Genomic DNA, 69,283 nt, shown 5'->3' on the forward strand with positions numbered 1-69,283 from the left:
ACGTTAACAGCTGCTCCTCCATCAATCAAAATTCTTTTGAAGGGCATACCCTCTAGGTGAGCTGAAACATATATAGGCTTCAGATGGTTGGCTAACGAAATACTCGGGCGGCTGAACACCATCTCATCTGTGTAAATCCTTAGAGGACCACCGTTGGATGCCACTGAGGGCTCAGCCTTGCCCGAGTCTTCTTCTTCCGCTATATCCACATTGACTTGTGCCGTCATTGGCTCTGTTGTTAAGTAATCACCCTCAATAGTAGCAGGCTGACCAGGTCTGGCACCAAACGTGGCGGATAATATATACGCCATGTTGATGTGGAAATTACTGGGCTCGAGTACATCCTTCTTCTTGCTCCCAATTTGGTCCATGAACTCATCTAACCAGGCCATCGCATCGGCTGGAAGCAGAGGTTCTGGTATCCCCTCCTGTTGTGGTTGATCCATGCCCTCGTACATCGTTTGTTTCGGAACTTCACCAAAGGGATCCACCAATGGCATAGAAAGTGGTTTCGCAAATGTTCCCATGTGAATAGGCTCCGGCTTCCATCCAGGAGTTGGTACCATGATCAGATCTTCTTGAGCTCTTCTCAAGATCCTATACTTCCCAGGATGTTGGTTCTGCGGCACATGATCCCCCACCCCCTCTGCTTTGCTGTTGGCTTTCTCTACCTCCTTCTTATTTTGCCAACGGAGCTGGCTACTACCTCCAGATGTTGCTATTTCCAACTTTTGAGTTTTTGAGGTTTCAGAGGTAGTGGGGGTCTTTAAGGAATTCATGTAGGCCTTGTGCTGCCTTTGAACCCTTCTGATCATAGAGGCTCCCATTGGTTTGGTAGGCTGTCCGTTCTTCCCGACTACATACCATTTTCGCCCGAGGTGGGCAGGATTCCCTTTTCTGTCGGGATTAGCTATCCCATCAGTTCTCTTGACTTCCCTCCCCATCTGGCCATTCTGAGGATGATCTGCACCTCTTTGGATTGTGGCCTTCATTTTTTCTCCCTCGTCAGAAGCTTCATGGTTTCGAAACACTTCTGACAAAGCCTTGGGTTGGGAATCACCTCCTAAGCGTTGAAAAACACTTCGGGAGGTGTCCTTCCTTGTTGCCTGCTTATTTTTCTCGCGGGCTTCTCTTCTTGCATCTTCTTCCTTCCTCCTGATTAACTCGTGATCAATGAGAACTCCAGCCGAAGGAATCTCGAGCTCACACTTACACTGGCATTTACTGCACATAACCATCCCCTTGATTATGGCAGCATTTGGATACTCGGGTAGTTTGTCTATTCTCTCTGTAGGTTTTTTGGCCAGTCTTTCTTCTTCTTCCCTTGTAATCTTCCATTTTCCTTTCTCCGCCCACGTCATATTGAGCATATTTATAGGGGCCTCTGAAAAGGGAAATGCAGGGTTGATTACGTCCATCCCGTCTGGCTGGTTGTTTTTACGTCTTTTTCCTTTGGGAGGAACCACATCAATATCACTTCTAGAGCCCGTGGAGGCTTTCTCCAAGCGTTGCAGCATTTGAAATAACGTGGTCTGCAAGTCTTCTGGCATATCTGTTTCTCTATCTTCTGATTAGAGATCCCACCGGGCGTGCCAAAACTATGTTCGTGGCAGGAATTTCCGCTGGGGATGTTTCCTGGCCGACGAGCACACAGCTCCCCTGGAGGTTGGCGCTGGTTAAGGGCTGCTGTCGGGCTTCTGCTTCGTTTCTGGGCGTTGTCGGGCAAGACTCTTCGGGCAAGACTCTTCGGGGAAGGCTCTTCGGGCAAGGCTGAAAGAGAATGACATCGTTAACTTTGAGAGGTGCCTTTGTGGGGCCTTAGGTATAGGCCTTGAGGCTCACAATCAAGGTTAACATTTAGGTGCTCAGGCGTGCCACTGCCATCTTTAGCATGGCAGATGTAAAATGGTTGTCGTTCTTTCATTGTATATATATATGTATCCAAGAAACCGTGTTAGTTATAACAGGTGCCTTTGTGGGGCCTTAAATGTAGGCCTTGAGGCTTCCCATCAATAACTAAACCAGTGCTCGAACGCATCATATTTATTCTTGTGATTGTAGGAGTCTTCTAACTATTATATTTCTGATTACCCGAATCCAAGGAATAGAACGAACCCAAATGGGTGCCTTTGTAGGGCCTTAGGTGTAGGCCTTGAGGCTTCCCATCAGAGTTCATTCTTATGCTTAGACTCTTGAGATCGCTGAATAGGATGAATCCAAATGGATGCCTTTATGAGGCCTTAGGTGTAGGCCTTGAGGCTTTCTATTAGAGTTCATCCCATGCTTAAGCGTTCTATGATAATCATGATATAATAGAAAGAAAACTAGAAGGTAGGTCGATTACTTGCGCCCCAAGTAACTTCGGACTTCTCGTTTATCAAGGATTGTCGTGGATGGGTTAAGTCCACATAAAGTTCTTTTTTATGCCTTGAGGCCAAGGACTTTTAAACTAATCAGATTTACATGCATGCGGGCTTAGGCCTTGGATCTGATTTAAGCATTGAAGATATATTTAAATCGGATCCAAGTATTGAGAAAGCTTTGTCATAGTGATTTTGCTAGAAACAAACTTGCATATAACTAAAAATATACAACATATTGCTAGACTTTAAAGAAAGAGAAGACAAAGACAGAGCAAAGCAGGTCGGGCAAGATTAAACCTTATCAATTAAGGCTGATCGTCTTGCAGGTCCCTATCTTTGTGGTTCTGTCAAAGGTCTAAAAGCTTAAAGGTGGAGAGGGGAGAGGAGAATACAAAAGGGTGAATCGATACTACAACAAGTTAGAGCAGGGTAGCAGAGCTATTACAAAGTTTAGGAGAAAAGATTATCCCGAGGGGGATGAAAGCTTGGGCTGACTACAGCTTCGTTTTGAAAGGCAAATCTGGCTTTTTGAGCAGAGTTTGTGCTTTTGTTTGTTTGTTTGAGTGTCTTTATTCCTGTCTTCTCTTCCTCCTTTTATAGACTACTCGGTTTGGCTCCTGTAGCGACAGCTTTGCCCGAATGTGGTCTGAGGGTGATGACTCATCAGCTTTATTACATGTAATGCCACCATAAAGTACTTTATGGGCTGTGCAGTCTGATTAGTCTACACCACTTGGTCCTTGGGTAGGTAGGCAAGTGGCCTTTGTGAATTGTATCAAGTCAGAAAAGGCCCTTTCCTGCCTTCCCAAGTTTCGGCTGGGCTTTGATCTTCTATTCCTCCAGGCCTCCTTTTGGGCCGACTCCATCCTTGGGCCAAAAATCAAGTTTCAATCCAAACAAATAGTATGAAACTTCTTCACGCGCAGAAGAAGCTATAAATTCACTAATTTTGATGTGCTTATGGAAATTAAATTGAAAGAATAAGCAGATGGGAAGGCCTGTATGGAAAGGAATGATCAAAAGGCGTTTTATTTCATAGTCAAAATCAGTATATATTTCTCAAATGTGCACGGCAGAACCACATTGTCAAAAGTCATCAAATGCAATAAGCTAAAAAGAACCAGTAGTCTTGAAAGACTCATGAACATGCTGCAACAAGTCATGGTCACGGTTCCACTCTGTCATTGGCGCATTGACAAAATGTGCATACAGCTTGTTCCGAGCACAAGTCACTGAAATCAAACTGTGAGCAGCAACTCCATCGATCTCATACACATAGTAAACCTGTCTCTTCTTGTCCTTCCTCTCCTCCGATGTCACATTATCCACGCTTGCTAGCAAGTCCTGCAAGTTCACATCTGACAGAGCCAAATTGTTCAGCACCGCATCCTTCGGTGCTAGTTGATTAAACCCGGAAAGGAATGTCAAGTACTCTTTTTCTGACTTCTTCTTCGGGTTGTAAAATTCGCTATCAGTCTCATTTGTACCTGTTCATCGAGAAAGATACACTAAATATTGAGTTCGGATTTACAGTTTGACAATATAAATATGTCTATATTAAGCGCCACAACGTAATTAGCATGTGACACATATGTTGCAGATGTAGTGAGCATATATGTACGTACCCTTTTCGACTTTTGAGACCAAACGCTCTTTCCATCCATCTGGCACGTCATAGACATACTCGGCGGAGGCTTTCTTGTCGGAGTTGCCACCGTAGCCGCCATAGTTGGCCGCGTTGGCAGCAGTGCCGTAGAAGATTTGGTAAGTTGTTTCTGCTGTGGAGTCTGCTAACGAGGGTGGAGAGGCAGTTAGGATGGCAGCTGCAGCGGCGGTGACAGTTAGTGTGGTGGTTAAGGTAGTTATGAGTGGTTTAGAGGGCGGGATGGGGATGTGGGATTTGGGCGGTAGGGGAGTTTGAGGTGGTTTTGGAGATGTGATGTTGTTGGTGGTGGTGGAGGAGAAGGTTGAGGGTGAGAACATGGTAGCCATGGGATTGGATTGAGGGGGTGTGGTTCTTTAAATTGTTTGTTATCTTTGTGTGGTTCTTTAATTTGAGATTTTCCTTATCCTATGTGGCGGGAGAAAGCTCGGATAATTGGCCATTGACCAATCATGTAAACCATAAGATGGACACTTTCCTTTTTCCTGTCCACCCTAGAGGATGTATGGAGATAGAGAAAGTATCCAAATGACAAAGAGATAAAGAAGGTATCCAAATGACAAAGATATTAGGATAGTAATACTTGCAACGCTTCATGTGAGAAATGCACATTATTTCACTCTTTACCAATAACGTATATTTACAGCAGGTTTTAAAAGACGTTAGGCGCTAATTATGCGGTGAGTTGGGGCCTAGTGCCTAGGTAGCTAGGCGGGGCTTAGGCGGGTGCTTAGATGGACTAGGCAGATTTAAGTAAATTTATTATATTTCGTGTAAATAAGTGTCTGGTTATACTTAAAATATATATAATTTCATTATAAACTACAAAATAGAATGACATATATATATTATGAAGTATTCGAACATAATGAAAACATGAAAATAAGCATATAATTTGTGTTCATTTAAGTATTTAATAAGTCTCTTACAATTTATTGAAAAAAATTAAAATGCAAAATGAAAGTTATCTATTTTTTGGCTAAGTGTGTCGTGACCTAGGCTGGTGCCTAGGCGGGTCTAGGCGAGCTAGGCAGATGTCTAAGTGGGGCTCTCAGTAGGTCTAGGCACCCTTTCTTAATTTTCAAATGCCTAGACATTAATCCTAGGTGGCGCTAAGCAGGGAATTTTAGAACAACGATTTACAGTATAAATTTTATGGGCAAAAGACTGTTTACTACCCTCATGTTTTGTGGTTTTCAACATTTAGTACATCAATTTTTTTTCGTCCCAGAGTCATACCTAAAATGTAAATTTTGGGACAATCTCATATATCCATTAGTCAAACTGTTAAGTCTGCCGTTAACTGTGGCGTGGTGCCCATGTGGCCAATGACTGGGGCGCCACGTGTCATCCACGTGGAAATTTAAAAAAAAAGTTATAAAATAATATATATATATATATTATAAAATTATAAAAAAAAACCAAATCTGGGCAGATTCGGAAGAAGAAAAAGAAGAAGAAGGAGAAGGAAGAAGGAGGAAGAAGAAGGAAGAAGAAGAAGAAGAAGGAGAAGGAAGGAGGAAGAAGGAAAAAAAAAGGAAAAAAAAGGAAAAAAACTGGGCAGATTCGAAGAAGAAGAAGAAGAAGGAAGAAGGAGGAAGAAGAAGGAAGGAGGAAGAAAAAAAAAACCGAATCTGGGCAGATTCGGAAGAAGAAGAAGAAGAAGAAGGAGAAGGAAGAAGGAGGAAGAAGAAGGAAGAATAAGAAGAAGAAGGAGAAGGAAGGAGGAAGAAGGAGGAAGAAGAAAAAAAAAAACTGGGCAGATTCGAAGAAGAAGAAGAAGGAGGAAGAAGAAGGAAGAAGAAGAAGAAGGAGAAGGAAGGAGGAAGAAGAAGAAAAAAAAAACTGGGCAGATTCGAAGAAGAAGAAGAAGAAGAAGAAGGAGAAGGAAGAAGAAGGAAGAAGAAGAAAGAGGAAGTAGAAAAAAAAAAGGGCAGATTCGGAAGAAGGAGAAGGAAGGAGGAAGAAGAAAGAAAGAAGAAGAAAAAAAAAAAAAAAAACGAATCTGCTACCCAGATTCAGAGGAAGAAGAAGGAAGAAGAAGAAGAAGGAAAAGGAAGGAGGATGAAGAAAAAAAAAAACGTTTTTTTTTTTAAATTTATTTATTTATTATTTTTTTAAATCTCCACGTGGATGACACGTGGCGTCTAGTCATTGTCCACATGGGCACCACGTCTTAACAATTTGACTAACGGATGTATGAGACTGTCCCAAAATTTACACTTTAGGTATAACTCTGGGACGAAAAAAACTTGATGTACTAAATGTTGAAAACCACGAAACATAAGGGTAGTAAACAATCTTTTGCCAAAATTTTATTATCAAAACTAATCAATTTTTAAATCTTCATTTATTGATTATCTCTATAAAAGTTTATTCAAATCGAAAATTGTTTAGCCATTCTATATGTTACTTTGGTAGTCGCACCGTCCATTTGCTCCATTCATTTGGATGGATTGATTTTTCAAATAAATATTAAAAATTAAACAACTTTAATTTTATAATGTACACAAGCGACCCCACCTAACGGAAGATTTGGAACAAAATTGAGCACATTCTAAAATTTATATAAGCGCTCGGCTTAATGGATAGAACTTTGTTGTTGTTGTTTGTTTATTAGTTCATAAAACACGTGATCCCTAAAACTCTAACCTCATATTCTTTATCTCCTTAGTCACGTAACTGATAGCTATATTTTTTTAGGGGAGAGTCACTATTCACACGAATGGCATTATGGTCCATTCAACCCAACAAAAAAATCAGCTAAATTAAAGAGTACTCACCACAAATTCGTGTCAACTTTTGTAACTAACGTATTTGTTGTCCCTATTTTATAAAATTTTAAAAGTTTAGGAGTTTTGACGAATAAAAAAGAACAGAAAATATGTTGAGCACAATATAGTTTCAGAATGTGCCTATCATGAATGATAAGTTTATGTTAATTCATGAAACACGTTATCCGTAATATTGTGGTAATTTGAAAAGGAGTTTCATTACTCACGTGAATAACACTCGGTCCATTCTACTAAAAAGACTAGCTAAATTAAATGGAGGTGGATTGTCTACCCTCTCATTTCCATACTCTTCTCATCCCTTCCTGTTTGTGTGGTCATGGTTAAGCCATATTAATATTTTATATTAATTTTTTTATAAAAATAATAAAACAAAAAGTAATAGAAATATAAAATGTTGACATGACTTAACCGTAATCACACAAAACATGAGAGAATGAAAAAAGTATGAAAATGAAGGGGCAGACATTCCATCTCTAAATTAAATAGCACTCGTCAGTAGTTGGTGTCAGCTATTGTAACTAACATATTGTCCTTCTTTTATAAAATTTTAGTAGGACATCTGAGGAATAAAAAAGAACAGAAAATAAGTCATAGTACAATATGGTATCAGGGTGGATCAGATATTTATGCTAAAAATGGTATAAACCCACCAAATTTGGTTATTGTTACTATACTGACTGAAAGCAAGTAACTAAATTTAAAATCAACAAACGGTATATAAAAAAAAGAACAATTTATTTTACATGTCTCTCAATTTGGGTGGTTTTTCGATTTCATTTTGGTCTGTTGACCCCAGAAACTACCAAGCCTACGTGACGCGCAGGCCTAGTAATCTATAAGCTAACTACGTCATTCGATGAATGCGGGGCGTGCCAACTCGTCGGCCGAGCTCGGCCGAGGAGTAAATTTATTGATGTTGCGTTGGGTGCGCGGCTGACTTCTACGTCTTGCGATTGCGACCGAGGAAGGAACGCGTCTCGGCCTCTTGGGTTCTCGAACCTGAAGACAAGGTTACTATTCTTTACGAAGTTCACGAATCGTCGTCGTCGGATTCGGTCACAGTGATGTTATTCGTCAGAGTAAACTCTCGCCGAATCGACACCAAAGTGTAAGGGCACAAATACTCAAAACAGATATAAGTCTTGATGGTGAATGTGGTTCGGCCGTCCGAATGCCGAACTCTAAATCCTACTTGGGAGTATCCAATCATAAAACAACTCGGCGTGCAATGCGCCGAGCTCGATATACCGTAACACCTCACTTCGCCGAGAAGGCCAATGAGATGACCTCAATCAATAAGGACCCGGAAATCCTCCTCGACCGAGACTTGGATAGGTAACCAACCGTTCTCGCCGCAGTGCTGTTGATGCCAACAGAAGATGTGTCAGCGAAAAAGAAGGAAAAAATCTCAAGTTGTTGAGAGTTTGCGCAGGGCAGTTTTGTATTGATTTGCAGGGGGCTTGAATGATGCACAGCCTCCCCTATTTATAGCACTGGATCTCTTTGAATCCGAGTTAAAACCCTACTCGGACTAGGTCTTCTCCTCCTGATCAACACCAACTTGACCAGTCCTATTCTTACTAGGATTGTGAACCTAGTCCTTAACCGAGCCGGATTCGCTTCCGGGTTATTAGTCCTGCCGAGACTCCTCATTGCACTAGGACTCAACTTCTTGCGTTATGACCTAACCGACCTAGGTTTGGAGGCCTACGTACTGAACGATCCATGACATTCTTGTCGCAAGGCCTTCCGGGCCGAGAATGATTCTATACTCGGCCCAAACTATTATTTTGGGCCCAAACACGGTCAGATGTAACTGCTAGCCATATTTTGATAGAAGTTGTGATAGTTTGAATATGAGTTTCATTACTCACATGTGCGACAATGTGTTCCATTCTTCCAAAAAATAAAAAAGCCAAATTCTATGGTGCTCACTATTGGTTCGTGTCAATTTTTATAACTGATGTTATTCTTATTTTATAAATTTTAAAAGTTTAGTGGAGTTCCAATGAATAAAACAAGTTAAAGTATAATAAGGTATCAAGGTAGTCTGTATCAAGTTGTATGGTGAAGAGGATTAATCCACCATCAACGTGTGGTGGGATATCTCCTTTATTAAAAATAAGCGAAAATTTGAGGATTAAGGTGGAACGAACACTAAAACTTAGGAGGCAAAATGTAATTAACATTATATTTAGACGAGGGATATCTCCTTTCTTACAACCCACCGTTTTGTCCGCGACTCAATCCACTTTTCCGTTCACAGGGGCATTTCCGTAATTTCACGTCAAAACCAATGGCATTTCGTATCGTACACCGACCGCCGAAAAAACCCTAGGTACTCACAATTTTGACCCCTCTCTCTCTCTCTCTCTCTCTCTCTCTCTCTCTCCATTTCTTTTCAGAGTCTGGGGATGATTGAATGATATAAGGCGCGGTGGTTCGTCGCTCCCAATTTTGTTTCTTCCTCATTCTATTGGTTCCGAAGCTTTTTAGGGTTTCCAATTTTTGTTGCACAGAAAAACCCCTTTTTCTTTATCTCTCGATTTCTTGATCGCCATGTCCAAAAGGTGGGTTCTTTTTCTGTTTTTATATGCAAGGAACGAATTTGGATATTGAGTTTGTTGAACCATCCAATTTTTAGATGTTGTGATTTGCCATGTTGAATTTGTTATCTTTTGTGTCTCTTAGGATTCGTGGAATAGCTGTTTTTAATTTAATTTATAATATATTTTTTTAATTGTTTGGTTGCTGGGAAAATGGAGGAAATTAAAAGGAGTTGTTGCCGTAGTGGTAGAATGGGTTGATTGCCCTTTGATTAATTTACTGGGTAATGTGGGTTAGGAGTCCTCTGTGAATCAATATTTTTGAATTTTCAACGTTAATTTCAAATCTTTTGTTTTGAGTCAGTGTATGATTGTGTAATCTGAATATTTTGAAGATATGTAATGAAAATTCATGCTTTTTTATTAATTTTTTTAATCCATATCGTTGAAGCGGCTCTTCGCATGTTTTTTAAACCTTACACGGAGAGTAGGGTAGTATTGGAGATGATTGATGTTGTGAAATTTTATCTGCAACAGCAGTTTAGCTAATATTCTTATCCGATAGTAGTCATATTACAAAGAGGATTCGATGGCTTATTTATTGATTATGCTTGGTTAAAGTTATTGAACTACTTTGTATTGTCATTTCTGATTACCTCAGGGTTCTCTGCAAGTTTTTTGCACATGGCGCCTGTTTGAAAGGGGAGCATTGTGAGTTTTCACATGATTGGAAGGCTTCACCAAATAATGTAAACTATTTATTCTACTTTAATTGCACTTGCATTAAGCAATAATGATCAACAATTGGTACCTTATTAACTTTTCTTTCTGGTCCTTCATAACAGATATGTACCTTCTATCAGAAAGGAGCTTGTGCATTTGGTAGTCGATGCAGATATGAACATGTCAAAGCTTCTCGGGCTCAGTCTTCAGGCTCATCTTCATCAACAAATTCTCAGCCATCCCTTGCTGTTGATTCTGCATCTCTGGCACTTCCTGTGAGAACCTTAGCAAGCAGAGTTTCTCTTGCACCCCTCTCTCTTTCAGAACTCTCTGCTTCAAGTAGCCCTTTCTTACCTCCCTCTAAACCTGCCTGGAATGGTTCTCTGGAGGATGACTATGAAAATGACGAAGTTAATGTTGGGGAGACTTGGAGTACTAGACCAGAAGATCGTGCTATTTGTTCATTTGCTGCAGCTGGTAGTTGTCCTCGTGGAGAAAAATGTCCTCATATTCATGGAGATTTATGCCCCAGCTGTGGAAAACATTGCTTGCATCCTTACAGACCTTTGGAAAGGGAGGAGCATATGAAGACATGTGAGGAAAAGCAGAAGCAACTTGAGGCTTTGAAACGTAGTCAAGAAATAGAATGCAGTGTTTGCCTAGAACGTGTTTTGTCAAAGCCCACAGTTGCTGAGCGGAAGTTTGGAATACTCTCAGAATGTGATCATCCTTTTTGCATATCTTGTATTAGAAATTGGCGCAGCAGTTCCCCAACTTCTGGCATGGATGTCAATAGTGCATTGAGAGCTTGCCCAATATGTAGGAAGCTGTCGTACTTTGTCATTCCAAGTGTCATTTGGTATAACTCAAAAGAAGAGAAACAGGAAATTGTTGAAAGCTACAAGGCAAGGCTCAGGTAATATTCTGCGCAAGTATCTTATAAGCTGGGATTCAATTAGCAGTGCTTTGTCTTCTGCCTTGGATATATTTTACTATTCTTAGCTCAGAAAGGAACTATTATGGTTCATTCTTTGTTATAAAGAAGCTACTCAATTTGGAGGACAGAAATATCAGTTTTCTATTCCTATTGTGATTTGAAGTTGGAAAGGCCTTAAAAGTGGGATCCAAAGATCTCTCTCTCTCTCTCTCTCTCTCTCTCTCTCTCTCTCTCTCCCTCCCTCCCTCCCTCCCTCCCTCCCTCCCTCCCTTCCCCCCTTTATTTTTTGTGTTTGTACTGTAATTACAATTATTTTGTATTGCAGGTCAATTGATTGCAAACACTTTGATTTTGGAAATGGGAACTGCCCATTTGGAACTAGTTGTTTTTATAAGGTAACAGAAATCCTACATGGAATTTTCCTGCTGCAATAATCACTGCATTGTTTTTCTGTCATGTTGAGTGCAATTAACCATGTCAATAATCTAATGATGACTTGGATATATATATATATATATATATATATATATGATGGTTAGTCTACTTGTTGAAACTGTTAATGTCCCATGTCTTGAGCCTCAAACACAAAAACCTAAACACTGTACCTCTATTATTTTTCCTTGTGTTTGTGGAGTCACGTGGTATATTTTGAGATAGATTTGGCTTAGCCCCTTGAATTTTATTTTTGTTCTAAAACTTGCTTTGTTTTTTTCTCTTCAATTGTTGTTGTGATTGATTGCTGGGCGGATGCCTTATTTTGGTGTGTTTGGGTGGAATTTGTAATGTACATGAGGATCTTGAGTTATAATATACTTGGGATTTTAAATTCTATGTTCCACCACATATTTAGCTTTACCATTGTGTAATTAGCCCTACCTTAAAGGTTCTTGCTAGTTACTGCCTGTTCTAGGTGGAACTCTTTCAACTTATGTAAATTTTCTCTTTTATATATAAAATTCTTTTGTTTCTTTAAAATAAAAAAAAAGGAAAAAACTTAGTTTCTTGATGAAAACATTATCTCCATGTCACCAACCCAAATTACGGGCTGTTCGCTGCAGTTTAAGTATGTACTTGTTCAAGTGGGTGGTAGGTGGGGATAAGGCGGTTCATTATTTCATATTAATTTTTTTAATAAATTTACGCTTAAAGATTTGGTTATTTAGACCTTTGCAGTCTTTGTACAAGTGAATTGTATGATTTATTCCCATGCTTATGCACGTGCAACAATAACTAATAACATTTAGAATCAATAGATTACTAGTTGTTGAATAATCTCTTTAGACATCTTTAGTTTTCCCAAGGGCTTGCAGTGGTATCTGCATTATAGGATTGGCAGCATTGGATAACAGATTGCTTCAATCTAAAATTAGTATTTGTGATGAGGACTTTGCCACCTTGGCAACGGGTTCATCATTATCTTTGTTTGTTTCTTTTTTGTGCTTCTATTATACTTCTGGGGCCTTAAATTTGGATAGTTTCTCGTCTCTGGTATAGTAGTAGTTTCTCGTCTCTGGTTTAGTATCATTCTTGTGATACCAGATTGTGGAATGTTTGCGAAACAGTTTTAGTTTATAACATGTTCTTTTTCTAATCATCGCAAATGATTTTGCCACTTCAATGGGTTTATAACAGTTTCTTTCCCTCCTTCCCTCCCTCCCGTTTTGTGATTTAGTCTATCATATCTAAACCTTTTATTGATGTATTAGTTGTATTTGGTTATATTTTAGGAGATGCATCAAACTAGATTCTCATGAATGTTAGCCTTAGAATCATGTGCCTTTGTTTTTCATTTTACTTTCTCGGAGAGGATTAGCTTTGTGACACCTTTAATGGATGGAATGTTTGTTGTATTCCAGCATACGGTCAAGCCAGGCTCATATGTATGGAAATTTCACAGGCCACCTCCAAGAAGGCCTCCTCCGAGAAGGCCTCCTCCACGGCGATATGATATTGTGCCTATGGATGTCATAATTCATATGTTCGAGCACTTAGAAGAATTGGATGATTATATGTTTGAAGATTTAGAAAATGAAGATTTAAATCCATGGGAGAGGGAGTTATTAATGCATATGGGTTTGGATACAAGTGACTCTAGTGAAGACGAGATAGATTTATGGCCTTGAGCTACTAGATTTAGCCGGTTGTATCATCTGAAGTTTTCTACTTGGTTTCGGAGTTGCTGTGTTTTGATTGTAGTTTGTATTTAACAACTCCTATTTATGATTGATGTATAGATTTACCCTCTACTAATGGGGTTATTTTTTGTGAATCTCGAATAGTCTTCATTGGTACGATGTGATATTTATGCTAATGATACAAAAGTTACTTAAAATTTAAAGGCTAGTTTAACTGAAAAAAAGGGAAAAGGAAAAAAGAAACTGTTCTGTGGGTTTGATTTGATTTCCATTCGTGCTATAATATTTTGGTTGTAAGCTTATCTGACCAATTACCATTTTGCTCTATTTTGGAGTCTGTTGTCTATAAAATTAGGTGCACATAACAATTGCTACAGGCAAATAAGTCTATTATGTCATGCATTCTGTCTTCCTCTTCGAATTTTATCTGCAATGCCTCTTATTTTAAATCTTTCTACTGTCATGTACACTTCCATCTCAAGATATGTTTGATTCTGCTTTTTACTTTCTCTGCCGGTACATAGTCTGTTGTGGTGTTTACTGTTATGCTCTTACATTTTGTATTCGTATCTCGTTTGCATGCGCTATTGTTTACTGTGCTTGTTTAGATCCTTTTTTTTCTACAATAATTGGGTAATGAACTTGTCTGTTGGTCTGATTGCAGCATGCATACCGAGATGGCCGTTTAGAGGAAGTAGCACTGCGTCATATTGGAAATGAAGATGGTCAGACGGTGATAGCTACAAATATTAGGTTTTACCCTGTACCTTTGATCATTTCCTCCATTTATTTTCCTTTTCATACTAAATCTGTGATGTTTTCAGGTTGTCAGACTTTCTGTCTGATCTGCACATAAGGTGAACAATGCCGTTTCAATGTCCCAATGTAAGTTTATGCAGTTTGGAATTTGGTTATTTACTACTACTGTTGTCCATAAATGTGTTTGTCCATTTAGGGCAGACCTCTAATGTGAAGGGTTAAGTTGGCAAATAACACATACTAAGTTTTGCATAGAACAGGATGATGTGTCAGTGAAGTGATGGTCATGTTTATGATAGGCGCACGCTGATACCATATCGTACTGTAACTTATGGGCAGTGGTAAACTAGACCGTGAACTTAGTCAAATTGAACGTTTAACTTGTTTGGTTGGAGGTCATTAGATTTGCACATTCATGAGTTTCCCTTCATGAGGCTGGTAGACCAGTGTCCTTTTTCAGTAAAACAATGCCGTATGCTTCAGCTTTGCCTAAATGTGCAGGATATTCTTTTTTCATCAAGAACACATCCGCAGCTCTCATGCTGGTTTTTCAAATGGAAAGTGGAATGCTCCAGTGGTTTGCAAGGTGTGATTTCTGTACTTTGATTGTTTTTAATGATGGTTGAAGACTGTTTTCCATCAAAATTTCCCTTAATGATGTAGGAAGTATGTTTTAATGTTTTTCTTTTTTGTTTCATTTACAACTTAAATACTGAACATGGGGCTGAAATCAGAATCTTGTATTATCCAATTTCTCTTGTTTTGGAACACCGATCGTCATTTCAGTCTCACTTTGTTAGTTCCTGCCGCTGGTTAATTTTACTCTGGATTTTTTAATCGTAATTGTGCTTTCTTTTGGCAAGGTATATATCTAACTTTATACGATACTCGATTCTTGATGCAGAATTGGTTGCTGGATGGCTACATCCAGTTGTGTGAGTCGACATGCTTGGTTGCCGTGAACTACATTTAACAGAATTCTAAATAAAGTTATTATTGAGTGCATGAGTGTATGTTCAGAATTTTGACAATTATGCAATGTGCCCGTCTGTGACTTGGATGAGTGTCTTCAGATCGGGACGATAAGATAGTCTGGATAACCGCATGTGTCATCAAATATCAAACTGGTTGGGGGCTGTGTACATACATACACAAATGGCTAGTTCTTTAAAGGGACTTTTATATCGCCGGCAGTAGACATTTTGATAAAATAAATGCCTTTTGGATGATGCCTTTGGGGTTATTTGTCATGTTTTATTTTTTCTGATCAAACAAGAATGGTACTCATTCAAGTAGAAGATTCAACGATGGATGCCTGCAGGTAGGGTACGCCGGCAATTTCCCAATTTATTGTTTATTGTTTTAGCATCATTGCATTCAGAAGGTTATATTTGTCTTAATTTATCAGGTTATATGAGTCCAGTTTGGAGTAAATTTCCTTTGCGGTACATGTCTTTTCACTTTTAGCAATTTTGCTTATGTAGTTTACTACTGCTGCAGTTGAGTGCCAAATTGCGTATTCTTGTCAATTTGTTTAGCGGAATGAGCACGCCAAGGGCGCACATTCTTGTAGTTCCTCGTGTGCTAATTCCGCTGATAAGAGGAATAATAGTTCGAAACTTTTTACAATAGTTTAGGAGAGGTGAGAGTTTCAAATCCGAATGTACAGGTAGAAACTCAGCATCATCTATTAGAATATTAGACCATATAAAATGATGTTTTAGTAGTTTTATTTTATTAGCATAATTGGGTGGTTTTGGTAACATTATATTTATTTATTTACTTTTTCTCACCGGTTATTTAGAAACCGTACCGTTATTCTGAGTGAAGATTGATCCAATTCTCTACTGCAAAACTTAAAACAATACAATGTGGCAAGTGTCCTACTCTTCTAACAGAGAATGTGAAGGATTGAGCACGGATTACAAGTCATAATAATGCTAGAGAGACCATCCATTTGAATTAAATTTTGCTTGATGTGATGGGTAATTGTCACGTTCCGATCCTAAGTAGCACGTACCTTTGTACTTGCTGAACAATCATGCCTCACACCACCAAGAGATGACAAAAAGCAAACCAACGGTTCAACAACGTAGTATTCTTTCCTCTGATTACATGGTTGCATCTAATTTATGTGTTAAATTGCTAATGGGATCAAGCCATTTGAAGTTCAATCTTGTTAAACTCTGACATTTCTCATTGTACTTCTAGCAGAAAACATAGAGTTCCATAATCACTCAATGAAACTTTATGAGCATGATTCACTAGATTTCAGACTACTTAGGCCATCTCTAATCGAAGACTGGCCAGATGGCTCGTTTTAGCCCTCTGGTCTTTCAAGAAATTAATATTTTAATGAACAGTGCAAGGCCGTATTCCTTACCATCTCCAACCGAGGGCCAAAGGGCCATAGGGATTGTTTTAGTCCTGTCACAAGAAACCGTCTCCAACCAAGGGCCAAAGGGTTATAGTATGGAACGTGAAGAATTGAAATAAAATGAGGTAAGATAGTATGAAATAGTGAAAAATATATGAAAAATTGGGTAGAAAAAAAATTAGAAATTAAAAAACAAAAAAAAGGCTGATGGGCATAAAAACAAAAAGTAGCCTGGGATCACGAAAAAAAAATTAAGTCCTAAACCCTAAAGTGGGCTGGGTAATGGAAAAGAGGAAAAGAAAAATGGCTGGGCTAATGGAAAAGAACCAAAAAAAAAAGAAAAAGAAATTGGGCTAGCCAGCAGGCTGGCTAAAAGTGGCAAGCCGGTTGGTCATTTGACCCTTTCAGATTTCATGGGGCCAACGAGCCCTCAGTTGGAGATGGTTTTCGAACGTTTTTCGGCCCTTTGGACCATTCGGTTGGAGATGACCTTAATAAATATAACAGCTAGAATTATAATTTTATCTTTCACATATACCACATTGTTTTCCAACAATTCCACAATCACAACAAATAATCAATTTCATGAATCAAAGATGCTCAATTTCAACATACATAGCCCTAACCGGAAAGGGATCTCCGGATCCCTTCCACCAAATCCACCAATCCGGACCCTTGAAATTTGATTTAACGGCTAAAATTATTATAACTTTTAAAAGGACTCATGTTTTTAGCTATTGAATCAAATTTCAAGGGTCTGGATTGGTGGATTTGGTGGAAGGGATCCGAGAGGATCCCTTTCCGCCCTAACGAGTTTTATATTGACATGATATGGTATCACTGCCAAAAGGAATAATCAACCTCGCATCCCTTCAGGAGATCAGAAATAGTGATTGCTCTCCTCCCAAAAGGGATAATCAACCTCACATCCCTTCAAATGCCAACCTCCTTTCTTCATTCATCATTCCTTTTGCTTTCGGTCGACATTCATTACCTGCATTTTATTTTTCTTTTCAGGTGATCCCATGCGGATCGAAGCTTTCGTCCGCGCTTAGAACTCTTGTGATCTCTGATTGAGCAACACTAGTTCCACAGCAAATGGTATGCATTCCATTACCTACTGATCCCGCTAACTTCACTTTTTTTCTTAATTTCCATTTATTCAATAATGAAGTCTTTATCTTTTTATAATTACATGCTTGTGCACATTCATGTTCTTCCTTATCATCTTACTTACATTAACAATTTCGACCAAAAAAACATACCTAAGTCAATCAACTTATGTTGAGAACGAATCTTGCATTGATGGAAGGAGGAACTTTGGATGAGCTTATAAGAAAGTTGGGCACCTCCTCAATCTCCATATTGCCAATTGGTTTTATGGTGGAACATCAACTTCCTTCACCTAAGTGAATGATCTAGCACATTTTGTATAAATATTGTGTCATCTAGCACTTTTTGGAAGTATGGTGTTGAGATTCACAACAATCTTCAAAACCTGTCTTTAATTTTACGTCTATTTTTCAACCTTTTCTAATAAATTCCCATCTAACTCTCCCTACGTACTACGTACTATGACAATTTAGTTCTCTAGATCAGTACTATTGTAGCTACCAAGCAACCGGGCAGATGACAGTTTGTTAGTTCATTCAATACAATTATTATATGCACAACCCTTACAATTCTTTTTAATTTTCAAACTATAATATGGCTTCAAATTTTTTTCGTTTCTGTTTTGCTTCTCAGTTTAGTTTCATGGATATGCAGTACCGATTCAAAGAAGAAACAGATGGGATGAAGAAGGAAGCCAAGCCAATAACCATACAGCTTTTTCTTTACAGGTGACTCATTTCTGTACATGTGACAAGTATATTGTCACGATGACTGATATTTATGAACGAGATTCAGATTGCTCTGCAGGTTTTAATCATACGTCTTATTTTGTTTTTCTCTGGTTTATTGTATTGAACGTCGATTTTCTCATCATATTGCTTGCTTTGTTGCTGTGTTTTATTTTTCGTACCTTGTTACTTGCATTCATATCACTAGAAAGAGCTCTAAATTGGGTTTTGAACGTGCAGTGTAGTGGGATAGCCGCGTATGTGATACACACTGTTTGTTGTTGAGCTTCAACAGCGGATCAAATGTCTCAGTGCTGCATGGAAGCATGAGAGGACGTGTTTATATCTTGAGCTCGAGATCACATCTCAGTGATTCCATGATCTATTCTTGAAATTTCGGCCGAGACAAATATGAAAGATTGCAAGACTGCAGAAGTGTGGTAAGTAAGAAGTGGATTAGAGCGGGAAGAAAAACGTTTTCCTGCCCTCGAGCCGACATGGAGGTGTTCACTTACCGTTCATTTGAAAGTTCTGTATGTCTGATCGTGTGCCGTCTGCTCCGACATGAAGCAAAAATGTTTACAGTTGATCAGTTGCTTAGTGGAATTCGCTTGCAAGTTTGTGAGGTGAATTCTTGGGGTATGGGTTTTATGTTAAACTCAATTGATGAGCTTTGCATTCTCAGAGCGCTTGGATGCATGGAAGGCCTTCAAGGGCGCCTTGAGTTCATGAGGTTCTTTGAATTTCTCATTGTGGCCGCCCAGTGCAAACAGTGCACCTGTCCGGGGCCCAAATTGTTATGGGGCACTTCTACCTTAGCAAATCGCGATAGCGTGGACCAGAGTCTTTCTTTCAGACCAGTGCCCTTCCGTCGCAGCTTTCCTTATCGGCCTCTTGACCTCCGAAATTGCCGCAGAAATCGCTCAAAACTCGACTAAATTTTACAGAATCGGTGGCATCGTTCACCGCTGCATTCCCTCTATGCGCAGCTCATTAAGCCTTCTAGATACTCTTGGTCCGGGAACATAGTGAGTAGTGTTCGTGGCAGGAATTTCCGTCGGGGATGCTTCCTAGCCGATGAGCACACAGCTCCCCGAGAGGTCGACGCCGGTTGATGCTTTCTGTCGGGCTTCTGCTTTACTGGCGGGCTTGTCAGGCAAAGCCTGTCGGGCAAGGCTGAAAGAGAAGGACAGAGTTAACTTTGAAAGGTGCCTTTGTGGGGCCTTAGGTGTAGGCCTTGAGGCTCACAATCAAGATTAACTTTTAAGTGCTCAGGCGTGCCACTGCCATCTTCAACATGGCAGATGTAAAACGGATGTTGAGTTTTAATTATATATATTCAAGAGACTATGTTAGTTATTGACAGGTGCCTTTGTGGGGCCTTAGGTGTAGGCCTTAAGGCTTCATGTTAATAACTAACTTAGTACTCGAATACATAAGGTTCATTTTCTTGGTTATATGAATCTTATAACTATTATACTTCTGATTACCTGAGCCTGAAGAGCATAATGAATCCAAATAGGTGCCTTTGTAGGGCCTTAGATAGGCCTTGAGGCTTCCCATCAGAACTCCTTCTATACTCAATGTTCTAGCCCGAGGAACAAGATGAATCCAAATAGGTGCATTTGTAAGGCCTTGAATAGGCCTTGAGGCTTCCCATCAGAATTCATTCCGTACTCGAACATTCTATGGTAATCATAATATAATAGAAATAAAACTAAGTGACAGGTCGATTACTTGCGCCTCAAGTAACTTCGGACTTCTTGTTATCAAAGCTTGTCGTGGATGGGTTAAGTCCACATCAGGTTCTTTTTTATGCCTTGAGGCCAAGGACTTTTTGAGTGATCAAATCTTACATGCCCGAGGGCTTAGAACTTAGATCTGGCTTGAACTGTGAAGACATATTCAAACCGGATTCAAGCGCTGAGAGAGTCTTTTAATAGCCATATTACTAGAAATAACTTGGATACAACTTGTAGTATACAACATATTGCTAGGCTAATGAATGAAAAGACACAAACAAAGAGGGTCGGGCAAGGTTTAATCTTGTCGGGCAAGGCTGATCGTCTTGCAACTTCCTATCTTTGTGGTTTATCATGAGGTTTGAAAGCTTAGAAAAGGGGTTGGGAGGTGAGTTTACAGAAAGAAATCGATACTACAGCAAGAGTTGAACAGGGTAGCAGAGTTATTACAAAGGGTTTATCCCGAAAGGGATGAAGGCTTGGGCTGACTACAGCTTCATTTTGAAGGCAAATCTGGCTTTGAGCAGAGTTTGTGCTTGTATTTGTTGGTTTGTTTGAGTGTCCTTAACTCTAATTTCTCTTTCTCCTTTTATAGACACTTTGGCTTGGCCTCCTGTAGCAATAATCTTGCCCGAATGCAGTTTGAAGGATAGTGACTCATCAGCTATTTACTTGTACTGCCACTATAAAGTACTTTTGGGCTGATTAGCTGGCTGGTCTATACCACTTGGCCCTTGGGTAGGTGAGCAAGTGGTGCAAATGATCTGCACCTAGTCGGGAAAGGCCTTTTCTGCCTTCTGGGCTTGGGCTGTGCTTTGGGTTTTTCTCATCTTTTTGGGCCAACTCCCTTCTGCACCTAGTCGGGAAAGGCTTATGTTCTCTTTCTTTCCCTATATATATGTTTCATCTTGTAATTGTTTTGATATGAAAAATACATCCAAAATTCAACATGGTATCAGAGCCAGGAGGCGGGCCCGTACTGCCACGTGATTGGGTGGGTTCCCGTTGGCCCCGCGTGATTGTCCACGTAGGCCAAAGATGCCACGTGTTTAGGTGGGTCCCCATTGGCCCCGCGTGATTGGGTGAGTCCCGACATGGCTCCACGTGGTTGCCGATGTGTGGAAATTCACGTGTGACCCATAAGTGGGGTCTCACGTGCGGGGGAGTGTTGGAACCCCCAGTCCCACATCGGACAGAGGGAGAAGAGAAGAGTGCTTTAAATAGAAATACCCCTCTCTAACTAACATCGAGGCCTTTTGTGATAAAACTCCACACCTGAGGATTGTGCAGGTGGTTAAGTGGGGACAGTATCGGTGCTCCAAAGTCTTTGTTTTTGGACATTCACGGGTCTTACACCTCTTCATCCTCTTCATATCTCCTTCCCTTGCTGCTATGGTGTTTACTCAATTTATCCACGTTATTAGGGAACAATCATGCCTTTAGCTGCTCTCACCCAGCCGGATATAGCAGAACTGGTTGAAGCTGCCGCTCTTTTCTGTCCAATATCATACTTGGAGCATATCACTTCTAAATTTGCACTTAGAATGGTCATCATATATAATGATCAGGTATTCCTTATCTTCTTCAAAGTATAGCGAATGAATAGCTTCTGTAATAAAATTGATGCATATGTTCATCTTTTCAGATGATTCTTTTTACTCAGTGTTAGATTTTACTAGTAGTAATCTTGTTATTTTCTGTAGATTATATCCAGTGAATGGGGCGTCAACTTTTTGGATTCAATATGTGGTGGCCATGTTGACTACTTGGACTAGTTGTATATGATTTTGCTTTTCGTCGTCAGGGTTTAAATACTATGTTCCCCGTTGTATGTTCTCTTTAAGTAATATAATATGGGTATAAGGGTCTAGCCCCCCAGCTTTGACTAGGTTTCAGTCCTCTTTAAATATTTCTTTTTAATATATGGTATATCAAAAAAATGCACATTTTGACCCCGAGCACCAAACAACTCATGACCAACCCTGCACCCAACACGTCTCTACTCTCATTGAGTGAAATGCCTTTCACACCATCAATTCCAATCTCCTCTATCCTTTTAGCCCCCTCCATCCAAAATCTGTTTCATAAAGATCCACCTTCGGCGACCTAAGAACCACGACGTGGTGCTCGGACCAGAGAATCTCCTCCTGCCTCGAAATCCACTTCTCTGCATCTCCCAAAATTGCCTTGTCTAACTTGTTAATAGCGTTTCCGATTGTTTTTACTGCAACAAGTTTGTCCAATTACGTGAAGATATGCTACAAGTTATTGCATCTTTCTTGGAAGAGCACTTCTGGATCACTAAGAACCAATCCACTGTTTCTCGATCCTCAGCTGAAGTGGAGTATCGTGCCATGGCCTCCATCACATGTGAATTCAGTGGATGAAATATTTACTAGATGACTTAAGAGTTGACCAGGGAGTTTCTATTGTTATAATCAAGTTGCAGTTTACATAGCTGCAAATCATGTAGTTCGTGAGTGTACCAAACACATCGAGATTAACTGTCACATTGTTCGCGAAGGAATGCAAGCTGGTATTATCAAAACAGCCTATGTCCCATCTTGAAGTTCACTAATATACTCAGCAAACCCCTTGGACATGAGATTTGTCGTTTTCCAATTGGCAAGCTTGGTGTTCTTACATCCACGCTTTAGCTTGAGGGGGAATATTGACGGATTGAATCACATATACATTTACATTTTTTTCCTCATTGCACATGACTTACATGTCACCGGTGTCAGTGTCGGATAATGTCACCGCCATTGGTGCTAGAAATTTTTTCCAGTCGCCCAAAAATTTATAGTCCTTGTTCAACAATGACACAAAAAATAACAAATGGTGCAACTTTTTCTTCTTGCATTATGTTTTGCTGTGTGCGTTTATTGGTTTCCCACACTATACACAATAAAATTAGAGAACTTAGAAAATTCATCAATTAACATAACTCGCTTTTGGAAGTGACATTTGAAGAAAAATTGGTGCCGATCACTGAAATATTTGATAACTAGTCACAGGAAAACGTTGACCGGTCAGAAAATGTGGTAACATTAAAAATGACAACCATGTAATTATTTTAATTTATAATAGTGTTTATATATAAAAAGTTGTCGACTTTTCCATTAATACCTAAAATGTCACCAATACAGTAATTCTCTTGGCATTGTTTTTCTATACCGTTTTGGATACATTACCAACTCTGCAACAAAACGCGCTCCGTACGTGCACCCAACTCGCATTTTCTATAAACCCTTCCGCACGTTAATTGTCAACTTCCGAAACAAAAAAAAGTATGTAGCCTTCCCAATATACTATGAATTGACCCAAAATTAAAATTAAAAAATGGCCAAAACTGGAAAAGAATACCTGTCCTTTGTAATATTCCAAAGGACAATCACGAACCGTCTCCTATATATAGTTGATAAATTCCTCCTTAATCCCACCAAACTCCTCAGCCTCAACTCTCAAATATTCCACTACGTTTTTGCTCATCACAGCCTAAAAAAGACCGGAAGGCCACCATGGAAATGAAGAAGATTGCTTGTGCTGTCCTCTTCGCAGCCGCCTCTGTCAGCTCTGTGATGGCTCATGCAGGCCACGCCCACGCGCCCGCCCCGGGACCAGGAGCAGCCCCAAGTGATGCCTCTGCCAGCCTCCCCGTCCTAGGGTCCGTGGTTGGTGCATCCGTTGTGTCATTCATTGCTTACTACATGCATTAAAATAATAAAGAAGACATGACAACCGAGAGAGATTCAACTGAGTAATTCAAAAGAAGGGGAATGAGATTGATGTTTTCTTTAGTTCCTGAATAGAGGGTCTGTCTTGGTTCTCATTCTTTCAAATTTATGTGAACCATTTGTTTTAATAATAACGTAATAAAATAGCGTTTTCCTAATCTTCATACGATATTGTTGGTTACCTAGTGAAAATTTGTTTACTGTTGTACTTTTTAACTTTTAACTTTCTCTTGCAAGGTGCAAAGTGATACATTTGTATGAGAAAAATAAACTGCCAAAAAAGAAAATAATGTATGCAGAAATCATTTCTTTGTAGAAATCAAGCTCAAAATTTTCAATTAACGTCCAAATATTTCAATTTTGATCTTTTTTTCTTAATACATATATAGGAAAAATCCTGAAATTAAGATAATTAAAGAAGGAAATTAACTATAATATATTGTCGCGTTGATCTGTTACCGCGTTCTGTTGAGAAGTCAAGGATATGTTACCCTATATTTATAATCTTTCTCCATTAATTCAAGCCATTTTCTTGTTTTGCTTTTCATCATGGAATATGATTTTAAACTTGGTCCTCCCATGCATCTGTTACAATTTCTCTGTTATTCCCATATTTTCTGATGGAGAGCTGCTAGACTCACCTCAATATCTTTTTTTTCATTTACATTATAAATTTACTCTTTATAAAAAGTTATAAATTGAAACGCTATTTTATTATCCACTATTATTTCTAAAATAATTGCTAATATGTTATTTCTCTACCCACTAATATTTCTAAAAATAACTAAATTATATTTCCTCAACAACAAAGTCTCCTTCCATGATAATCTACCAACAAATGAATAACTTGTAAATGCTCCGGTGTATGATTATGCACTCCAATAACTATCATCAATATTCAATCATCATCAATTGCTAGCTTCTTAACCTTTAGTTGAAAAGAGCATCCACACTTTTCGTTCCAAAATTCGTTTTATCCTTTATTGTTTTTCACAATCAAAGTAATTCTTCGGCTCCTATTACCTTTTCACACTCAATCTATTATTGTTATATATCTATTAAGATATTTATTGGTCATAATACAAATGGACAAACTTATAAATAAAAATTTCATGAAAAAGTGGGTGGAGAGGTAAGACACTGCGAATGAGAATAAAACCTCTTTTAATAATATATGAATGTTCTGCCATATGGTTCTATTTACTAATATTTTTATCACTTGTAAGTAAGAGATTTTATGTTTAGTAATCGTGTCCATTATATGGTTTAACCTAAATCTCCTACACAATGTAAACATATAGATATTTTCAGAAAAATAAATTTTTTTATATAGAGATGATGTTTTACTAGAATCTTAAGAAATAAACGGTTTGATCATCAAATTATCCATCCACATATGGGAAAATTCGTGCATGGCCATGGCGATAGACCTAAAAAATTTGTTAGCTCTAGTTACTGTAACTTCTTGTGCTCAAGTAATTGAAAGGACCGCGTACGCCATTAGACAATGATGCAGGCAGCATGTGGATTGTAGAGATGTGGTGAGCTTTATCTCTGAATATATATTGCAGGCCTTATGTAAGTTTTTCTCCCTGAACATGTATATATAGGAATGGATAGTGTCATCTACACTCATTTTTACTTTTCACATATTTTTCTTAATTTTTGATTATTGGATAAAATAAATTGAGAATAATAACAAAAAATTAATAAAAATGTGTAAACAGTAAAAAATGGGGTGTGAATGGTATTATCCAATATATATTGCAGACTAAAGGCCTCGATCGTTGTGAAAACCAGGTCACGGGAGGGAATTTCCCTTTTCATGGTATCATCAGTTTCATGCGCAAAAATTAATTATATACGTGGCATGAGTTGGCATCTGCATGAATCGCAAGCTGCTTCCATATGGACCAAATTACAGTCCATGTGTCTACCATGCATTGGAAAATTGCACTCAACCTCAAAGCACCATTCTGCATAAACCCTAGTTAGCTAGCTTCTCACATAAATAGCAGTTTGGGCCTCTGAATCAGATATAGCTAATGACTTCTACTAAGGCATTCTTGGTCGCAGTAGCTCTTATTATGTTTCTTGCTATGAATTATATCGCAGCCTCAGCCTTTGGGGATGGGATTGCTCCGGCGCCGGCCATGGCCACCGGATCAGCTTCCGCTTCTTCTGCTTCAGTCGCTTTGCCAGGGTTCTCTTTTGTCTATATTTTTTGTGTTGTTTTTATTGTAATATAACTAGTACTTGTAGGTTCTAAATTAATAATCATTTCAAGTCTGCAAGACGATGTGTTCTCCTAGCTTGCTACTCGATATATAATTGCACTTGCTTTTTATACACACTATTCATATTAATATTTCTACCCTAGTTATCTGTATAATATTGTGCGTGTCTTTTGTCCGGATAGGTAATGTTAGCACGAGGTCTTGGGTCTAAATAAAATAAATTAATTTATAATCATGTAACTACGGAGAGATTTTTCATGTATCTGTGTCATGAACACCGCATCTTATTATACAAGAAAAGTTTTTTTAATGTTCATCTCTAATTGTATAATCTTGGGAGCAGCCTCTCTATAAATGGGGGTAAGGCTAGCCGACATTCACCTCTCCCAGACCCTGCTTAAAGCGGGAGCCTTGTGCACTGGGTACGACATTTTTCTATCTCTAATTGTATAATAACGTAGTGTTTCACTCCGTATTATGGAAACACTAAAAAATCTCTCGTAATTACGGTACTGAGTGGGAACTTGCTCAATGTGCGCTATTTTACATGCCATACCTTTAATGACAAACGGTCTGTAGCATCTTTTAGTGCAGAGGGAGATGAAGATTGAACGCAAAGTAACAAGAAGGTGAATTAATCTGGATCGCGAATATATGAATTAGAATGCAAATGGAAATGATAGTAATTATAAACTTAAACAACACCTGAACCAATGGGAATTGGAAATCGTTGCCGAGTGCAGTCTTGGCAGAGATAAAATTAACAGCAACTTCAGCAACATGCGTTTTCGGACTTGGATTTGAGTGAGGGCATTGGGTATGAAGTGCTTGGATGTATATGAAATTTGTGTGAAAAATTATTTGGGGTTGATCATGGATATCTTCCTCCTTCATCAGAAAACTTTGTCATTTGATTTTGGATGAACTACAATTGGTATGATGATGCCACTTTTCTTTGCCAAAATTGTTCACCTGCTTTCTTTTGTCCAAAGTTCATTCATTTTCCCACCAGGTACAAATTGATCATCTTAAAAGTTGGAACACAGGGGGTAGCATGATAATTTTTCATCAAAAGCATTGAGCTACTCTTTTAAAAAAATAGAATCTCACATCGGTCATATGACAAAATAGTATACAATATATATAGAGGTTTTCATGCACTCCTACTTATCTCTGAGGTCTTTGTGATACAAACTCAACATCTATTAATATGTGATTAAGTTAGGACAATATGGATAATATTAGTAATGAACCATAATGAGTCAATAAAATTTATCATGACATCAGAGTAGGATTTGGCCTCAATCTCCGAAAACCCCTCCCGCAGGCAATTGCTATTTTCATGCACCGATTCTTGCACGGTTTCAGTAATTTGGGTTTAAAACTCTTTGATACCAATTTTTCAATTTGGTCTCAGATGATGGAAGTGCACGCAACGGAGTTGGGAAAGCTTAGCTATTTGACTGAAGAATAAAATCGACTCTAAACTCTCAAATGTAGATTGAAAATTGAAAACTTACGCTTGTTTGTGATTGCCCGTAAAAAATGGTTAAAAGTGTTTTTTGGATGTGCTTCTTCAAAACCAATTTCAAATGCTTTGTTGGGAAATACTGGATTAAACAAAAACTTCTTATAAATTTATAATTAAAGTATAATTTATGAAAGTTCTTTGGAATGAATCAATCCCAAATGTGACCTTATAACATGAGTTTCTTTTCTTTTGTTTTCTTAAATCAAATTAATGCAACAAGCAATGTTCCCCAACAATCTGATAATCCTTTGCTGGGTTTAAACCGTGGTCCGATTGAAATTTATTTTGGGCCAAACCTCTACATTTCGGCTCGTGCCCGAGGCCCGCGCCTATATATGCGCAGGAGAGGTAGGTAAACGCCCGCCTAGAAGGAAAAATCGCTCCCTCTCTCCCTCCCTCCCTCCCTCCCTCCCTCTTCAATTTCTGGTTCAACAACAATGGCCGCCATGATCACACGCAGATTCAGCTTCAAGCTTTCAAGGCTCTATCATCATCATTCATCATTTTCTGCATCCTCCACCTACCTCGCCGCCCAAAACCTCCGAAACCCTAATACGCCAGACCACTTCACTCACTCCTCCAATTCCACTCTCTCCCCAAATCCTTTCAAATCTTCATCAAACCCCACCACCATTATCGATCATTACATAAAATCATCAAATCCAAAACCCATAAACCATAATCTAACTTGGGTACTCAATTCAAAATCCATTACTCAAAACCCTGAATTCAAAAAAACCAATCTTGGTCTTACCTTTACACAATCGTGTTCAAGGTTCAGTACCAATTTGTACAATCCTAGGTTTAATGGGTTATTAGATCAAAAACCCAGATTTTTTTCAACTTCTTCTAGTTCACCGTCACCGGATCCAGAATCTGAAAAATCCCAAAACCCAGAATCTGAAAAGCCCCAAAACCCAAATGAATACCCTAGTCAAAACCCTAACTTCAAGCACCAAGAAATCGAAGGACCGACGGTGGAGCGAGACCTTTCGACTTTGGCCAATGAGACCAGAGAAGTTCTCGAATCGATGGCCAAAAACATGTATAGTCTGAGCAGGGCATTGGCTCTTCTGGGTTTGGCTCAACTCGGCGTCGGAGCTTGGATTTCGTACATTACCAAATCGACCCCAATGCCGGAGGTTTCAGTTCAGAGCATTTTGGCTTTCGGGTTACCCTTTACGCTGGCGTTCATGTTGAGGCAGAGTTTGAAGTCAATCTACTTCTTTAAGAAGATGGAGGAGCAAGGCAGGCTGCAGATTCTGACTCTCACCCTTCAGGTTGCTAAGAATTTGAATGTGTTCTTCGTTCGTGTTCGCGGCGTTTCATTCTTGTGCATTGCTGGCTTGTCAGCCGGAGTGTTGTTCGCTGCGCTTACGAGATGAGTTTGTAACTCCCGTTGATGAGATTGTTATGTTCAAGTTTGTTGCATTGTTATAATGTGTAACTTGTGCGGGAAGAAAAGATTAATCTATAACCCCATTTGAGTTTTTTTTTTACGATATTATATTCTAAACTACTTTAATCTACGGAGAGAGATTCCAACTCAGAAACCCCCATGCCCGCATCAAATTTCTCGTTGTTCGCTAATGTAAGAGAATTTTCATTGTTTTCTCAATAAACCCAACAACGCCTCGTCTTCTCCTTCAACTATGTTAATCGATTTCTTCTTGTAAGAAATCTTACAGTCTTCAAACTCTGCGTTTCATTAGCAGCTTCGCATCAATACGAGCGTTCAGCGATGATACAAAAGAAATTAAGAAATATGCGCACACAGATGGTCCAATACGAGCGTTCAGTAAGCAGGAGCAGCAGCTCAAAGCAAACTATAAATAATATTCTCTATCGACAAATTGTCGTAGATCGTAGAGAGTCAAGAGCACACCGATAGCATCTTCTGGAGCTACATTGTTCAGCAGAAACTTCATATTCCGGAGCAATTTCGCCTGTAGAAATCGTCGTCATTGTAACAAAGACAAGTTTGCTGTCATCCTTTCTGCTTCATTATACATGTTCAACAATAGATGCATTAGAAAGCTCCTTTAAGTGCATAAATCAAGAAGAGAATGTTTCGCAGCCACTTGAATATGGCAATATGCACTTGTGGATGCAGAACCCCCATCTCTTCTTCTCATTGATAGAAATACGGGTTTCTTGACAAGACATTTTCGGGAAGCCTCGAACGTTTTATGTAGGGGATCTTAAAACCTGCCACACAAGTCACAAGTCAATTAAAGATCCTGTACAAGTTACAGAACATACCCTAAACCCTTCTGTCAAAACATATTAGTAGTTGTTGGTTGTGGATGGAAAAGCCTCTAAAATAAAGCTTCTTAGTTCTTCGAGGAACGTAGTTGAGGAGAATGCAAATTCATAGCATGCAAACAAGTGTAGAACACGTACCTGACAGACATTGAATTTCTCCAGTGATAACAGCATCTGAATATACCGAGCCTCTGAAAGAAAATATGCCTAAATGGAGAAGATATAGATAGAAGGTAAGATACAATGGCGGGTAATAAACATTTTTATGTAATTCTTGATTTTCTCTCAAATTTGAAATACCTGGAACGGAGTATGAGAATAGTAGGCTTGAATGTTTCCTCTTGTATCATTTTTTATCAGGGAGCTAGGATCGTCCTGTCTCCCAACCATATGTAAGGGACGTGAGCTATGGAGCGCCAGTATCGACCTTTACCTGGTTTGCATCTCGCTTCTAGCAGAGGACAATGACGGATACTAAGTTGTGTCAGTGGAACAAGCTGGCCCTCATATGGAATGGATTCTAGGTTGGGACAACTCCAGACGTAAAGAGATTTAAGAGATGTGAGGAACTGAAAGCCCTTGCTGGACAGGTACCGGAGATTTGGGAAGTCTTCAACAGTGAGTTTAATGAGAGATTTGGGGAGCACCATCTCTGTAGGTGGAAAGAATACTAGATCTGGATCTTCACCGCTGATCCACAACTCTCTGAGAGAGGTTAGTCTGTGCAAACCACATTGGAAGAGTGGCTCGCAACTCTTGAGATTCAGAATTTTAAGTGATATTAGGTTAGGGGGAAAGCCCTCTCCTAGAAAGGACATGAAACCATCACAATAAGGGATTCTTAATATCTCAAGAGAGTTGAGGTTGTGCATGCCTTTGGGTAAGGCCTCCAGTTTATCACAATTAGTGATGTCAATCTCTCTCAAATTGGAAGCGATTCTCTCAAATCCTCCCCGCTGGAACGAAACAAGACTTCTACAACCATAAATACTCAACTTCTGAAGATTGGGAAGGTGGCAAAGGCCTTCTGGTAAAGATTTAAGATTTGGGCAATACCAGATATGAATGTATTCAAGATGAGTGTTGTGGTCGAACGTATCAGTTATGAACTCCAGTTGTTTACAAGTGTGTATCTGAAGGTGCTTAAGCGCCTTGGGCAGCTGGATTCTAGATGACAAAGACGCCAGAGATGGACAACTCCATATGCTCAAGTATTCAAGACAAGATTCTTCATTTTGTGTCAAACAAGGAGAAGAAGATGATGATGCAGAACCATCTCTGTCCTCCACTAATGATTTCAAATTTTGGCATCTGTTTATCTCTATTCTTCTTAAACTTGGGGGTAGACGATATCTTGCAAAATGCGTGAGAGAATCACATCCTCGAATCTTTATTTCCTTCAGAGAAGGCGGCAAGTCAACTTCTGGAAAAGAAACTAGGCTTGGCCATTTGTCAATGTGAAGTTCTTGAAGTGATGTCAGGTGATGCAATTGAACTAGGTGAGAATTACCTTCAATTGTCAAACGATGAAGAGAAGTAAAGTGTTGCAGTAATGTATCCTCACTCTGCAACGACGGTGTCAGCTCTGCACAACCAGTTATTTCCAAATCTAGCAACTGAAACTCAACCGCACTCTGATACACCAAGCCTTTACAACTGTGGACGCACAACGTGCAAAGTTCTCTGTAGTTGGCAACTGGCACCACCAACTGATCGCATTCGCGAATCACAAGATTTTCTAATGAAGAAATGTTCTCAGGTATCGTACCCTCCAATTTGGGGCATGCATCTATGGAAAGCATTTTCAGGCAAGGAAACTCTCTAATTCCCTGAAGTCGTTCGCAAGGAAACCACTCCTTCCATCGTTGCATATTCTGAAACGAAAGGGTCTCTAGTACCGGAAAAGGAAAGCCGCCCTCTCCATAAAACTCGGAACCCACATTTTCCACTTCAGACATTCCTTTTATAGAAATATCTTTCAGAGAAGGCAATTGTCCAAGTGGTGGCAAGAATTTGCAGTTACAGCAATCTTGTAAGCGTACTACTACAATATTAGTGAACGAAGGATTTCCCACCCAAGTAGAAATCTTCACACCACTATATCCCCTGATGGTGAGTTCCTTGAGATTTCTATGAGCTTGTAGCATGTCAAGAACATCTGCCTCCATTTCTCTTGTGCCACTCCCTTCTGACCATTGTAGTAGCAAGAAATCAATCCCTTCCTTGCTAATTAAGTCAGCCCTCCTTGCATCTTCAACTTCAGTCACATTCTCCAATCTTGAGAGGTGTAATGTCCCCCGAAGATGCAATAGGGGCCCTATGTCCATCAACCTTGACGCGCTACCTTTACCCACAGCAAAATTTCCTAGTGTCTGCAGATTAGTCAACCGCCCTAGTTGCAGAGGCATCCCTTTCAGAGAAGGTACATTTGAATTGTTGAGATGACGCAAATTAATCAAATTCCTCATGTTTATGGGCAGTGCCTCCAAACGTGAACAATTCTCTAATAGCAATACCTGTAAGTTACAAAGTGTGCTTGTTGATTCAGGTAAACGTGTTATCAGTGTGTGAGAAACATCAAGGTAGCGTAGAAACTTCAGTTTACCAATCGAATTTGGTAGCTCAGTTATTTGATAGCTGTTCATAGAGAAGACCCGTAAGTATTGCAATTTTGGCAATAAATCAAGAGTAACCTTACAAGTCACATAATTCTGGGGGTTTTCTGAAAGTGTAAACGGTAGGAAAGTCCGCAGGTGTTTAGCCGAGAAAAAGGTGCCAAATTTTTGAGCCCCATCAAACTCTCCAGAAATGTAAGAGGAATGACGAGCTTTTGGAGTACATCTGAGCTGTTGCATGCTCTTATCCACATTATCCTCCAATCTAAAGCATACTTTTCCTGCAGCCCACCGTGCGAGTTCACTAATGAGGTCATGCATTACATATTTTGAATTGCTTTTGTTCGATTTCTGAAACAATGACCTGGATAAAAGCTCCTGAAAATACTCTCCACCCAGATCTTCCATTTGCCTACCTTCTTCCGAATGCTGAATCAAACCCTCTGCCATCCACAGGAGGATCAACTGCTTCTCACTAAATTCGTAGTCATTGGGAAGTATTGAGCAATAGGCAAAGCATCTTTTAAGGTTTGAAGGGAGAGAGTGATAGCTCAATTTCAGTACTGGGAGAATGCCACTCTTATCTGATAGACTCCATATTTTGCTGTCTAATATTCCTTCCCATTCGCCCATTCCTTTACACCGTAAAAGTCCACCAAGAGTTCTCGCAGCCAGAGGCAATCCATTGCATTTTGCAAGGATTTTCTCCCGAAGTAACTCAAAATTGCGCGGTCTGCCATTGTTAATGTCCAAGAATGAATGCTGTTCAAACACTTGCCAGCAATCATCATTTGATATATAATTCAAATTATGAACTTGAATGGCTCCCATAATTTTCGCAACTGTTTCATGACGTGTTGTCACAAGTACCTTGCTTCCCAGTGCTCCAACCCGAAATGGGGACTGCAACTTCGTCCACATATCATAGTCACATGTGCTCCAAACATCGTCCAAAACAATCAGAAACTTCTTACCAGCTAATTCCTTACTCAGATTGTCCTGAACTTTACTGAACTCCTTCAACTTACAGTGCTCGGATGTGATCGATTCAAGAATTGCCTTTGTCACTCTTACGATGTTGAAGTCATCCGACACATACACCCATACCTTAAGATCGAACTGTTCCATGGCATCATCGTTGAATACATGTCCTGCAAGTGTTGTCTTTCCGATCCCCGCCATGCCAAGAATGGAAACTACATGAAAGTTGCTGGTACAAGGCTCGGATATTGACAGCAACTCGACCATCTTCATTTTGTCTTCATCCCTTCCGATAACAGGTCCATCTGGTTGACAAGAACTGGGAGGCACTCTATATGCCTTAGTAGTGTATGCCGAAGTTCCAGTATCGTTCAAGTGAAGCTGGTCCTTCCGTTCAGATATCTCTACCAGTCTATCCGTAATCTCCTTCATTTTCATGTTCATACAAAAGTTGAATTTAGCTTTAGGAATTAGGCTCCGTACCTTGCTCGCTCGAGTTCCATGTCGCTGCTTGACCTTGCGTCGTAACGTCTGAATGGAGAATCTGTCCAATATGTCTTCCACATCATAAGCCAGGTCTTTGAGATCATCCAGATCATCCAGCCACAGTCTGATTGCCTCACTTGTGAGCTGTTTCTCTTCCGCATCATACAGCACAGCTCCAATTGCAGACAGTATTGCACTCCATTTCTTCAGTTTCCTATCGACAATCCGTAGGCGACCGAAGTTGAGGATACCGCGGGGCGTCAACCTGTCGAGCAGCACCTGCAGAAATGCCCCAAGAAATAATTCTCCAGCTACCATTGTTTGTTTTGTTGAATGAAGCTGCCAAAACTATCTCACAAGCTATCAATAACAAGACTTGGTAGTTGGTACGCCACAAAGTCAAAGTCCCCCTTTGCAGCACATGGACAATGCACTCACACAGGAAATTATCGAACGACTACGTTTAAATTTGAGAATTGTTACAAACAATCTAAAATATTTTACCACAAAAAAAAATAAATAAATAAACAGGGCTTAGGATAAAACAAAGAACAATGCTCAGTTACTCTGAGTAGAAATTTTTACTTACTCAAAATTTCTCAAAATTGTTCGTTATCAATTTATAGAACTTTGTGTTTATTATCAGAATTGTTCGTATTATATAAATCACTATATAAAGATGGCTTTTGCTAAAAATCAATTAAAACTAAGGTCGTTTAGTCATGAAACTATTTAAAAATAAATTAACAGTATTGGTACAAGCATTATGAACCATCTATGTATTTACTTCAATAGATTAACTAAACGATCTTAGTTTTAATTTAATTTTTGCAAAGATAATCTTTACAATGTGACTCATAATATGAACGATTCTGATCGTAATCATAAAGCTCCGCGATTAAAACACTAAGAATTTTGACTTTTTGAGTGAGAATTCCTACTCTAACAGGAAGCTGCTACCGCTAAATGTACAACATACAACACTATACAAGGCAATTAATATCTCTTTTTTCCCATTTTCTCTTTTTTTTTATCAAAATATAAATGTTACGAAACAGATTAATAAAGTTAATATCCTTCAAAAAATAAACCATTAATCTGTCCGTCTATACACAAATTTGAACCTAAACAGTAACATCTCCGTCAGAAAACACTTGATGAGCTGACTACTACTCTTATCTCCAAAAATGTTTTCCATCGCTTTATGATCCCATGCCATAATTAACTCCCTTTTATCTCCAACCCAAAGAATAAAGCCAAAATTTTCGAGTGGGGAAGCCTTCGCCTTCACTTCTTCCGCCTCCATGTAAAAATGTTCTCGACCATATACAAAAAGAATATACCCCAATTGATTGGAATTCCGAGGACCACGAGCATTTCATGTCGGGCATACCGCAGAAGGTAACGTCATATTCGGGACTTGTTTCCGTCTGGCTTAGGTTCTGTTCGAACATAGGTTAAGACTGCGAGCTGTTGGTGAAGGAACAGCAGTGGCAGTGACTGGAGCACCCATCTCACCTGGATTGGCCTGAGTATCACGCTTCCACTGCATGCTCCTGGCACCAGGTTTGATTAGGGGGCGAGGCCTATATGCACCAGACATGCCTCTCTGGAATGGGGACCAACCAAACCTGGCAGTGGCAAATGGAGTGCCCCGGCCAACCCTTGGCCAAGTCATGCCAGGAGCTGCTTCTTGATGTGCAGCTCCCCTCTTTACAACCTGCAATAGGATAATGACACGGGTAAAGATTTCACTCCTACATTTAAACACCATAAATTACAAATGCAAAATGTATGGATTCATGATCAGTGTTAATATCGTCTAATGGCTGACGAATCAAATCCCAAAATGCAATGACACATACAAATCCTTACGGCAAAGATTTACCATGAAAAATCATATGTTAAGAAGGAAGCTAAATAGAGTTCTGTTCTCCAAAGACCTCACAATAGCAAAAAGTCATCACTAGTTCTAGTTACTACAAATGTTTACCTTGAGGATCCTTGACATGAAAGAGGTTCCGTCTAGAGATAATGCATTGTCTGCCGCCTCCCTCCGTGTGAACTCTACGTAAGCTGACCTGCTCAAGTAAAGTTATTTAGCAAAGACTAACTAAGGAATATGTATTGTCCTCGTATAAAAGGAAGGACTAGGCCAAGAGCTAAGAAGAATTATGATGAGACATCTTACCCTTTAGGCTGCCTAGTTGCTGCATCAGTAACTATCACTACTTTTAGCACTTCCCCAAACTTGTTGAAATGTCGAGAAAGACTATCTTTTGAAGCAGCAAAGTGGACCTGTGCATTCATAAAAAAATATAACTAAAACTGAAATTGCACAAAACCGAGACAAAACCTCAAACATTGAACAACAAGAAGGAAGGTATTACATTGTTAACAAAGATAGTTCGACAATCTGCATCCTCCAATGGGCGTCCACTGGCATATAGACCTGCACGATATTCCATAATAAAAAAATTAATAAAGATGCATATTTGGATACTACTCGAATGATGGAGATCCAACACCAGAAAGAGAATCAATTATTTGACTAACTAATAAAAAGTAGGGACTTGACTTCTCTCATCTCTAAATGGAGGTAAGCAGTAATAATGTGGAAACAAAAAAAAAAAAAAAAAAAAAGAGAGGATTATTTTAGAAGTTTCAAAACTCACCAGCAGAAGAGGAAAGCATCTTAGGAGAATCTGCAGCAGGTGTTACCTGATATCATAAAAAGACATTCAATAACAGTCTCTAAGTGCAATGAAATATCAAGTGAATTTAATGTACAAGTGATGATAGAGGAGAGGAAGGTGTGGGAGTGTGCGTGCATCTTACATTTCCATTACTTGCTCCAACAGGATTGCCGTTCTCCTTCATCACATGCAAACCAGATTTGGCAACCCCTGCCTCACTATTCTGTAGGGATTTCCAATCATCACCAGCAACTTCTCTTGGCTCCTGATAATGGGGTGCTTTCCAAGTATTGACATTCACAGATATATTCACAATCTTATGAGAAGAATTCGCAGCTGCAAAAGATTGACCGTGATCTTTATTCCTGGATAGCTGCATAACATCATCAACATTCTTCGCCACATTGTAACGCGCCATTAGTAAATTTTCAGCCTTGCTTCCACCAGATGTCCCAGTCTGAGAAACATCAGTAACTATACGACCCATAACATTAACATCATCAAACCCTTCATTGTCCGATACAAAATCAGAAGCCAAACCAGTTTCACTTTCTAACATAGCATTCCCTACATACTGTCCACTGTATTCACTTCTAGCCGGATATGACGATCGTTTTTGTTCATTAGGTTGGACGACATCTTCAAATTCAACATCCTCGGTAGCAGCATCTCTGGATGGTGCAAGAGGCACACTGGTCTCAGAAAACTCCATACCACGACCTAGTCGGTCAAACACACTCCTTGAAGGTTTAACTCTTGTTACATCTTCAGCAGCTTCTGCAACAGCTTTCATTACAGTTGACATGGGATTTGGCACCCTGGCGACAGACTGAATCCGTCGAGGACGATCAACCAATGATGAGTCAACAGTGGGTTTAGATACCACAGAACGAAGACGCTTCAATGTGGGCTGAGTTGCTGAATTGGATTGCCTTGAGGTCGTTAATGCATCACGCATAGCAAATTGGAGTAGCCGTCGAGGGGCATCAATAGTCACTTCAGAAACTGGTTCCCTCTGTCAAGAAGAGGATAATCGAGTGAGAAAGTTGAATAATTGTTATCAAAGTGCATACACTCTATACGAAATAAGTCTCCAAAATGATCTTTCTTAAATTGCATACTCAATCAACCCTTGCAATAAGCATAAAATACAATGTTTTGGGGGTGGGGATATTCTTTGTGTGGAGAGAAGAAGCAAAGGAGGATTGCTAGAGCGTGACAAAAGAAACAATATGGACATTTAAAACCATTAATATGTCCAAAGGCAGGTTATAGCCTATAGGCACCCACGCAAGCACATGAAAACAAATTCATAAAACATTATCAATAATGGGCCACTGATAGATTGAATAATACTGAACAAGACCAAGTACTTGAACAAATCTTTCAATTTCAAAAGTTATTAGTATGAAAAGGAAAAGTCCTGAATAAAGAAAGGATAGTTCCAATACTGTATAAGTGCCTTGAATTCTGTAGTATAGCAGTCCACACCACAGTTCAGGATAAAAGAAGTTATTTATATCTATTTAACAGAGACAAAAAAGATTTGCCTATTCCACACAACTTCAAAATGGATAATTATCACATGAATCAATAATGCCCCAATACAGCAGCAAGATCCATGTTCAAATTATTAGAATCAAATTCAAGAACCCCCTGCTCAATATCATAAAAGAAAGAAAGAAAAAAACACAAAATCAAACCTCTGTATTGTGTCGCTCATCAGGCCGAATCCTTTTCCTTTGAGCTGCAGGTTGACGCGAAGGAGACTTCGCATCACTGACTTTGCTACGACTTTTTTCTTCTACATGAATATCTCCGATCTCAGAGCTTCGAAAAGGAGGGGGCTCAGCTGCATCCCTTGTTAGCCCTTTCCATTCTCTAGTGTGCCGGCTTTTAGTTGACTTAGTAGACTTCTCCCCTTCTGGCTCAGAACCCAAATGATACAAATCACTTTTTCCTGTAAGGTCACCTGATGTGGTTTTTCTTTTACTCACATCTTCCACCTCAGGATCCTCTGATTGTAGATGCAAATCCGAATTTGAAGCCAGATGACCCCACAACCTAGTGAAAAAAAAAAACTTAAAACAAAATTTTAGAATGTTGCCCACAATAAATATGTATGTTCCAAACTAAACAACCATTATATGTGAAATAACATTGCTCATAAACGAGGGAAAATAATCAATTACCAAGAAACAAAAGAATCACTGTCATCCCCCAAAAACACGTTCAGCTCATTCTTTGCTTCTTCTTTGCCCCTGCCATTCTTTAGAAGGACAATAACGTATTCCTGCAAGGAAATTAGAAAACTTAGCGAGAGTTCTAGTGCCATTACTTTTTTCTGTGGATATATTTACAAAAAGACAAAAAAACCAGGGGTTGAACCCAAGTAGACAATTGAACACAAATTTAAATGAAGAAGAAGACAAGAAAACGTCCTCATATATGTTTCAGCTTTCATCTCATGCATATTAAACTACACTGACAGATATATGAAGGGCACAGAAAAAAATTCTAAGGTTATAGATGGCAAGCATGGAGTACAATCTAGTTCGAATTACTTCATAAGCTTGACTAATTAGACATCCGATGGGGAGGAGAGGGGAAAGAGAAATGTTTAGAATCAAATAATCCCAATGGACTAATTTCAGCCACTAGAGCATGGGTTCACATAATCAGGACTGTAACAAGATGACAAGACCTCTAGGATATCACTAAAATTTAATAGTAAGCATATAGCAACTCTCTTCGAATGGCATCACTTCAACAAAATTTTGATCACTCATACCCTAAGGGAGAGAGAGAAAGAGAGAACCTTCTTTTTACCTATACAACCTATTACTAGTAAAAGAAGAAAGAAAAAAAACAGTTCTTACTAACTAGGACTGGTAACTAAAACCATTAATTATCAGAGATATGTTTCAGAAGTTACGGTATTGCTCGAAAGATGGAACTGGATAAAACATAATGGCTATGCATCATTTGGAACTAAATAAATGTAAAATTAAACCACAGAGTGCCAACTATATATCTGTAGACCAAACAAAAATATAATAATGTTATATGTCACTTGGTCATTTAACACAAAGATATTGATATCATATTCCCTAAGAAATATGGAGCCCAAGAAACAACCCACATATGAACAAGACTGTAATCTCAGGAAAGACAGAACCACACACTTAATATGACGGTTTGCTTATAATAACAATAACATCTGAAAAAGAATGATACTGGTACTTCAAGATATTCCAATTTGTGTATTTAAATTTCATGGTTGTATTGCTTCTCTAAGGTTAAAAATAAGGACCATGATAAGATCGGAAAGCAATCTCAAAGTGTCCAGTGAAAGTCCAAGATGTACTGAGCTAACACTGCGTTTAAATTTTCTTTTATGGACACCTTAAATAGCCATGTCCTTTCAGCTTCAAAAGCATGCTCAAACTTTATGCTTCCTTGCCTAATACTAAGAAGAAGTAGCTCAATATGAAAACCCACAAATACACCCCTACAAAATTAAAAGTCTATATGTAACCGTTCAAATTCTGTTTAAAGCTTGTGGCACACATACATACATATGTCAGGATATACACAACAAAGGACCCAATGTAATCCCCCCCCCCCCGCCTGTTTCCTTTTTGTTTCATTAGTTTAGCATTCGGCAGCAGTCCACCTGAATCTGGCAGCTATTAAGAACATCACATTATATTTCCTCATTAAGGAGAAAATCAGCATTTGAAAGATTTGGGGAGGGCATCAGCATCTTGTAAGAGGACTTTTCACATTGGTATGTTGTCCCTCCCTCTTGAAAGCTTTCCGCCTTTAAAAACTCCCTACACGGACAACCACCTTAAGGAATCCCATGCAAAAACCCAAGCACTGCAGTCACAAATTTGTCAAAAAGACCTGACAGCTCATATTTTGAACAATGGCATAAACTTGTTAAAACCCCTTAATAAGGTATTCGAACTTTCTTTTTTTTCATAAAAGGTAGCCAACCTGAAGCAAGAGAACTGCAACCATTCTCTACATAATCATATCAACTCAAAGAGAGCTCAAAAATCTAGGCGACGATTTAAATGGAAACAAATTTCCATGGTTCGGCATATCTCCCTGTCCGACCTATGTTGTCTTACCCTAAACCGAATGGCAACATCAACAGTTCATACCAATTCATGGTCACATCAAAATAAATCAAATCCAAGATATCCAATAGAGTTTCATGACAGTGAAGACGAAACCAAATCAAAATCCCAACCTTAACTCCATATATAAACTAAGAACCACGAAAACAATAGGCAATCACTCCAATTAAAACAGAAAATCAAACGGGAAAAAATTCCCCAATCAAAGCACTGAAAACTGGCTAATAATCAGCATAAATTTCAGAACAATGCGCAAAAGATTACTATTAGCCGAATGAGAGAGTCCGTACCACAAGAGTGTCGTCGGTGTAATCCCCCATGAACTCCTTAAGCTTCTCTCTCACACTCTCTCTCAACTTGATGACTGAATCGCCCGTCAAATTAACCCTAAAGGTCCTATCATCGACTCGATCCACGCTCCCCATCGCCACGAAACCCTAATTTCGGCCTTAAAGAGCAAACCCTACCGCCCCAATGCTTCAGAAACCTCCACCAATCGTAAAACCCTAGCTCGCGTTTTAAAATATCCTCGCAGCCGATCAAAACCCCTCCCCGCCGGAACTCGGGGATTTCCCCGGAAGGTGACGTAAATGATTTCTTAGGAAATTGGGTTATAGGGTTTCGTGGAAAAATCCGCCGGGAGAGAATTACCGGGAGAAAAAAATGGAATCCTTGATTGTAAAAAGAGAAGGAGAGCGGGGCGTGTCGTACTCGTATGATATCGTCGGGTTTTTTCTCTTTTTTATTTTTTTGGCTTATATTTTGTTTTGTAGCTCTTGTTAATTTATACAAAATCTAATTTTATTCCTTACCCTTTATTTATTTTTTTTCTTATTTTTTTATCAAATGATTGGTTTTATTAGATTAGATGTTAGATTAGTCATCGAATAAGTTCGAATCGACACTGTTATGCAAAAGCTTAACTCATTTTCATCACTGTGATAAAAGGTCACTTGCTTCCTTTATTTTATCTCAATCATTATATGTGTTCATTTTTTGAAATTTTAATGAGTAACTATTAATATCCAATTCGTTACCGGCATCACCACAACCAATCTCACCACCATATTATAGTGAAACCAAGCTATAACTAGTTTGGTATTGCTATTTTTTCTAAAACTATTTCTGTTATGCTGTAAAAATAAACGAATGTGAAAAGAAAAAAAAAATATTTGATAAATTGTTAGGTTAGAAGTGCTTTTAGAAAAGAAAAAAAAAAGAGAAACTAGGATTGTCAAAAATAATTTTTTTTAGAAGTATGGTAGAGCAAATATGAATAGAGTTGTTTCTTCTTTCCGCTCTTTCACACTCATGATTTTGAAATAAAATACTTTTTCTTTTTATTTACCAAAATAATTGTAGCTCCAATTTTTTTTAAAACTGCTTTTTTTTTTTTAATTTAAACAACTCCACCCGTTAACAAATCGATATTATTCCTACATGTATTGGGATGCTATATGAGAAACTGACAAAATACTGCGCAGCGCACGTAACATCGAGGGGGAAAAGAAAAACAAATAAAAAACAAAACAATATCGGGCACGTAACTCACTTCCACTTCTTGACGCGAAGGATTGTCTGCACCCGACTCTATACATATTCCCTGTCTTCGAGAGTCTAAATGGTCGGAAACTTCTAATCTCCCGAGGGCAATAAATTCCTTTTATCTTACTGATTCCCTCCTCCACCAATCACAACTAGAAACGTAGGTTGACTCACTACACCACGGAAACACCTGATCATTGCTTTGGGTCACCTCCTCCACGCTCTCTCATCGCTTATAAAGTCGAAGCTGGAACATATATGGCTTCTGCTTCTCCTCCTGACACCTCTCTCTCCCTCTCTCCTGTTCGCTTTAGGGTTCGTCTCTCTCTCTCTTCTCTCTCTCTGTCTATGTGTGTTTGATTTACGAAATTTTGATTGTTTGATTATTTGATTATTGGATTATTGAAGGGAAGCGGATAGGAACCATCTCTGTGTGAACTGCAGGAGCTACTTTGAAGAGGTTGGTTCCTCTGCGAACAGGTGAGTCGTAGATTGTTGTTTTTAATCACTATTCGCTTCTGGGTTCTGCTTTTTTTCGATGAATTATGTTAAGGATGGCTGAACAAGCTGAGCAGCTTATGTATGTGATGAAAGATGTGAAGTTTTCAAATGAAAAAAAAAATGGTATTTTGATGGTGGGTTTTGGGTTCTGATGGGAGAATAGACCTTAATCCCTGGTGTGAGGATGTTAAGAATAAGAAATTAAGGTTTTTTTTATGCAGATTTAAATGAATAGTTCTCAAAGTTTGAAGCTTGATGAGTTGGTTTAATTACTTGTGTGTTTTGCCATTAGCAATTGGTTTGAATTAGCTTGAAGAAGTAGATTTAATGGCATGATTAGTATGTTTATGTATTAATATGAAACTTAAACATAAAAAAAATAAAAAGCCATGACTCAGTGCCACCACTAAGACATCCTTCTACCATCCTTATTTTCTTTAACAATATACATGTATATATGTGTATATATACATATAGATATAGAGAGATAGTCATGGAATCATGGGATTTCTAGTATTCTAATTGGTCGAAAACGGTGGAACACACTATTTTATGATCAGGTTCAGATTGGTTAGGTATCATCTAGCTATGTAGTTTTACCTTGTTATTTGTTTCAATTGCGGTCTTGAGGTTTTATGAAAATCAGTAGTTCCATCGAGTTTATAGAAAGACCCTTCGTATTTTCATACGGTGTTGAATTCCCCTTTAAAAAAAAAAAAGGTCGTACCCAGTGCACAAGGCTTCCGCTTTACGCAGGGTCTGGGAGAGGTGAATGTCGGCTAGCCTTACCCCCATTTATGGAGAGGCTGCTCCCAAGTCTCGAACCCGAGACCTACCGCTCATGGGCGAAGGCACTTGCCATCGCACCAAGTGCGACCTCTTTGAATTCCCCTTTACCAGGTAAATTAAATTTTCTATGACTGAGAGGGCTACTGTTCTGTCAGTTGTTGTCTTCTGATACCCCAAATCCCGCATACCTTTTGCAGTGGGAAGACAGTGGCTGCTTTAGTAAGGCCTAGGAGTTCAATAGTTAACTTCAACTAGCACTTTTGGATGTGCATTGGGTTGTGACAGTAGACTTGAATTACTGTTGTCTTCCCCACTCTTGAGCTAAATATATGTGGTTGGTGTTTATTTTACTGTGTTTACTCTTTATTACAAAATCATTGCAGCCGAAGTCTGTTCATATTGTTGTTATACCGACTGTCACCTTTACAAGGAGGTAAGACAGTGCTTGTTTACATTAATCTCAGATTTACATTAATGGAACTCCTCAGACAAAATGGCAAGACTGCAAAAGCTCATTCCTTGGTTTTTTATGGGGGTTGCCCTGTTTAATGATTGTAAAAAAAATATTTGCAGAATAAGGAAGTGGGCTTATTTTCTTTTACTTAAAACCTCTGCCTTCCGAGAATTATTATCTTTCGCTAGCCCATCTTTGTCTTTGTCTCTTTCTATCGCCATATCTCTCAAATGGCATTTTTTTTCATAAATCGCCCTCCCTTTGTATGAGGTGAAGGGGGAAATAGATTGGTGGGATAAAAACTTCTTCTGTGCCTGGCTTTTATCACTAGAAAAATAAAATAAGAGGAAGTGGCAGTGGCAGTGGCAGTGACAGTTGACCTCTTATGGTATTGCTTTCTTTAATAAGGTTTGCTATCCTATCAAGAAGGATGAAATACATGTTTTACAAGCTGTCATATCCGTGCATTGTTATATTTTCAGTTTAACTGATTGAACACTTGGGCAAAGGATACTACTCATATGGTCACACCCAACGGTGTTATGCACATTTTCCCCTAACAGAAAAAGATAAAAAGTATAAAGTGAGCTTTCTTCTTTCTCACTGTTTATTAGGTATGTCTAGTTAAGTGGAACTCTCCCAATTAGATACAAGTTTCATCTTGAGGCTTCAAAACTAGAATTGTAATCAGAGCATCAATACTTATATCTACTATCCAACTTATTGTCATACATGAAGCATACTTCTCTACACTGAGAATAAAGAGAAGTCCTTGCTACTTTTTGTTGGCGATTTTCCAGTTAATATGGTCCTTTTAGTTGGCGATCTAACATTCCATCTTTCTTATGCTAAGATTCAAATTACTATGCTGATTTTAATTTAATGAGTTGATGGTTGAGTCTGCTTGTTTATACTGTTGTAATTGCTTGGCTGTGTAATATTGTAGACGTCTGGCAGGGGTAGATGTCTACCTTAAGCTGTGTTATTGTATATTTTTGGAGAACTTAAGCGAATTACAATGCAGGAAATTCTAAGAAAATGGAGCACAATGAGACAGGATGCCAAGCTCCTCCTGAAGCTCCCAAGCTTTGTGCCAACAACTGTGGATTCTTTGGAAGTCCAGCAACCATGAATCTGTGTTCCAAGTGCCACAAGGACTTGGTGTTGAAGCAAGAACAAGCTAAAGTCGTTGCGGCATCCATTGATAGCGCGGTGAATGGCAGCCCCTCTGAAAGTGGGAAGGGGCCTGTTGCTACTGCTGCTGTAGATGTACAAGCTGGCCCCGCAGATGTGATGCTTATCTCAACACAGGCATCCTCTACTCCATCTTTGAACATTAAGAGGGAGGAGAAGGTGAAAGAGACTCCTACCAGGTGCGGCACTTGCAGGAAACGTGTTGGTCTAACTGGGTTCAGTTGCCGATGTGGAGATCTCTTTTGTGCAGTTCATCGGTACTCTGATAAACACAACTGCCCTCATGATTACCGGACTGCTGCTCAGGATGCAATAGCCAAAGCCAACCCGGTTGTCAAGGCAGAAAAGCTGGATAAAATCTGATAAAAGTCTTGGAATTACAAGGTTTAATCTTTTTATGTATTGCACACATGCTCTCATTTCTCTACCCATGTGGCTTCTGCTTCTGTTTAAGTTGATCTTGTTATGTCAGGTCTCTTGTGTGTGATAGATGGTTGGAAGCTGTTGTGGGCATTTTCAAATGTCAGGAACGATTGTGTGTAATAATCCCAGCCGTTCGTGAGGGCCGTGAGGCCGTCACGAGGATTTGGTACCGATGGTGTTTTGGACCTTGTTTATTTTGCTTGTTTGGGATGTAGTTTATCAGATATAGGAAGGTGCCAAGGTAGGTAGCATGCTCAAGTAATTCACGATAATGCTCATAACTAAGGTTTTCCCCATGTGTTATTTGGGGTGGGGGAATTGGAATCGAACTCGCGACCTCAAGGTGGAAATTTGAATGTTTTTAGTGATAACTGAGTTACAAATCCTTTGCAGAATAGAAGCATTTTAACTTCTGAGTTGGGACCACTTCCAGAATTTTATGTTGTAGAAAATTGGTGGATCAAAACCATTGGGGTTAGCTGTGGTGAGGATCGGTAGAGATGTGTAGGAGTAGGCTAAGTTCACGGTTCGATACTGCCAATATAATTTTAAAATGAAAATTTTGGCATATCGGTTCGATATTGTCTTAATAAGGAAGAGATCCTCTCCGGACCTTGCACACCTCCCTACCATCACTCACTTCCCCTCCCCCTCCCATCCCAATTCCTGCTGCATATTTCCCCACCTTGAACTCCTCCCATTTTCTTCTTCTTGTTTCTCTGCGGTTCTGTTTCGTCCATCGCCGTCGGAGAAGATGGCAATGACGTTGAGGAGAAAGAAACAGTAAGAAAGTTGAAGATAAAGAGTGATCAGATGGTAGTTTTCCAAAAAATAAATAGTGATAAGAAAGTATGGATTCAAAGAGGATCTTGTTTCTAGATTATAAGGAAAACTAATTAAAAAGGTTTAAAAAAATTTAGTTTTAACGATAAGGACAAAATAAAAGGTAAAGTGAATAGTATCAAAATTGACTTTTTAGTGTAAAAATATAGTTTTTCGTTAAAATAAAGAGTTTTTCATTAAAGTTTTCTGGATACGATGGAAGATAGATGGCACAAGGGCCCACACGCCCATCCCAACCCCTTTTCCCCCACAGGAAAAGCATCCTCGCTGAATTCTTTTTTCTGGGGATCCGAGAATCTCGTAATTGTGTCAATTTATCGTATATCGTGCGATCAAAACTGATTTTAAATTTTAAAATTCAAATATAAATAGTACTTAATAAAAACTGATCGCATGATATACGATAAACGGACACAATCACAAAATACTCCGGATCCCGAGGAAAATGACGAGATACGTCCGCCCCGTCCTTTTCCTCTCCCACTTGGAATCTACGTCCGCCACGTTTGAACCGCGTGGCGGCCAATCACAGCCGTCGATCACACCGTGTTTGACATTCTGATAACAAGTCACCATCGATTGGACCTAGTGAGGTGGTGAGATCAGCCCACCGGTTGTGCGATCAATTAGAATTAGCATTAGTTTACTCATTAATCATTACTGTTAGTGCCGCGAGAGAAACAGCTGCGCTATTTCTAAACCGTGGACCTGAAAGTGACCTTCGTATTTCCCCATGAACCTCCTCTTTTATTGGCTTAAGGACCATATTTATAACGTGGACATAAAAATTAAATACAAATATTAAAGAGCATATTCCATCGTATCATCAATTTAAGGCATGTATACTTCGGATCCGGATGAGAAATAATAAGTATGGGATAAACATTTCTTTGATTATCTTATACTTTCATTTTGCAAGGATGTCGTATCAAAACTAATGGGACTCATCCACTTTTTTTTTCGATTGTTAATAAGCGCATGATATTAATTTCTTGCAAATTCATTTTTTGTAAGTATGCTTTTAATAGTCTTATCTTATCGGTAAAAGTTCTCGTTACGCTCTGGAGAAAGCACTTAATGCCTTGAATTTAGGCTAATTTAATGCAATTAATACAAGAACATTGCTGGAAGACTATACAAACGTCAATTTCCGTATACTGTAAACCAAAGGAGAATGAATGAAATGGTGGATTGTCTCATATCCCAACGTTCCAAATACGTAATTGAAGACATTTCATCACCATGACTTGGGGATATATTAGGAGTTTCATTCTCAAAGAACTTAATAATCTAAACAGTTTGTTCTCTTGAGAATAGACTTGGTGGTTATGAGAACTTATGTACTCGAGATCCTAATAAATAGTTTGTGTATAAAGAAAGTGAACTATTATTAGCATTCTAAAAATCTCATTTTATATTTCTCACCAATTCCCTAAAATAATCCATGAATAACTTATACAAATGCTTGATGCTTTTTTAAGAAGAATGAGCATAAAACCCTTGGTTATAATTGTGGGAGCAAATTCCGTCACACAATGAATTTATGAAAATTCACACATAAAGAAAATATCTAAACACCAATGTTAGTCAAATGGCCTCCAATACCCAAGTTAGAGAGATTGTATGAAGTAACAAGAGTGTGGTGAGAGTTCTTGATTATCATAATAAAGTGGTTGACCTTGGTTATTTACAAATAACTTAAGAGTTAATCCTCGTGTCTAGGTTAGTTGAACCTATAAGCAGAGCATTACAAAGTTATCCAACTCTAAGGGAGAGATGGATAAGCTTAGCCTCACAACAGGTTAGAAAAAATATGATTCAAATTCGCTTTTGGCAAGAACCGAACTTAAAATTTCTTACTTACAAGTAAAAAAAATTATCATTAAGCCGTAATACTAAGCCACGAAACTAATAAAGATTTAACAAGCAATGTTGAGTGGGACTCATACCGGTACACGGTTACATGGAGACACGCCGACACGTGTGCGTCACACGTGTACGCCGGACGAGGACCGAGACCGACTTCTTTCTTTCTGAGAAAACGAAAGGGGTCAGATAGGGCGGCTTGGCCTCCTAGCAGCTGGACGCGTGAAATTACCCACCGGGGGTTTCTATAATTCCCCCCTTTTCCCATTTTGCCCTTCCACTTGCATTCTTCTAGGATCCATCATTTTAAATAATTTAAATTGGGTCCTCTTTTACCCATACACCAAGATGAACCAACATGCACCAACAAAAACAATATACTATTTGCTTCTTTCTTTTTAGTGGATGACAGAAAATATCCCTCTCACACCAACAAAAACAATTTATAATTTTTATTTTTTGAGAAACTTCGTGTTTAACGGTCAAGCCATCACATAATTTTATTAGTTTATATGTTATTAAAATACGATGAAATAGATATATCATTTGGTATTAATTTTCAATTAAATAATATGCTATGTGATTGTGAAACAGTCATATTGAAAAACTACTTTTGATTTTAAAATTTCATTTTGAATTTTTTTGTCACATTGATACCTTATTCATGGGACAATAATATAATCGACATTTTTTATCCTTTGAAAACGCATAACATCTCTTGCAGCAGCTGAAAGTTGTATATGCTCGCCTCTAGGCTCGTTCATTGCCTCGTAAAACCTCGCTTAGTGCCGCAAGGGTGTAAGCATAGTTGGTGGTGGAGAGCTTGACAACATGTACCTCTCATTTTAAGCTTATATTCGTGATGCTTTTGTGAGAAAAAACCTTTTAAAAAAGTGAAGAGAAAGAAAAGAAAGATGAAATGCTTTGTAGGGTGAAGATGTGAGTGACCTTAAATTGGCAAGGCATCCATGACCATGAGATGAGAGGCAGATTTTGTTCAAATGTAGGAAAATTTAAAGTTAAAGAGGAAGCAATATATTGCTTTTGAAGCATTCTTTTTATATAATAGCTTTTTATAGCAAATCATGATAATTTAAAATCCTCCTTCGGTTTTATATCATCATAATCATAAGAAGCTTTTTGCATGCGGGAGTGTTACTATTTGAACCATTCATCTTAATGGTTCGATAGGATAGTACAAGGAGAGGGTCCAAATATATACATTGAGCCGAGAATGAATCTTAACTTTCAAATTTTGTTTTTGCTTTCTAATGTTTATATTTTTGTAAAAGTAACAATTTGGCCTTACATATAGAGATTTAATAAATTTTTACAATGGTTAAATTTTACATAATACATGTATCACTCAATTTGTAGCCGGACCAGCTTTCTTATACTCCTTGTATCATTGATGAAAAATTACTAGAGCAAATTAAAAACTATAAATCAAAACATAACAAATCCATCTACGATATTTTGAGCTTCTATCGATTTTGAGCTACTAGATTGTCATAACTACTCACTTTAATCCCTGAAATTTAAAATATCACTGAGATTGTCTATTGTTAATCATTTTGGTCAGTCCGTAAAAAAATCTTCGCTAAATAGAAAAAACTACAAATTCAAGTGAAGGGGTTGTTTTTGAGAAAAATATCCATATGTTAACGAAAATTTTCATATAAAATCAAAATAATTGTCAATAAACAATCTAAGAACTATTATTTTAAATCGTAATAATAGAATTCCTTAAAACTAGAGAAATTAGAACATGGGCAACCAATAGAATCAATCGGACGGCCGCATGTTGTAATACGCTGCATGTGGGTAAAAAATAGGGTCCCACCGTACCTTAAAATAAGCTTTGTCAGGATATTTACCTTTTCTCAATAATGACGATTATCCACGTCAAAACAACCAACCAATTTCAATGTGATCGTAATACGTGTGGTACACTCAGTATCACTATATAAATGATAAGATACGTGTGTTAAAAAGTTAATAATTTAAAAAATATAACTTTTCACCGATTAAATAAAAACACGTAATGTACTATTCGTGTTCCGATTACAATACAGCAATACCACACCCAAGAACCCAAAAAAAAATCAATTATTCCTTCTTTTTCTTTAATTTTTTAAGCAAAAAGGTAATAGTAAAAGAAAAGTAGGAAGGGCATTTCGGTAAAACCGAAAGGCAAAAATGGATACGCGTCTCTATGTGGTCCATATTTTCTCGCCAGTACCCGACCTTTCACTCCCTCATATTATCCCCCTCCCCCATTTCTGTCTCCTCCATCGCCCACCCAAACCTCTCCTCTCCTCTCCTCTCTCTCTAAAAACCACAACTTTTTTCTTCCTCTCTCTCTGTCTCTCTAGAAAACCACAACCTCCAATTTTCTTCCTTTCCATCCATCTATATCTCTGAAAAAAAACAGAAAAAAAAAAGAGAGAAGACGAGAGAGATCCATCTCTCGATTGTTCAAAATTTGAATGAAAAAAATGGCACAGAGAACGGAGAAGGAAGAGACGGAGTTCAAGGTCCCCGAAACGCTAACGCACTGCGTCAACAACTGCGGCGTCACCGGCAATCCATCCACCAACAACATGTGCCAGAAGTGCCTCAACGCCGCATCGGCCGCCGCCGCCGCCGCCACTTCATCGTCGTCGTCAGCGGCGATTCTGAAGTTTTCAGCCGAGAAAAGTCCGAGATCTAGCTCATCTTTCAGCTTCGAGGCTGCTGCCGAGACCTGCCGTAAGACGACGGCATCAGAGATCGCGAGATCGGACGAAACGCCGAATCGGCGCGTGGTTAATCGGTGCTCCGGTTGTCGGAGGAAGGTCGGGTTGACCGGATTCAGGTGCCGGTGCGGCGAGCTTTTCTGCTCCGAACACCGGTACTCCGATCGCCACGTGTGCAGTTACGACTATAAGGCTGCCGGTCGCGAGGCCATCGCGAGAGAAAACCCCGTGGTCAAGGCCGCAAAGATCGTCCGGGTTTGATGATTTATATATCGATTGACTTTGTAGAAATGAAGCAACGCAAAAAGTGACGCGAAAATTTGAAGAGGAATTTGTGGCTCGATCGGTTCTCATGGCGCGTCTTTCTCTCGGAGACCAAAACGAAATTCAGAGACCGGGGAGAGATCGCTTCGTTTATCAAATTCTCTCTGATAATTATTTTTTTTTAAATTTTAATTTTTCGTGTTCTTATTTTTACTTTTTCTCTTGGATTGGAAATGATAAAATTATTGTGATGATTTAAGATATTCGGCGTGTTTGTCGGTGTTCAACTTTTTTTTTTTGGGTAGTTTTAATGTATTTTATTGTTTTTTCTTTTCTTCAAACTGTGAGCGGCAGCTGAATTGACATTCCAGGAAGTGACAGGGTGTTTTTCGTCATTACGCGTATTTACAACTTGAAATACAGTTGGTGATGGTTGGGAAACAGCGGGCCCAAGGTATGGAGACGAGATGGGGGCTTTACAATTATTTATTTATCGCGATAAATTCGATTGGCATAGCCTCATAGGCGAGTTGGAAAGAGAGCCTATGGGAAGGGGTGAAGGGGGAACATTTGCGTATGATAATTGGTCGCTGTTTTCAATGAAAAAGGTTGGAGATGTGGCGGGGATCTCGAGGTGTGAGGAGATCAACGGCTGAGGTTGTGTGTTGGTGGGTGATTAGAATAGAATAGACGACGTCGATGAGTGCGCGAGTGTATATATGACCTGTATTGTGCGGTGGGCCATATTGGGGTGCCGGGACTGCGGACGTGTGGGGCCCCGCGTTTTGTGACCTTTGAGTGACATGAAAAGCTGTCAGACACAGGGCTGTGGCTTAACTTGACACTAACCATTGACTGACAAATGTGAAATTTACAACAATAAAATTTAAAAAAGTAAAGCTTATAACCATGTCTCAATTAAAAAAAAACTAATGAAAAATAAAATTTTGAGCTGCAACGAAAAAGACAAAATAAAGTATAAGGTAAATAATATCAGTGTTGATTTTTTAATGTAAAAATGTGATTTTTTGTTAAAATAAACAGTATCGAAATTTTTTTGTTAAAGTTTCCTCAATTAATGATGAGAGCTACATAGAAGCCAAAGTGGAGATTTGGTTTGGTGTTTAAGTTAATGTGAATGTGTGTAAACATGTATGTGACATAATACCGAAGACTTGAAGGGTGCGTTTGTTGCGCCGGACTGTCTCGGACTGGACTAGCTGTAGGGACTAAGCTGGACTAGCTTAGACTGGACTAAGCTGGACTAACTTAGTGAAGCGTTTGGTGCAGTCTCGGACTAAGAAGCAGGATAATAAAAAAAGAACTGTTCACCAGATATGTGTTTGCTTAGAGTAGGACTACAAATTTTTGCCATTGTGTAATAGAGTAATGCTACAAAACTCATGATATGGGTTAATTGGAGCATATTTTTGCCATGTATATTATGAATCTTAAAAAAAGAGGACAATTGTTTTGTTTCTATTACTTGCTAATAGAATTGGGACATACTATAGTTGGGGCATACTATTTATAAATAGTTGAGTTTAATTTGCAAATGTAGCTTGGTTTAAACTCTATCACCCAAAAGAAGAAAAAGAATAGTGCCCAATACATGCAACTTCAACAAATACAAGTACATAAGAAGATACTTGTGACAAGTCAATCTTTGCCATTGATTGACTCTTAAAACATCATTCACTAAACTTTCATCCACGATATTTTACAAAATGCCAGTGAAGTATAGCATTCCAAAGTAGATGTCCATAATTTACAAAATCCTAGTTAACATTAGCCAAAATACTTTATAGTGCAAAGCTAAGTTATAAGCCATAACATAAGATTGTACGATTAATAAAATACATTCACGTCAAAAGGCAACACATAATATACTCATCCGCTTGCATTGTCTCTTAAAAGCCTTTGGACGAACACTTTCTTGAGTTCCGGTTTGATTGCCCTGAAGACTCCCGCATTTTTTGGTTTATCCAAAATAAGAGATGTTTGTACCATACTTGACCAATCCCGAAACTACCGAGCACCAGCCAACGCTATACTGTCAAGGACCCAGAAGAGTTCCCCTCCGACCAGGAGGCCAATCACTACTCGACACGTGTCAAGATTAGAAGCCAATCAGAGCGCAGCACGTGTTGACATCAAGAACCAATCATAACATGACACATGTCAATGTGACAAAGCTACAAGTTTTTCTATAAATAGGGGTCATTCCCTCACAATATTGCCTAATGCCATTTTGTGTTAAATCATTCACAAGAACTCACTAAATTGAGAGCTTGATCCTTTGTACTTGTGTAAGCCCTTCACTACTAATAAGAACTCCTCTACTCCGTGGACGTAGCCAATCTGGGTGAATCACGTACATCCTGTGTTTGCTTCTCTGTCTCTATTCATTTACGTACTTATCCTCACTAGTGACCGAAGCAACCAAGCGAAGGTCACAAAACCTGACACTTTCTGTTGTACCAAAGTCTTCGCTGATTTTGTGCATCAACATTTGGCGCCGTCTGTGGGAAACGACACTTATTCCTACTCTCTTCAGCTGTGTCAAGCTGGTTTCTATCATTCGTACACTTTCTTTTGATCAGGCATCCCTCTCCAGCATGGGAAGCGAAGGAAGCCACAGCACACAGAATGACACCCCCCTTGCACATAGTGCGAAACAACGAAAGAAGGAAGGAAAACGAGTTCTTCTTCAAGCTAAAGTCGATGAGTTGGAAGCTCAGAACAACAAGATAGCAATGAGGAATGAGGTCCTCCATGAGCAATATGAGAAGCTCTTCGAGACACTTCACGAAGCTAGGCAAGCTCAGACACGCGAGCTTGTTGCCCCCGTGGAAGTCAACCATCAACTGGGTGCCCTCCAACATGGAGGGTCACATGCATTCGACATAGATATCCCTGATAGGGAACAAATTACCCCTCGATTTGATAATCAACATGAGGCTTCTCTTAACCCAGTTGCTTCGACCCGAACCATGAGAAGCGGAGGGAGACACCTCTTTGCTGAAGGGGCAGAAGGATCGAAAGCCGTCTTTCGCGATTGTCGGGATTTCCTGAAGCAACGTCGAGAGAATTCCATCCATATAAGCTCAAAGATCAATGACCCAAGGATTTCTGAGAGACTCGGTCCCCTGCCACGGCCCGAGCCGGCCACCAACTTGGGGAAGGGGCAACAAGTCCTAGAGAGACATGAGGGTACAGGGGACTCAGAGGTGTTCCGACAGACATACCCTGGAAGCCAGTACAGCGAGTCCAGGGAAAAATCACATGCCTTTGATCAAACCTTCCTAATTCCAAGAGGAGATGGAGATTTACGAAAGAAAGCTCCAGTGGCACATAACTCCACTCAGGACCCCCTTGTCCTACAACTTCTTGAGGAAGTAAACAAGTTGAAGGCTGAACGTCAGGCTGAAATACCTGACTGGAACCAACCCAGGCCTGGCCCTCTTACAAGGAGGATCCTCAACACCCCCCTTCAAGCAAAGACAAAGCAGAAGCTTGGCTTGCAACTTTATACTGGGAAAGAGGACCCGATTGAGCACCTTAACCTCTTTGAGTCCACCATGGCATACCGGATGCACACCGACGAAGAGCGATGTCTTCTCTTCCCCTCCACCCTCTCTGGCGGAGCTCTAAATTGATGACCTGTACACTATCCGCCAGAAGCCAGACGAGTCATTACGTATGTATGCTGGCCGCTTCAGCCATGAATACTTCTGGTGTGCCGAGGCAGACGACAAGACTGCCCTCAAAGCCTTCACGGCAGGCCTACGTGATTGTTTCTTTAAATACATGATCAATGCCAATACTTGGAAGACTTACTCTGAGGTGATGGCGCAGGCTTATAACCATGCCTCCGCCGAAGCAAAGACATATCAGGAGAAACCCCCTACAACCATCCTTTATCAACAAGTGGGAGGTGGAAGCCAGACTCACCTAAATGAGAAGACCTCGACTTTCCAAACAGCTTCATCCAAAAAGCTTCACCCGAAAAGCTTCACCTCCAAAACTTCAGCCAAAAAGCTTCATCCAAAAAGTTTCACCCAAAAAGCTTCACCTAAAAAAGCTTCACCCAAAAAAAAAAAAAAAAAAACTTCACCTCCAAAAAGCTTCACCCAAACAGCTTCACCTAAAAAAGCTTCACCCACAAAGCTTCACCTAAAAAGCTTCACCCACAAAGCTTCACCCAAAAAACATCACCCGAAAAGCTTCACTTAAAAAAGCTTCACCTACACAGCTTCACCTAAAAAAGCTTCACCTAGAAAGCTCCCTCTACATACTTTCACCATCAAAGCTTCACCTAGAAAGCTTCATCTACAAAGCTTCATCTACAAAGCTTCACCATCAAAGCTTCATCCAAAAAGTTTCACCCAAAAAGCTTCACCCAAAAAAAAAAAAACTTCACCTCCAAAAAGCTTCACCCAAACAGCTTCACCTAAAAAAGCTTCACCCACAAAGCTTCACCTAAAAAGCTTCACCCACAAAACTTCACCCAAAAAACTTCACCCGAAAAGCTTCATTTAAAAAAGCTTCACCTACACAGCTTCACCTAAAAAAGCTTCACCTAGAAAGCTCCATCTACATACTTTCACCATCAAAGCTTCACCATCAAAGCTTCACCTAGAAGGCTTCATCTACAAAGCTTCATCTACAAAGCTTCACCATCAAAGCTTCACCTAGAAAGCTTCAACACCAAAGCTTCACCTACAAAGCTTCAACACAAAACCTTGCTCCAAATAAACAAATTTTGTTCACAAAACCCAAGATGCCCTTGAACTTGTACAAAAACACTTGGGTAAACATAAACATTTTTTGTTTTACACCCACAAGGGCCCAAAATTTTCCTTCTTATTTATTCACTTATATATGTTCCCAAACATATTATAATAGATCCAACAACAAGCCAAAGTCCCAAGTTTCATAATGGACAAAAGTACAAGCAATTCATCAATAATGAAGGTGCTACAAAAATTGGAATCTGCCCCAAAATAGAAATCCAACCCAAGAGACTTTTTCTCTCTCTCCCTCTTCCGCCTCCTTTCATCTATCAAATTTCTGCAACCTCTGCTCTTCTCCAATGGAGCTGAATTTTGGACACCCTATAGTTCTTGAGCATATGAACAACTTTCAAGAAGGAACCATTTCTGTTTGAGCGACGGAAATTAAAGTGTTGAAGCTCCAAACATGACAGTCGGATTCTTGCAGATTTCGAAGCTGCTGTGATGTTTCGAAGATCTGGAAATATTTAACCATTAGTTCATTCTGAATTTTTGATATGTTATGAAAGAGACGATGAGGAACAACTTCAATGAAGAAAGCATACCGATCTGAACAAGAGAAAATAGAGTTTCAAAGCTCACAACAAATCTGACGGGTTGACAGAAAAATAATAACCAGTCATTCATCATACCTGGATTTCTGGAGTTATACTGCTCCGAGGGATCTCAAATTTGGATATGTTGTAGTTCACAATCTGAGGAACAACTTCAATGAAGAAAGCATGCTGATCTGAGCAAGAGAAAATAGAGTTTCAAAGCTCACAACAAATCTGACGGGTTGACAGAAAAATAATAACCAGTCATTCATCATACCTGGATTTCTGGAGTTATACTGCTCCGAGGGATCTCAAATTTGGATATGTTGTAGTTCACAAGCTGAGGAACAACTTCAATGAAGAAAGCATGCTGATCTGAGAAAGAGAAAATAGAGTTTCAAAGCTCACAACAAATCTGACGGGGTTGACAGACAAATGATAAACAGTCACTCATCATACCTGGATTTCTGGAGTTATACTGCTCCGAGGGACCTCAAATTTGGATATGTTGTAGTTCACAAGTTAAGGAACAACTTCGATGAAGAAAGTATGTTGATCTGAGCAAGAGAAAATGGAGTTTTTGAAGCTCACAACAAGTCTGACGCGTTGATATACAAATGACGAACAATCACTCATCATACCTGAATTTCTGGAGTTGTACTGCTCCGATGGATCTCCAATTCGGATATGTTGTAGTTCACGAGCTAAGGAACAACTTTCATGAAGATGGTTTTGCGATCTGAGCCACAGAAAATGGTGTTATATTGAAGAAAAGCTAAAGGAAGACTAAAGGAAAGCAAAAATGGTAAAGCAAAGTAAAAAAAAAAAAGCTAAAGGAAGACAAAATCATGGCACATGATAATGAGTCATACCCTACCCCTCATTGGATTCGAATACACCCATCCTCCAAAATCATGACAAAGGCCACATTATAGATATCTGTATAAACATTCCAAAGAAAAAGGGAGGGAGTAAAAAAAAAAAAAAAAAAAAAAAAGGGCCTAGGCCTCCACTTCTTTGGGCCTAACACATCTTCATAACAAAAAACAATATATGAAGAAAGAGCCCTGGGTTACCACTTCGAAAAGAAACAAGTGAAGTTTTCCTACTCATGACATTGACTACTAGCTAGACACCTCATTCGGCAACTCTCTTCGCCTGAAGACTTGGGGGACTCCCACCATATGCTACTGCACCTTGATACTCGGCAGTCTCACAACCACTCAGTGACTTGGATTTTTCAAGTCTCCAACCGAGAAGTTTTCCTCACTCGGGAAATTAAGGGAACACTACCTCAAACTACATGCTTCACTCACAAAGCTTCAACAATACAGGTTTCAACAAAAGCAAAAATTCAAAGAACTTTATGAAGAAGGCTTTGGTGTATTTAACACAATATGTTGAAATGAAGCAAAGCTTATTTATTAATATTTTCGATAAGCCACAAATATGTACATATACATGAGTCAAAATAAACAAACAAAAGGGAGCCTTCACAAAGGTTGCTTAGGGGAAGTCTCAGCAGTCGGTAGAGCCCCAGAAAGAGAAAGCACCGGAGGGTGGTTATCCGGAGCCTCAGTACTTGACAAAACCCCAGAAGGAGGAGGCATTGGAGGTTCATCATTTGAAGCTTCATTACCAGGTACAGCCCCAGAGGACGAAGGCAATAAATGCCTTTGGAACAAACCCACAAACCGCTGATGATCAAGTAAAACCTTACCATCAGATTCCTTCATCTGGTCAAGCTTCCTCTTCATGTTTGTAGCATAGTCATGGGCGAGCCGGTGCAACTGCTTATTCTCATGCTTGAGCCCTCTAATCTCCTGTTTGAGACTCATCATTTCAGCAGCCAATGATTCAACTTGGCGGGTTCTAGCAAATAGGCGTTGGGCCATATTAGACACAGAACCTGCACACTGAACACTAAGAGCCAGAGAGTCCTTAACAGCCAACTCATCAGACCGTTTGGAAAGTAGTCTGTTATCTTTGGGAGTGAGAAGGTTCCTGGCCACCACTGCAGCGGTCATATCATTCTTCATCACAGAATCCCCAACGGTAAGAGGACCAGTAGGGGATATGAAGGATGGGCGCCATATGTTGTCTGGAGAAGGCGTGGCTGTCTCTTCTCCAAGGTTCAAGTCAAAACGACGGTCGGAGGGTCCAGACATTTTCAAATGTGTTGAAGAGGGAAGAGGTCAGACAAATCAAGATCTTAGAAGTGCAAGAAATGAGCTTCTACTGGTAGAGATTCAAGTGTGCTGTGGAACTTAATGCCAGCCTCTATAAAAATCTGCACTCGACGGAGCTTCAGAAATCGAAGAGGCGTTTGCTTTCTCAAAAGCTGGGCTGCTCAGAGACCACGAGGGCCGATCTCAGAAATCGAAGAAGCACCTGCTTTTTCAGCCTCGTCAGCACCTGTCACATGCACACTCAGCTTTGCGGAAATTACGGGCAATCTGTCGAAGATTTCTGGTGAAGTAGAAAGCACGTGAATCTTACTGTTCAATCACCGCTCTCCATATGCACCATCAACTCCTCGAGTACCACATATAACTTTATCAAAGACCTCTGACAAAGTTTAGGCACGAGAATTTTGAAGTTCCAGCTACCCTACTATTACCCATAAGGGTAAAGGAACAGCACCACTGCTTGACAACTGGAAAGTCCCTATGTGTGTCGACCTCCGTGTTTTGCGGCAAGACAGGTTGGCAAGAACGTCCAACCTTTACTCACATTCGAGAAAAGACTCCCAACATAATTACTTTCTCAAAAACCGGAGTAGCACCGCTTTCCGAATCTCGAGAGTCAGATCCTCGACGGGATTGCTTGTTCGAAAACCGAAGAGGCACAACTCTCAGAACTTCGAGAGCCAGATTTCCTTAGATAAAGCTTGTCTGTAATCTTCACACGTAACATCAGCTTTCCAGATACCACATACCACTTTTTCAAAGTGCTCTGACAAAATTAAAACACGTGAAACTGGCAGCTCCCACTACATTGCTGTGACCAAGAAGGGTAAAGGAATATCATTACTACTTGTTATTGGGAAATCCTTATATACATTGACCTCCCTCCTCAACGGACAGGCAAACCTGCAAAAATGCTCAACCCTTTCTCGCATTCGAAAAGGCACCCTCAACATAACCTCTCGAAATACTCAGCTTTATTTCCCCCCGATAATACCTCAGCAAATAAGCCACAACAAGAACAAGAGTATCTCATATCATCAGGGTCGAAAGCAAGAGTATCCCATATCATGCTTTCTCCCTATCTTTGTCTTTGTCCTTGTCCACACCTGCAGGACAAGGAGAAAGAGAGCAGTCAGTCGGAACCTGAAATCAAACCTCCAATTTGGAACTGACTGCCTGGAGCCTTTGCCTGGTTGCTTACTTAGCATTGCTCTCGAGTACTCATCCTCAACTGCTGTCAAGGTCACGAATTCCACCGGCAAATACCTCATGACAGTTGATCAGATATTGGCTCTTTACACTGAAGCTGCCAAGCGTGGATGAGTCACTATGAAGGAATGTTCTGAAGGACCATTTAAATGCAAAGGTTGCACACCACTTCTGCCATGCAAAAGATTGAAGCAGAAGGTTCAACGGTGAGCTGAAACAGATCACTACAGCACGACACCTTTCCATACCACATTCATTATTCCGTCAACAGCAAAAGTATCCCATATCATCAAGGTCGAACGTACTCTAGATTTGATGGACTTGTTTTGACCCTCAAATTTTTGAGTCGGCCTTATACTCTGAAGGGCACCAGAAAACCCTCAAGCACAGTTCAAGAATAAGCTTGTGGAAAGTTACTTCTTCAAAAGCAAAAGTATCTCATATCATCTCTTATCCATTTGCTTCTCCTTATCCTGGCAGTTGAATGAGAGACAAGGAGAAGGAGAACAATCAACCGGAAGCCGAAGTCAAACCTCTGATCCTGGGTTGCTTACTTGGAAGTTTGACTGCTTACCTTGTCTGTCACCTCTTTCGGCAGATCTCCTAGCTCGGCGACTTGGGGGACTCCTACTATAGGGTTTGTATCACACTTGACTAAGCCCGAAACTACAACTAAGCTTCAAGTGAAATTGATACATTACCTTGTGCGTCAACATCAGCTAAATACACCATTCCCGGATGGAGGAAAGGTACTTCCAGAGAAGGGCAGATGAAGATCAGACCACACTTCGGTACTTAGAAGTTTCGTGATTACTCAAGGGATTGGATCTTGCAAGTCCCCAACCGAGGAGTTTTCCTCACTCGGGAACTTAGGGGAGCACTGTTTGTACCATACTTGACCAATCCCGAAACTACCGAGCACCGGCCAACGCTATACTGTCAAGGACCCAGAAGAGTTCCCCTCCGACCAGGAGGCCAATCACTACTCGACACGTGTCAAGATTAGAAGCCAATCAGAGCGCAGCACGTGTCGACATCAAGAACCAATCATAACATGACACATGTCAATGTGACAAAGCTACAAGTTTTTCTATAAATAGGGGTCATTCCCCCACAATATTGCCTAATGCCATTTTGTGTTAAATCATTCACAAGAACTCACTAAATTGAGAGCTTGATCCTTTGTACTTGTGTAAGCCCTTCACTACTAATAAGAACTCCTCTACTCCGTGGACGTAGCCAATCTGGGTGAACCACGTACATCCTGTGTTTGCTTCTCTGTCTCTATTCATTTACGTACTTATCCTCACTAGTGACGGAAGCAACCAAGCGAAGGTCACAAAACCTGACACTTTCTGTTGTACCAAAGTCTTCGCTGATTTTGTGCATCAACAAGAGACAATGCATCAATTTGATCCATATGACCCATTTCTTCAAGTTCGTTAGCTATGTCAGTATGATCTGCAGGGACAAATGTGCAAAATACACACACACACACACACTCACAGTCAAACACTCACACACACTCACACTCATACACTCACACACACACACTCACACAAACAGGTTACACACACACAAACACACTCACACTCACACTCACACACAAACACACTCACACACACACACACGGGCAGAGTGCAACACACTCATACACTCACACAGTCACACACACACACACACACATAAACAGGTTACACACACAAACACAGATTACACACACACACACAAACACAAACACACTCACACTCACACTCACACTCACACTCACACACAAACACAGTCATACACGCACACACACGGGGACAGAGTGCAACACACTCATACACTCACACACACACTCCGTTTTTACACTCACACACACACACTCACACTCACACTCACACACAAACACAGTCACACACACACACACACACACACACGGGGACAGTGCAACACACTCTTATCCTCACACACACACTCCGTTTTTATACTCACACACACACACACACACACACACACACACACACACACACACACACTCACACACACAAACACAGTTACACACACACACACGGGGACAGAGTGCAACACACTCATACACTCACACACACACTCCGTTTTTACACTCACACACACACACACACACACACACACACACACTCACACTCACACTCACACTCACACACAAACACAAACACAGTCACACACACACACACACGGGGACAGAGTGCAACACACTCATACACTCACACACACACTCCGTTTTTACAGTCACACACACACACACACACTCACACTCACACATAAACACAGTCACACACACACACACACGGGGACAGAATGCAACACACTCTTACCCTCTCACACACACTCCGTTTTATACTCACACACACACACACACACACACACACACACACTCACACATACAAACACAGTCACACACACACACACACGGGGACAGAGTGCAACACACTCATACACTCACACACACATTCCGTTTTTACACTCACACACACACTCACACTCACACACACTCACACTCACACTTACACTCACACTCACACACAAACACAGTCACACACACACACACACACGGGGACAGAGTGCAACACACTCTTACCCTCACACACACACTCCGTTTTTATACTCACACACACACACACACACACAAACACAATCACACACACACACACACACGGACAGAGTGCAACACACTCATACACTCACACTCACACAGGTTACACACTCACACCCACACAGGTTACACACACACAAACACACTCACACACACACACACACACTCACATACACACACAAACACAGATTACACACACATACACGGACAGATTACACACACATACACGGACAGATTACACACACACTCACACACACATTTTACACACACAACTCACACACACATATTTTACACACACAGGTTACACACACAACTCACACACATACACACAAACACAGATTACACACACACACACACACGGACAGATTACACACACATTTTACACACACAACTCACACACAGGTTACACACACAACTCACACACACACACACACACAGATTACACAGGTTACACACATATTACACACACACACACACGGATAGATTACACACACATTTTACACACACAACTCACACACAGGTTACACACACAACTCACACACACACACACAGAGATTACACAGGTTACACACAGATTACACACACACACACACACACACACAAACACACTCACACACACACAAACACACAGACAAATTACACACAGTACACACAAACACACACACAGAGAGCACACACCTGAGACTAATCTCAATTTCATCTTATGAAAACCCCAAATTCTAATCTCAATTTCACCTAAATATCAAAACCCTAATTTGTTCAATTGCAAATCCACTTGTATATTATGAATTTCTCAAACCCAAAACAAAAAAATCAAATAAACCTCAGTTAATATCACAAACAAATCCACACAAATCGACGAAAAAAATCGAAGATTCGAAGCTTACCAACTTGAGGCAGATGACAGCGACCAGATGCTGTAAGGACGACGATGAGCGTGAGGACGATGTGGGAGCACGGCAAGGACGACGACGAGGGCAGACGCAGAGATGAGGACGATGTGGGATGTGGGATGTGGGAAGACGCAGAAAATCTGTCGATGGTTTCTCTGGCTTACGAGTCCGCCCGAAATTGGGGTCCCTCGTGAAGAACGGCTAAGCCCCCCCTTAGTCCTAGCGAATCCCACCTAAGCTCATTAAAGCTAATCCCGGTGCCCACCAAACACCGGACTATAGTCTAGTCCAGTCCAGTCCAGTCCCAGCGAATCCTGTCAAACAAACGTGCCCGAAGAGTTGTGTTTAGTCTTCATCGTTTAGGGGAGTTTGGGTTGATGGTTAAAAATGGAAATGTAAAGTGAAACCGTTAAACTAAATGGTAGTGTAGAACTTGAAGAGGTATGTTATGGCATTTTGTTTTGTTTTCTCCGTATGCGCACGTGGAAGATTTCTGACCCTAACGAAGTTATAAAGCGAGGTCTTGACCCCTACATACCATGTTGCTGCTCCATACATTATATTGTGAGTGAAAATAACACAAATATTATCCATTTTTACTACTTCTCAACGCGAAAATAAACCAAAGTTATAAAAAACCTTGAACTCCTTGAATCCAACATTAAGATCTAATTGGACAATAATCCCACAAATCCTTCAAAAATAAGATAAAATTAACACACTTGTATATGTGTCATATCATATGGGCTTATTTTATTTCATTTCTTGTCGGGTAAGCTAAAGCCTTAAATTGTGGTCTATTAGGAAGCCTCCTGCTTTTTTTTTTTATAATTTTTTTAAATTTTTAATTTTTACAAACAATCTATGGACGAAGAAGTTGACTAAGCTTCACAATAGACTAGCAATAATGTGTTCAAATTCGTTTTTAGCAAGAATTTGAACCTAAGTCCTCTTATTTACAAATGAAAAAACATACCACTAGACCGTAGTACTAAGTGGCAGAAAGTCTTCGATATTTTTTGTTTCCTTTTTGTTGGAGGGGTGGATGCCAGCAATCAGGTGCATTCTTGAAGACAAATGATAGAACCAACTTTTGGACCCTTTTTTATTTTATTTTAAATAAACTTTTTTTTTTTTTGGAAAGGGCCAAAACTAAATATTTTAATGATAATCACCAGAATAAGTAGCTTCTAGTCTTGAGCTTTTTTATTTGTTGAAACGTTGAATTTTAAGGATGTCTGTAGGTTTTAAGACCAAGATATTTGTCTTGATAGTGTTTTTTATTTATTTGCTACCTACTGTTAGTGATCTAGAGAGTTGAATTTCTTTTATTATAAACGTAGTGGAGAAGCAAAATCAGCATACAATCCAAAAAGTTAATTAGCTTTTCCTACTTTTAACTTTAAGATGGAAAAATGAAATCAAAAGTTTGTTCGATCCGAATGATGTCGTTCTGTGCAAAAGAATTTTCACAAAATCCCCATATTTTCACAAAATTTGCACTTACAAGTGGGGATACTAAACCATAATGCTACGTGACAGAAAAAAAAATTTGTAGTTAAGGATAGGGCAGCTTAAGTCGGGTTCAAATCTTCTGCATCCATTTTGTGTGTGGCCACTATCATTGATTAAAACGTGTCAAGTTCATGAAAACAAAGCTAAGAATGTTAAGTTTATGAATGTGTATCAATCAATCATACAGGCCAGAGAGGCAACACACAAATTGGATGCATAAGATTTGAACTCGATTGAGTTTCATTTTGTAGAAGCATCCAATAATTCCCATAACAAATTTCTTAATAGATATCTAAAATAAACGGAGTCATTAACATCTTAATGTTTTGCATTAGTCACTAATCAAATGTGCATGATATTTAAAGGCCAAGGGCAAAACCACCCTAAAATGTGCATGATGTTTTAAAAGGTACAACCACCTCATCACGGTTTCTTATCAGCGGTGTTGCGAGGAGAGGCACGGCAAGGTCTCCGGTTTAGGCACCATCTGGCTGGCTGAAAGGGTTCGCAATCTCATCTGTACCGTCTGTCGGCGATACAAGCATTACAGCGGTTCCCCTACAAACCTGACACCATAATATTGCACACTCAAAACTTTTTGTAGAGCACAATCTCAGCAAAATAACCAGTAATATAATAATCCAAATGAAGGAAAACACACAAATCTGCCCAAATGGCTATAAGTTTTGGATAGTTCACTAGGCACAAGCACTTTGCCAAATTGCTAAAGCAGAAATTGAAGTAGGAAGTTTCTGATTGCGTGGGAAAATGCATATGGAGGATTATTTGGATTGGAAAACTAGTTCCGAGACTCGGTGGAAGCTTGTGAAGATTAAACCGAAAAATACTGCCCTTCATGGCAGAAGAAAGTATGAGCAATTTGCTCAATGAGGAGAAAACCGAATATGCAGACCAACTTTTAGCAGCTGATTAAATGATGGATTTGTATCAGATATTCCACTCACTAAAACGAAAAAGGAAGGACCACGGACAGGTATTTTATGAATCATGTAACCCCTCTAAAACGATTTAATATCCCCTCCTGGGAGAGGAAGGCGCATACAACGATGTCTTTCCTGGAAAGAATGTGTTGGTGCAATACCTATGAATACAGCTGTTGTTCGAGTTTTAAAGTGAGCAAAAAGAAATCAAGTTGGGAGGACGAGATACTACCCAAACTAATCAAATACATGGCAGATATGTTCCTACTATGACCATGGTGAGAAAGGGAAGAGATGGTTCCAAAATCAGCTTTCGTTCAGACTCTTATAAGGAGGTCAGCAAGTTGAATTTTAGTTGTCACTCTTCCAGTGAGAGGTGAAACTGTTCCTGCAGACAGCCAGGATGAAGGGAACAGCAGAGGATGACGAGAAAGAAAATTATACCGGAGTAAGTATCTCATGAATCTTATGGAAAAATATAGTATTATGAGGAGTCTTTGGTGTTTCAACATGTCATGACAACGACCAAGGTTGAGAAGGAATATTGGAATACATTTAATGGGCTCGCATTCTTTGTCGTCGCAAAATTAGCTCTTTTATTCTCAAGGAGGGTATTAGTTTGAACATTGTTTCAAAAATAGGTTGAAATTTGAATTTGGCTACTAGATGGGGAAGGAACTGAGGTACCAGTCACTTTCAGATATTTAACTGAATTACATCAAGAGAATAATAATGAAGAAGAAGTTATGTGCGTCAAGGTGCCTACAGATGCATGTCACATTATGTTACAAATATCATACTTGTATGATGACATGATGCATTAACTAAAGCCAACAAGTATCAGTCCGAGGAGTTAACCAAGAACTGAACTTTATAAGTTTACATACTATGAGATAAGTCACTAAACCCCCAAGGGATCAAATGAACTTTTCATCTATGATAAGTCTCAAGTTATGAGCAAGCAACGGGTAGTTATGTGGGTCACGTGCCCAACAGAAAATATTTACACTAATATACAAGCTCTGGGTTTCGCCCTAGATGGCTCAAAATTCCATAATATGCAATAGAGATGTGTAAAGCATTCAATAGGAAAACTAAATTAAAAAATTAACACAGTTTTTAAACAGGATTCCCAACCCAATTGAACTTCTCAAACGAGCTGATATCTGCACTGAATCTTATAGTTTCTGAGCTTTACTTATATCAAGGGTACTTTGGTCGTTTCAATTTCATCACAACAGTACCTGCTGATTGTATATGCGCACTTGTTTTCCTATTCTTCGGAGCAGTACCTACTGATCATACATGCACACTTGTTTTCCTAATCTTCACAGCTTTTCCTATGGTTGGATCAGCTTGGGGGGTATTCCCCCTAATCCTAGTCAAATATAGTTGACTAATAAAGCAAGGAGATTCCAGCCATTTTCTTAATATGCTAAGCTCTTCTTGGGTCTGATGATTATTCTTTCTTTTCTAATTTTCTCCTGAAGTATTCATCTCTCCCCACAATATGCTACCATCAGATACACAGAAAGTGTCACAACCAGGCATACCACAAATCCTAACAATTTTAGGCATAGTTGAATACAACTAAACATAGATCCTACAACAGCCAACATCAATATATATCAAGTTCCCGTGCAGTTTTCTTAAGATCCTACAACAGAGATAAACTAGAAGAATACATACTATGAGGCCAAGGCGCCTGGTCTGATCAGTGGTCTTCAACGGATCATCAGAATCTGCAACACAAGGGAAAGATTCTCAAGTCAACTAAGCATTCACAGCTGTAGAAAAGTTCCAAGATCGTGAATTTAAAAAACATATGTCGTAAACAGTTTCGAGAATGCTGTGAAACATTTACCTCGTAGAAACTCCACTGCTTCATCTAGAACAAGATTTAACAACTGATCATAACCTTTAAGAGTCCCTGTCACTGTAACCAAATTCACAACAGTATATCACATACTGGATAATAAGTCAAAAAAACTCTCATTGATGTTTTCTTAACGAGTATGATATAGATCCAGTTGATGTTATACTTGAAGCAAAAGAAACAGGACGGTCTATTTCTACTCAGCTAGTGTCTCTGCAGTGTTGCCACATACCCTGGATCATGACATAACACATTTACTGTACAACCTACAACGAGTGTATATTTCTACATTCTAAATCTTCGAGATTGCTCGATTAGAATCTTGCAACCTCTTCTTTCTTGTCTTAGATAGAACCAAAAAACTGCTTGAAGCGTGACGCCCTAAATTGAACGGTAATCAAACAACCAATAACCCACAAATCCACGAAAAATAGAACAAACTGCTAGACCTACAACATTGTGCACTAAATCCAGAATCTAAAATTAAATAACTAGAATTCATTTGAAAAATTCGGCAAAGTATATTAACCTTGTCTACCGCCGGTGAGCTTGACTTGGACACCCTTGTCCACAAACTTGGCCAGGTCCAAAACTGTTTCTTTCCTCCCTGACTGAAACACAAAAAACAATTTCAAACTATAACAAAAAAATTTCAGCTTTTTTTATTTTTATTTTTATTTTATTTTTTATAAACTTCGCGGGTCTCAAACTTACCATCTTATTCGGCTCCGCTCAGTTCTTCAATTCGCCGATGAAGGTTTCTACTCAAAACCCCTAAAATGCTAAAAAAAAAATTGGAAAAAAAAAAGAAACAAAAAGTTAATCAATTGAATGAACCAAATGGCAGCACATCAAGTGAAATTTGAGTGTAAAAACTTCAAAACATTTAATCAAAATCTAGGGTTTCTGAGAATCCAAAAAACCCAAAAGAGATCGAGGATGACTTAAAAATATATAAAAATTCCCACAAAAAATTAGCATAAAATATTGTAAAATTTAAATGAAATTAGCATAAGATATTGTAAAACTTAAGTGAAAGTCAGTACCTTTGTCCCTGTGGTTTGGAAAATAAGAGAGAGATGAAACGGTGAAGAAGATGAGACGCTATGGCAGCTTTAGCGGGAGCTTGAAGCTTAGTACAGGGTTTTGAGTTTTCTCTTTTTATTTATTTTATTATTGTTAATTTCCATCATATATTGCATTAAAAAATTTTGGAGGTCTTGGATTTGAAACCCGTTGCTGGTCTGGAAGCCAAACTTTTATGGCCAGGAACGGCTAAAATCTTGGGTTCGAAACCCATTGCTGGTTTGGAAGCCAAACTTATGATCAGGGTGAGGCTGAAATCTTGGGTTTGAAACTCATTTATGGTCTGGAAGCCAAACTTATGGCCAGGGGTAGTTGAAATTTTGGGTTCGAAACCCGCTGTTGGTATGTAATTCAGAATTATGGTTAGGGGGAGGCTGATATCTTGGGTTTGAAACTCATTGCTGGTCTAACTTATGGCCAAGAAGAGGTTG

The 69,283-nt window shown here is 39.4% G+C and overlaps 10 protein-coding genes and 1 long non-coding RNA gene across 35 annotated transcripts; 6 read left to right on the top strand and 5 right to left on the bottom strand.

Moving 5' to 3' along the window:
- Positions 1-3,368: 3,368 nt before the first annotated feature.
- Positions 3,369-4,396, bottom strand: LOC103407519 (thylakoid lumenal 19 kDa protein, chloroplastic-like). Its single transcript, XM_008346439.4, has 2 exons — positions 3,989-4,396; positions 3,369-3,850 (listed from the first exon to the last, which is right to left on the bottom strand). The coding sequence occupies exons 1-2, from the start codon at positions 4,353-4,355 to the stop codon at positions 3,474-3,476; spliced, it is 744 nt and encodes a 247-aa protein (XP_008344661.3). The 5' UTR covers positions 4,356-4,396; the 3' UTR covers positions 3,369-3,473.
- A 4,743-nt stretch (positions 4,397-9,139) lies between these two features.
- LOC103413244 (putative RING-type E3 ubiquitin transferase C3H69) lies at positions 9,140-15,150 on the top strand. Of its 2 annotated transcripts, none has more exons than XM_017326414.3 (8): positions 9,140-9,391; positions 10,029-10,116; positions 10,213-11,006; positions 11,353-11,422; positions 13,827-13,915; positions 13,987-14,047; positions 14,423-14,507; positions 14,826-15,150. In XM_017326414.3, the coding sequence occupies exons 1-6, from the start codon at positions 9,381-9,383 to the stop codon at positions 14,021-14,023; spliced, it is 1,089 nt and encodes a 362-aa protein (XP_017181903.3). In that variant the 5' UTR covers positions 9,140-9,380; the 3' UTR covers positions 14,024-14,047; positions 14,423-14,507; positions 14,826-15,150. The 2 variants fall into 2 exon arrangements, with proteins under 2 accessions (XP_017181903.3, XP_008349950.3); XM_008351728.4 differs by having other exon boundaries at positions 9,156-9,391; positions 12,884-13,915.
- A 1,968-nt stretch (positions 15,151-17,118) lies between these two features.
- LOC108175214 (uncharacterized) lies at positions 17,119-19,625 on the top strand. Its single transcript, XR_011575000.1, has 3 exons — positions 17,119-17,399; positions 18,066-18,139; positions 18,380-19,625. It is a non-coding gene; the product is annotated as an uncharacterized lncRNA (long non-coding RNA).
- Positions 19,626-23,328: 3,703 nt separating this feature from the next.
- Positions 23,329-23,960, top strand: LOC108175215 (arabinogalactan protein 23). Its single transcript, XM_017337296.3, has one exon. It carries the CDS (start codon positions 23,403-23,405, stop codon positions 23,598-23,600), a length of 198 nt encoding a protein of 65 aa, XP_017192785.1. The 5' UTR covers positions 23,329-23,402; the 3' UTR covers positions 23,601-23,960.
- Positions 23,961-27,734: 3,774 nt separating this feature from the next.
- Positions 27,735-28,883, top strand: LOC103407487 (uncharacterized). The gene has a single exon (XM_008346411.4). It carries the CDS (start codon positions 27,824-27,826, stop codon positions 28,769-28,771), a length of 948 nt encoding a protein of 315 aa, XP_008344633.3. The 5' UTR covers positions 27,735-27,823; the 3' UTR covers positions 28,772-28,883.
- A 190-nt stretch (positions 28,884-29,073) lies between these two features.
- Positions 29,074-34,095, bottom strand: LOC103414157 (putative disease resistance RPP13-like protein 1). Its single transcript, XM_070810267.1, has 3 exons — positions 29,952-34,095; positions 29,790-29,858; positions 29,074-29,594 (listed from the first exon to the last, which is right to left on the bottom strand). Exon 1 carries the CDS (start codon positions 34,049-34,051, stop codon positions 30,008-30,010), a length of 4,044 nt encoding a protein of 1,347 aa, XP_070666368.1. The 5' UTR covers positions 34,052-34,095; the 3' UTR covers positions 29,074-29,594; positions 29,790-29,858; positions 29,952-30,007.
- A 624-nt stretch (positions 34,096-34,719) lies between these two features.
- Positions 34,720-41,336, bottom strand: LOC103413268 (protein gar2-like). Its single transcript, XM_029096865.2, has 9 exons — positions 40,868-41,336; positions 38,622-38,722; positions 38,133-38,493; positions 36,572-37,444; positions 36,409-36,454; positions 36,124-36,185; positions 35,925-36,031; positions 35,727-35,814; positions 34,720-35,453 (listed from the first exon to the last, which is right to left on the bottom strand). The coding sequence occupies exons 1-9, from the start codon at positions 41,000-41,002 to the stop codon at positions 35,169-35,171; spliced, it is 2,058 nt and encodes a 685-aa protein (XP_028952698.2). The 5' UTR covers positions 41,003-41,336; the 3' UTR covers positions 34,720-35,168.
- Positions 41,337-42,161: 825 nt separating this feature from the next.
- On the top strand, positions 42,162-45,652 carry LOC103413277 (zinc finger A20 and AN1 domain-containing stress-associated protein 8-like). Its single transcript, XM_008351753.4, has 3 exons — positions 42,162-42,437; positions 42,531-42,602; positions 44,891-45,652. Exon 3 carries the CDS (start codon positions 44,905-44,907, stop codon positions 45,421-45,423), a length of 519 nt encoding a protein of 172 aa, XP_008349975.1. The 5' UTR covers positions 42,162-42,437; positions 42,531-42,602; positions 44,891-44,904; the 3' UTR covers positions 45,424-45,652.
- A 4,761-nt stretch (positions 45,653-50,413) lies between these two features.
- Positions 50,414-51,457, top strand: LOC103413287 (zinc finger A20 and AN1 domain-containing stress-associated protein 5-like). Its single transcript, XM_008351764.4, has one exon. It carries the CDS (start codon positions 50,682-50,684, stop codon positions 51,189-51,191), a length of 510 nt encoding a protein of 169 aa, XP_008349986.3. The 5' UTR covers positions 50,414-50,681; the 3' UTR covers positions 51,192-51,457.
- A 4,843-nt stretch (positions 51,458-56,300) lies between these two features.
- On the bottom strand, positions 56,301-57,492 carry LOC139193986 (uncharacterized). 23 transcript variants are annotated; one of them, XR_011578591.1, is made up of 6 exons: positions 57,404-57,492; positions 57,168-57,265; positions 56,986-57,083; positions 56,804-56,901; positions 56,623-56,720; positions 56,301-56,447 (listed from the first exon to the last, which is right to left on the bottom strand). XR_011578591.1 is itself a non-coding variant. In XM_070817957.1 (5 exons), exons 1-5 carry the CDS (start codon positions 57,427-57,429, stop codon positions 56,340-56,342), a joined length of 423 nt encoding a protein of 140 aa, XP_070674058.1. In that variant the 5' UTR covers positions 57,430-57,492; the 3' UTR covers positions 56,301-56,339. The 23 variants fall into 23 exon arrangements, 2 of the variants coding, with proteins under 2 accessions (XP_070674058.1, XP_070674059.1); XR_011578592.1 differs by having other exon boundaries at positions 56,301-56,539; XR_011578595.1 differs by having other exon boundaries at positions 56,623-56,715; positions 56,804-56,896; positions 57,399-57,489.
- Positions 57,493-65,213: 7,721 nt separating this feature from the next.
- On the bottom strand, positions 65,214-69,055 carry LOC103413296 (sm-like protein LSM7). Of its 2 annotated transcripts, none has more exons than XM_008351776.4 (6): positions 68,813-69,055; positions 68,481-68,548; positions 68,296-68,377; positions 67,755-67,826; positions 67,580-67,632; positions 65,214-65,515 (listed from the first exon to the last, which is right to left on the bottom strand). In XM_008351776.4, the coding sequence occupies exons 2-6, from the start codon at positions 68,481-68,483 to the stop codon at positions 65,426-65,428; spliced, it is 300 nt and encodes a 99-aa protein (XP_008349998.1). In that variant the 5' UTR covers positions 68,484-68,548; positions 68,813-69,055; the 3' UTR covers positions 65,214-65,425. The 2 variants fall into 2 exon arrangements, with proteins under 2 accessions (XP_008349998.1, XP_070666385.1); XM_070810284.1 differs by lacking the exon at positions 65,214-65,515 and adding an exon at positions 66,963-67,403 and having other exon boundaries at positions 68,813-68,945.
- Between the last annotated feature and the right edge of the window lie 228 nt (positions 69,056-69,283).

The sequence above is a fragment of the Malus domestica genome, chromosome 02 (genome assembly GCF_042453785.1).
Source record: "Malus domestica chromosome 02, GDT2T_hap1".
NCBI classification, from domain to species: Eukaryota; Viridiplantae; Streptophyta; class Magnoliopsida; order Rosales; family Rosaceae; genus Malus; species Malus domestica.

Bases quoted from the DNA above. Each gene is read 5' to 3' on its own strand.
- LOC103407519 (XM_008346439.4), bottom strand. From the start codon at position 4,355: ATGGCTACCATGTTCTCACCCTCAACCTTCTCCTCCACCACCACCAAC. The intron at 3,851-3,988 runs GTACGTACATAT...CTCGATGAACAG, and splicing joins GGTCTCAAAAGTCGAAAAGG to GTACAAATGAGACTGATAGC.
- LOC103413244 (XM_008351728.4), top strand. The intron at 11,007-11,352 runs GTAATATTCTGC...TTTGTATTGCAG, and splicing joins AGCTACAAGGCAAGGCTCAG to GTCAATTGATTGCAAACACT. The intron at 11,423-12,883 runs GTAACAGAAATC...GTTGTATTCCAG, and splicing joins GAACTAGTTGTTTTTATAAG to CATACGGTCAAGCCAGGCTC.
- LOC108175215 (XM_017337296.3), top strand. From the start codon at position 23,403: ATGGAAATGAAGAAGATTGCTTGTGCTGTCCTCTTCGCAGCCGCCTCT.
- LOC103407487 (XM_008346411.4), top strand. From the start codon at position 27,824: ATGGCCGCCATGATCACACGCAGATTCAGCTTCAAGCTTTCAAGGCTC.
- LOC103414157 (XM_070810267.1), bottom strand. From the start codon at position 34,051: ATGGTAGCTGGAGAATTATTTCTTGGGGCATTTCTGCAGGTGCTGCTC.
- LOC103413268 (XM_029096865.2), bottom strand. From the start codon at position 41,002: ATGGGGAGCGTGGATCGAGTCGATGATAGGACCTTTAGGGTTAATTTG. The intron at 38,494-38,621 runs GTAATTGATTAT...TTTTTTCACTAG, and splicing joins AGTGATTCTTTTGTTTCTTG to GTTGTGGGGTCATCTGGCTT. The intron at 36,455-36,571 runs GTAAGATGCACG...TTATGATATCAG, and splicing joins TTGGAGCAAGTAATGGAAAT to GTAACACCTGCTGCAGATTC.
- LOC103413277 (XM_008351753.4), top strand. From the start codon at position 44,905: ATGGAGCACAATGAGACAGGATGCCAAGCTCCTCCTGAAGCTCCCAAG.
- LOC103413287 (XM_008351764.4), top strand. From the start codon at position 50,682: ATGAAAAAAATGGCACAGAGAACGGAGAAGGAAGAGACGGAGTTCAAG.
- LOC139193986 (XM_070817957.1), bottom strand. From the start codon at position 57,429: ATGGGTGTATTCGAATCCAATGAGGG. The intron at 56,716-56,803 runs GTATGATGAATG...TGCTCAGATCAG, and splicing joins GTATAACTCCAGAAATCCAG to CATGCTTTCTTCATTGAAGT. The intron at 56,448-56,622 runs GTATGATGAATG...AAATATTTCCAG, and splicing joins GTATAACTCCAGAAATCCAG to ATCTTCGAAACATCACAGCA.
- LOC103413296 (XM_008351776.4), bottom strand. The intron at 67,633-67,754 runs GTAAATGTTTCA...CTTGTGTTGCAG, and splicing joins AGCAGTGGAGTTTCTACGAG to ATTCTGATGATCCGTTGAAG. The intron at 65,516-67,579 runs GTATGTATTCTT...TTATGGTGTCAG, and splicing joins CCAGGCGCCTTGGCCTCATA to GTTTGTAGGGGAACCGCTGT.